Source organism: Indicator indicator, chromosome 12 (assembly GCF_027791375.1).
Source record: "Indicator indicator isolate 239-I01 chromosome 12, UM_Iind_1.1, whole genome shotgun sequence".
Lineage (NCBI taxonomy): Eukaryota > Metazoa > Chordata > Aves > Piciformes > Indicatoridae > Indicator > Indicator indicator.
In genome coordinates, this window is record NC_072021.1 from 5,297,243 (window position 1) to 5,368,335 (window position 71,093).

Below are 71,093 nucleotides of genomic sequence, written 5' to 3' on the forward strand. Positions count from 1 at the left end.
CTTCATGCCTATTTAAGCCATTCCCAAACACAAATGACAAGAAACAAACCTTTTCTTTCCCCCCCCCCACCTCCATCCTTTCTGATTGGCTTTCTCCCATTTATTCCCACACCAATAACCAAAACCTGAAACCTGCTCTGGGGAGGTTTTATGTGTTGGGGTTTTTTCTTCCCCACCAGTGAGGTTTACTTACAGTATCCTCATCCAGGTTCTTCTTGAACATCTCCAGGGATGTCAACCCCACCACCTCACCGGGCAGCACATTCCCAAGGCCAATCTCTCTTTCTGGCAAGAACTTCCTCCTAATCTTCAGCTTATACCTCCCCTGGCACAGCTTGAGACTGTGTCCTCTTGTTCTGCTGCTGGCTGCCTGGGAGAAGAGACCAACCCCCTCCTGGCTACAATCTCCCTTCAGGTAGTTGTAGACAGCAATGAGGTCTGCCCTGAGCCTCCTCTTCTCCAGGCTAAACACCCCCAGCTCCCTCAGCCTCTCCTCACAGGGCTGTGCTCCAGACCCCTCCCCAGCCTTGCTGCCCTTCTCTGGAAGGCTGTAATTTGTAAGTCAGTCACCACACACATGTTTAATTTATGCATATGCACTGTATGCACATTGCAATAGTAATCACAGAATCAGAGAATTGTCAGGGTTGGAAGGTACCCCAAGGATCAGCCAGTTCCAACCCCCCTGCCATGGGTAGGGACACCTCACACTACAGCAGGTTGCTCAGTAATGTTTGGTAAAGTTGAGAATCAGATATAAGAGACAAAATTGAACACTGCTGGGCTTTTTTCTCAAGCAGTTGGGGTAAAATCCAACCCCCGTGCTCTGAGATCTTATTCCTGACCCAGCTGATAATGACAGTGAAACAACTCAGGAAGGCAAACCCGGAGGGTGAGGAGGTGGAGCAGTCAGCTGCACAGCACCAGGGCAGCAGGAAAGGCTAAGCACAGGGCTGGCTGTGAGTGCCTGTCCCAGCTTGGATGAAAGTGTTTGTCCCTACACCTGGGACCCAGAGCCCCAGGCCCACCCCTCCCCCACCTTGCCCCACCAGGGTCTGTGGGGGTTGTTCTGAGGAGCAGAGAAGGGAAATGAGGAGCACTTGAGTCTTGCTTCTGTTAGAAGGGAAAAATCTTGGCATCTGGGCTTTGCTCCTGGGCTTATTTCTGATTTCTATGTAACTGTCCAGGCAGCAGAACCTGTGACCACAGGGATAAACAAAGCCCTAGAGACTGGTTTGTTTTACCATGCCCATTTCAATGTCCTAGAGGTGGACAAATATATCCAGGTGATGGAGTGCTCTGACACCATCTGCTTCACAGGTCCTAAGGCCATCTGCATTAACATATGTGTGTGAACTAGCAAAAAACAGCCTCAGCCTGCCAGACTGATATTTCTTGACCCAATATTAACATGCTTTCTAAACAGACCAGACCAGAGCAAAGACTTGGGCTTCCCATTTGGTTTTGGCATCAGTGTTACATATTTGGAGCTGTGCAAACTGTGCACATGTCTTTGTATGTACGGATGGATGAAAGAAAGAGGTAAAACATTTGGAGAAGGGAAGGGGAAAAGGCCCTGGGGGTCCTGGTGGATGGGAGGGTGACCATGAGCCAGCAATGTGCTCTGGTGGCCAAGAAGGCCAAGGGCATCCTGGGGGGGATTAGAAGGGCTGTGGTCAGTAGGTCCAGAGGGGTTCTCTTCCCCCTCTGCTCTGCCCTGGTGAGGCCACATCTGGAATATTGTGTCCAGTTCTGGGCCACTCAGTCTAAGAGGGACTGGGAGCTAGTAAAGAGAGTCCAGCACAGAGCCACAAAGATGATGAAGGCAGTGGAACATCTTCCTTATGAGGAGAGCCTGAGGGAGCTGAGGGCTCTGGAGCTTGGAGAGGAGCAGCCTGAGGGTGACCTCATTGCTGTTGATAAAGATGTGCAGGGGGAGTGCCCAGAGGCTGGAGCCAGGCTCTGCTGGGTGATGCCCAATGCCAGCACAAGGGGCAGTGGTGGAAGTTGAGGCATAGGAAGTTCCATGGAAACAGGAGGAAGAATTTTTGCCTTATGAGGGTGACAGAGTCCTGGAGCAGGCTGCCCAGGGGGGTTGTGAAGTCTCCCTCTGGAGATATTCAATATCCACCTGGTTGTGTTCCTGTGTGATCTGCTCTAGGTGCTCCTGCTCTGGCAGGGGGGTTGGACTGGATGATCACTGGAGGTCCCTTCCAGCCCCTAACATTCTGTGATTAGCTTCTTTTACATATATAAAGAAAAAAAAATTATTTTGAAATATGTAGTTCATAAGTTCAATGTGCATGCCACACTAAAAATGAGGTAGAGGACACCAGCATGCTGAAAGAAAGTTAATTTCCCTGTGCCTCAGCACAGAGGTCAAGTTTTAGTCTCCTTTGGAGGTCTTTACAGTAAAGAGTACACAAGTGATCTCTAGAGTATGCTTTGTTTATTCCATAAGACCCATTTGGTTCCATTATGTCATTGCCTGCAAGAAGTAAAAGGGAAACTAAAATCCATCATCTTGACCTGGGCAAGTTTAATAGCTGAGGAGTTTAACAGCATTAGCTCAGCACCTGAGAGGGTCCAGGACCTTGTGACAGCAAATAAGGAGCTTCTCAACAGGCCTCTTCTGTCAGGGCTGAAGAAGGGAAGGTGGTATTGCCTGTGTGCAGTGGGAGAGGTCAGACATCTGTGCCTGGGGAGATGGGGACCATGGCTGAGAGCTCTGCATGTGCAGGGCAGCTTCTGCAGGGATGAGGCTGGGTGGGGGCCTCAAGGAGATTCCTCTCTAGGAACAAGAGTGGAGCTGCTTCATCAGAACCAGGTGTGCTGCTGATTTAGCTTCCTCCTTCTTTGAGGGTGGCTACATGTGCCACCAGCTTGGGGTATCTATGCCCAATCCTGGCAGGGATTTATTGAACTGTGAGGTAGCAGCAATGTTAGTGCAAGGCAAGAATGAGGTGGCATGGGGGTGAAGGACTGCTGGAGGAGGTGGCTAGGCTGAGAGACACAGCAGTGGCTAGGAGAATAGCATCCATATAACAGACACAAACTCCTCCAAATGAAGCCAAACAAAACTGCTGGAGGCATAAAGCAGCAACAGTGGGGAAGAAGTGTGACTCTCAGTAGGGTGGAACTGGTCTGTGAGCTTCCCTGAAGAAAGACAGGTCCCATGCTTGCCAGCAGATGACAGCTCCAAAGAAGGAAGCAAGCAGGGATAACAGGAAAAGACATTCTAAGTGCATTGGTAAGAGCTGCATTGGTAGGAGGTGCTCCTACTTTCTATGGGAACCTGTCCTCAGCAGCATTGGGAAGTCTCACCTGGGAGAAGCTGAGGAAGCAGCTCATTAGCAGAGGTGGAAAGCAAATGAGTAGCGTCCAGAGGACACCAATGTGAATAAGCAGACAACAGAGGGTACAACAGACAGCTTCTGGAGACTAGGAAAGGCCACTATTTGCATGTTTTACAACCAGGGAGATTGCAGGTGTGCCTAGCTCTGCCTCAGGAGGAGTAAAGGAATGACCAGAAAGTGAGTTTCTTGGAAGTATTGCTTCTCTGTACTTCTTTTCCCTCCACTGCTGCTAGATCATTTTCATACATATTGAAGGCATTGTGAAATTATCACCCCCTAAGACATCCATGAGAGAAATAGATTCCAAAGAAGGGAAAGAAGCTGAGGTCAAGCAGGTCCTGTTGGTTTTGGAAGTGGAAGAAGTATGGTGGAGACACAGCAGGGGAAGGGAAACATGGAGTGAGAAAAAAAAAAAAAAAGAATCATAGAATTGTTAGGATTAGAAGGGACCTCAAGGATCATCCACTTCCAACTCCCCTGCCATGGGGGAGCAGGGACACCTCACACTACAGCAGGTTGCTCACAGCCACATCCAGCCTGGCTGCAAAAACCTCCAGGGATGAGGCTTCCACCACCTCCCTGGGCAACCTGTGCCAGTGTCTCACCACCCTCATGGGGAAGAATTTCTTCCTCACATCCAATCTGAATCTCCCCATTTCTAGTTTTGTTCCATCTCCCCAGTCCTATCACTCCCTGACACCCTCCAAAGTCCCTCCCCAGCTTTCTTGGAGCCCCCTTCAGATACTGGAAGGCCACAAGAAGGACTCCTCAGAGCCTTCTCTTCTCCAGACTGCACAACCCCAACTCTCTCACTCTGTCTCCAGAGCAGAGCAGCTCCAGCCCTCTGCTCATCCTCATGGCCCTTCTCTGGACACCTTCCAGCACCTCCAGATCCTTCTTGTACTAGGGGCTCCAGAACTGGATGCAGTGCTCCAGGTGGGGTCTCACCAGAAGAAGAAAAAAGAAAAGGCGGAAGGGAGGAATGACAAAGCTGATAGATGAGGAGAGTGAAAGGGATGTGAGTAATGATATGAGAACAGTTGTTTCTGGAAAACCTGCCTGGTTGGCCAATGATTCACACAACAAACACCTGGATGTCTGCCGCCTTCTCCTCAGATTTCCTCGGAGCAGCAGCTGGCTCGAGGAACCAGTCTCACTGCCGAGCTTGTTCTGGTGATTTTTATCTGCTGCACCATGTTATGACCGTTGTAAAGCCTCAAGTGCTTCTGGACTTTGTAATGGGTTTGACATGGGAGGGTGGTTCCCCCCCATCCCCCGTGTGGCAACAGGCTGTGAGAGGTTGCTGTGTGGCTGGGAAAACCTTTCATCCCCAGGAAGAGCTTGGGGCTGAGCAGGCTCAAGCCCTCCGATGACTTTTAAATGAAGCATTTTAGGTACCTTCCACATGCATTCTAAGCACCACATCACGCTTCCTAACCACTGGGCTTCAGGCAGAGAGCACTAACATCGGGCAGACAAACTCCTCACTTGGCTGTGTGGCTCTGACTCCGGAGCCAGACGCCAGGAGGGCTTCAGGTGTTCTGCAGTTGCCACGAAAAAGAGGGCTGCAAGTGACACCAGGGAGCTGTCTGCCTGACTGGGTTGTGGCAGCAGGGATCATTATTTACAATTTATATTTAAAGATTTTATATTGGCATTTTAGGATTTTATATTTGCATTTTAGGATTTCATATTTATATTTTAGGATTTTATATTTGTATTTTAGGATTTTATATTTGTATTTTAGGGTTTTATATTTGTATTTTAGGGTTTTATATTTATATTTTAGGATTTTATATTTATATTTTACGATTTTATATTTATATTTTAGGGTTTTATATTTGTATTTTAGGGTTTTATATTTATATTTTAGGGTTTTATAGTTACATTTAGGGGTTTTATATTTATATTTTAGGGTTTTATATTTGCAATTTAGGATTTCATATTTATATTTTAGGATTTTATATTTGCAATTTAGGATTTTATATTTATATTTTAGGATTTTATATTTATATTTTAGGGTTTTATATTTGTATTTTAGGATTTCATATATATTTTAGGATTTTATATTTGCATTTTAGGATTTTGTATTTGCAATTTAGGATTTCAAATATATTTTAGGATTTTATATTTGCATTTTAGGATTTCATATTTGCATTTTAGGATTTTATATTTGCAATTTAGGATTTCATATTTATATTTTAGGGTTTTATATTTGTATTTTAGGGTTTTATATTTGTATTTTAGGATTTAATATATATTTTAGGATTTTATATGTGCATTTTAGGATTTTATATTTGCAACTTAGGATTTCATATTTATATTTTAGGGTTTTATATTTGTATTTTAGGGTTTTATATTTGTATTTTAGGATTTAATATATATTTTAGGATTTCATATTTGCATTTTAGGATTTTATATTTGCAATTTAGAATTTTATATTTATATTTTAGGGTTTTATATTTGTATTTTAGGATTTCATATATATTTTAGGATTTCATATTTGCATTTTAGGATTTTATATTTGCAATTTAGGATTTCATATATATTTTAGGATTTTATATTTGCATTTTAGGATTTTATATTTGCATTTTAGGATTTCATATTTGCAATTTAGGATTTCATATTTATATTTTAGGATTTTATATTTATATTTTAGGGTTTTATATTTGTATTTTAGGATTTTGTATTTGCATTTTAGGATTTTATATTTGCAATTTAGGATTTCATATATATTTTAGGATTTTATATTTGCATTTTAGGATTTTGTATTTGCAATTTAGGATTTTATATTTGCAATTTAGAATTTTATATTTATAGTTTCGGGTTTTATATTTGTATTTTAGGGTTTTATATTTGTATTTTAGGATTTAATATATATTTTAGGATTTTATATTTGCATTTTAGGATTTTATATTTGCAATTTAGGATTTCATATTTGCAATTTAGGATTTTATATTTACATTTTAGGATTTTATATTTGCATTTTAGGATTTCATATTTGCAATTTAGGATTTCATATTTATATTTTAGGATTTTATATATGCAATTTAGGATTTTATATTTTAGGATTTTATATTTATATTTTAGGGTTTTATATTTATATTTTAGGATTTCATATATATTTTAGGATTTCATATTTGCATTTTAGGATTTCATATTTATATTTTAGGATTTCATATTTATATTTTAGGATTTTATATTTATATATTCTTATTATAGAATCACAGAATTGTCAGGGTTGGAAGGGACCTCAAGGATCAGCCAGTTCCAACCCCCTGCCATGGGCAGGGACACCTCACACTACAGCAGGTTGCTCACAGCCACATCCAACCTGGCTGCAAAAACCTCCAGGGATGAGGCTTCCACCACCTCCCTGGGCAACCTGTGCCAGTGTCTCACCACCCTCTTGGGGAAGAATTTCTTCCTAACATCCAATCTGAATCTCCCCATTTCTAGTTTTGTTCCATTCCCCTTAGTCCTATCCCTACCTGACAACCTATTTATACTTCTTGCTGAAAGTACTTGTCATTCATATCTAGTACACAATTAATCTGCATCTAAGTCACTTAAAGCCAGCATATTCCCATGGAAGTTCAGTTACCTCCCCCCCTTATTTATATTGACTTTGAAATCATTAACAAAGAGTTCTAACGTTTTAATGGAAACTGTGATGTCTGAGCTGTGCTCTAAAGATAACTCACTGCTAGCAGGCAGCTTTGAGAAAGTCTGAATAATTCTGAGTGCATGAGCAAATGGAGAACAGTTGTGTCTGAAATCATGCTGAAAATGCAGATTAGAGAGTTGTTGTTTTTTTTTTTTTTTCCTCCCCTGGAGAAACAAACATTGACCTTGAGGGAAAAGTGTGCTAATCTGAAGCAGAAAGGGAAAGCTTTTCCAGAAGTGGCACCTTCCAGATGTAATCAATGCTTCTTGCTTTGGGAATTTAGGAAATATTCTGTGTGCTGCACAAGTGATTTAGCAACATCCAAGAGCAATCTTCATGTGCTGCGGAAATAGAAAGCGGAAGTTAGAACCTGGGGAAAAAGCAACATTTTGTGTAGCAAGCAGCAAACTTGATCCTCACCCATGGTCCATGCCTTCTCCTCTCCACCTCCTGTCCTCCAGAAAGGGTCACAGAATTACAGAATGTTAGGGGTTGGCAGGGACCTCTAAAGCTCATCCAGTCCAACCCCCCTGCCAGAGCAGGATCACCCAGGGCAGGTCACACAGGAACACATCCAGGCAAGTTCTGAATGTCTCCAGAGAAGGAGACTCCACAACCTCTCTGGGCAGCCTGCTCCAGGGCTCTGACACCCTCACAGGGTAAAAGTTTTTCCCTTCTGTTTCTGTGGAACCTCCTCTGCTCCAGCTTGCCCCCATTGCCCCTTGTCCTGTCCTTGGACATCCCTGAGCAGAGCCTGGCTCCATCCTCCCCACACTGCCCTGCACATCTTCATCCCCAGCAATGTGGGCAGCCCTCAGGCTCCTCTGCTCCAAGCTCCAAGCCCCAGCTCCCTCAGCCTGTCCTCACAGGGAGATGTTCCACTGCCTGCAGCAGCTTTGTGGCTCTAAGCTGGACTCTCTCAATCAGTTCCCTGAGGTCCTTCTTGAACTGAGTGGCCCAGAACTGGACACAATATTCCAGATGCAGCCTCACCAGGGCAGAGTTGAGAGGCAGGAGCACCTCTCTAAACCTACTAACCACAGTCCTTCTAGTCCACCCCAGGAGTCCATTGCAATGCCTTCTTGGCCACAAGGGCACATTGCTGGCTCATGAGCATCCTTCTGTCCACCAGGACTCCCAGCTCCTTTTCCCCAGAGGTGCCCTACCCACGTGTCAGTCCCCAACCTATACTGGTTCATGGGTTTGTTCTTTCCTAGATGCAAAACTCTACACTTGTCCTTGTTAGATTTCAATAACTTCCCTCTTGCAGCTTCTGCCCGTGGCCTGCTTCTTAATTTCTCACAACCTCACTGAAAAAGAAGGAATTCAGAAAGAAAAGCTCAAAGCATATAGAAATACTGAAGGTTGTAAACGATCTTGGAGCAACATTGCTTCCTTACCTGGCTGCTGTTTCATACCACACCCTGTCATTAAGAATCAATAGTTCTCCCTGCTGTTAATGTTTGAGCCTGAACCTCTAGGGCGAGTCTGAGGAACTATAAACTGTGTGGAGAAGCACAGCCAGACACTGCCAACCTGTGCAAAGGAGATTCCCACAGCTGAAAGCAAGAAGTGTTTGTAGAGCACAATAAGCTTTTCATGTTACAGGTAAGGGGTGATCTAAGCTCCTTTGCATGGAAAGATTTGAAAAGCTGAAGCCAGAGTCTTGCTGGAGACTTTTTCTGGCAGTGTTTCTGGACAGCTCAGTTGTCCTTTAAAATGGATGACTGCTGTGCTAAGGCTTTGTCTGGTTTGTATTTGCTTTGGATGAATTTCCTCTGTTTTCTCCTTACTGGATTTTGAACATCTGAAATCCATCATTTAAAGAAAATCAACTTTTTTTTTGGGGGGGGGGTGTGGGGGGGGTTGGGGAGGGGAACAAAATATGATTGTTACTGATATTAATCTCTGGGAATATTCTTTGTTCTCTGAATGTTTATTATTAAAAGATGCTGGGACATTTGTGATGGCTTTCCTGGAGATTTCTGCTCAGGCAGGGGAACCAAAAGGGATTATTATGGATGTAGGACTGAGATGAAACAAAGAAATGAAGGGGAAAATATGGCTCTAGTCCTCAGCCAGACCTCAGGCTGCTTTTAGTTAAGATGTTCCTATTCTAATCCTGAAACTGCCCTGTTACAGAGAACTTTTGTATGAATTTATATACACAAATAATTCTATTCTGAGTGTCAGAGGAGTCTGTGTTTTGGGGGGTTGGTTCCTTGGCAGTGTGGTGCTTGGTGGTAGCTTCCAGCCCCAATGGAACGTTCCAGCGCTCGATGAAGCCACTCGTCCTGGCCCTGCACCCAGCACGACGTTAGGGGCTGATGTTTGCACTCAAAAAGAAGGGAAGAGCAAAAGGCTGCTGCCTTGTAAACCTGCAGCCTACAAAATGGCTCTGTCTCCACTGCTCTCTTTCGTAATCAGATGTGCACAGAGAGTCCTGGCCGAGCCCCAGGGCGGTCGCACAGCCGCGTGAGGAGCGCGTTTCCCACCATCTTCTGTCCCCTCTGCCAGGGCCAGATGTGTCCCTTCCTTGAACTTTCTCCTCAACAGAGTAGGTCTTACTTCCTCTCTTAGGCATCCTCAGACCACCCCATAGCCTTTTTTATCACTTTTTGCTGGCCTCCCCCAGGATTTTTAGCTCCCTGCTGTCACTCCACTGCTGGCTGGCCAAGGGGCCATGCCTCCCTCAGAGGGGCAGATCACAGAATCATCACAGTACATTAGAGGTTGGAAGGGACCTCCAGAGATCATCAGGTCCAACCCCCTGCCAGAGCAGCATCACCCAGGGGAGTCTGCACAGGAAGGCATCCAGGTGAGGTTGGAAAGGCTCCAGAGAAGGAGATTCCACAACCCCCCTGGGCAGCCTGCTCCAGGGCTCTGTCACCCTCACTGTAAAGAAGTTTCTCCTCATGTTGAGCTGAAACCTTCTCTGTTCAAGTTTGAACCTGTTGTTCCTTGTCTTATTCCTGTGCACCACCCAAAAGAGCTTGGCCCCCTCCCCTTGACCCCCACCCCTCAGCTATTGATAGGCATTGATCAGATCCCTCTCAGCCTTCTCTTCTCCAGACTAAACACCCCCAGGGCTCTCAGTCTCTCTTCACAGGGGAGATGCTCAAGTCCCTTAAGCATCCTCATGGCTCCCTGTTGGATTCTCTCCAGCAGGTCTCTGTCTCTCTTGAACTGGGGAGCCCAAAGCATGCAGGCAGCTGCTGGGCACACACTAAAGATTTACCCTTGGGGACAGTCCTCTGTCCTACCTGTCACTCCAAATTAATAAGGAATTCATGTTTTTGGAGTTCCCACCATGCCACAAAGAGTAGCTGAAACTGGCTGGTGTATTCAGAAGAGACCAGGAGGAGGGAAGTGAAGAGGCTGTTGACGAGAGAGTGTAATTAAATGAATTTCTTTTGATTGTCTAACTGAAATATCAGCAATAGTCTTGGTTCAAAGTGTTTTCCCAGGAAGTTCAAACTATTCTCTACCTTTGACCTGCCTGTGCCAGGCCCTATCTCCCCTTTGGCTGCAGGCAGGGCAGTGAGGGGACCTGCTCAGTAGGCATCACTGCCAGGCAACTACATGGGGTTCACCTCCAGCCTTTATTTCCTAGAAAATGGAATGATTTTCATCATTATTTCTGGTTTCAAAGGATTTTAGGCATTGGAATGAGCTGCCCAGGGAGGTCGTTGAGTCACCAACCCTAGAAGTGTTTAAAGGTGCTTGGGGATATGGTTTAGGGGGGTACCTTGCAGAGTGGAGTTAATGGTTGGACTTGGTGATCCTGAGGGTCTTTTCCAACCTGAATGTCTCTGTGTGATTCCATTTTATTTCTACCAGTACCCTTGCAGCTGGCTACAGCCCAGGGAAAGGGCATAGCTGCACACACTTAGAGACCCTGCTCAGAATGGGGTTTGCAAGATAAAGTCCTGTGGCATGCCCCAGACTGAGTGCTGGAGAGAACAGCAATGTGGGCAGCAGTTTCTATATTTCCAGGTCCTGCCTTGGGTCAACCACTGAGGAAAGAAAAGAGGTAAAAAAAACCCCAAAATATAAAAGAGGTGTGCTGAGAAGCCCAACTAGGAAGGCATCTGGTGGGAGCTGTGCCTCTACACCATTTTCTTCTCTTTGGGCCCACATGGGACAGTGCTGTGCTGTAGATATGAGTTACCTGGAGCACCACTGAAGAGGACAGCGGTGTACCCCAGGTTCACCTCTCTCCAGAAGTAGCCTCATTCTTTTTGTTCAAATACAGAGATAGGGAGAAAGCAGGATTTAATTACAAGGTACTCACCTAGATTCCAGGAGGATGTAACATAAGGCATGACAGTGTGTGCTCAGCTGTTTCAAATTCAAAGCAGGCAGGGCTCCTTACACCTGGAAGGAGCCTCCAGTACCTGAAGGGATCCCACAGGAAGGCTGCAGAGGGACTTCTCATAAGGGTGTCTAGAGACAGGGCAAGGGGCAATGATTTGAAGCTGAGGGAGAGCAGGGTGAGACTGGAGCTGAGGCACAAGTTCTTCAGTATGAGGATGATGAGACCCTGAAACGGATTGCCCAAGGAGGCTGTGGATGCCTCCTCCCTGGAGGTAACACCAGACTGGATGAGGGTTTGGGCAGCTGAATCTGGTTGAGAGGTACCCCTGTCCATGGCAGGAGAAATGGAGTAGATAATCTCTGAGATCCCTTCCAGTCTAAGCCATTCTATGATTCCTTAGAGCTGGAAATTTTGTTTCCAGCAGCCATGGTGTTTTAAGGGGTGCTGTTTAGTCTGGAGAAGAGTAAGAGGGAGTCTTGTCAATGTTTACAACTGTCTGAAGGGTGGGTGTCAAGAAGAAGGGGCCAGGCTCTTTTCAGTGGCGATAGGATGAGGGACAATGGATACAGACTGGAACACAGGAGGTTCCACCTCAACATGAGGAAAAGCTTCTTGGTTGTGAGCGTGATGGAGGCTGGGAACAGATTACCCAGAGAGGTTGTGGAGTCTCTTTCTCTGGAGACTTTCAAAACCTGCCTGGATGTGTTCCTGTGTGACCTGCCCTGGGTGACCCTGCTTTGGCAGGGAGGAGTTGAACTCAATAATCTCCAGATGTCCCTTCCAACCCCTACCATTCCACGATTCTATGGCACCTCCAGCTTCCTCTGCTCTGCAAGCTACACCAAACTATTGTTTTTTCTTGTAACCAGAGGGCAGAGGCCTGGGGATGGCCCCTGCAAGCCCTTCATCTTCTTGTGGTTTCAGTGCTTCCTGTGAACGTGGTGTTGCCTCCAGCAAAGCAGAAATGAAAACAGGGCTTGCATGACATAGAGCCATTGCAACAGAGAGGTGGCGTGGCTTGGTGTGTTGTGCCACTCTCAGTCTCTGACACCTGCTTGAGGCTCCCACTCTATGGGGCACCTTCTGCACCACTGGGGACAGACCTGATGGCCATGACATTCCCAACTAGCTAGGAGTCTCCTTCCATGGGCAGAGCTTCCCTGGTCCTTCCTTCAGCTGCTTATTCCCTACAGCTTCAGGGACACTTGGCTGTAGCCTTTCTTCTCTAAAAGCCTGGGCCAGCTCTGTAGGGTTAAAGCAGCTCTCACCTCTTTTTTTTTTCAGGAGCTGGAGCAAAGCATACTGCAGCATGTTTAAGCAGTGTGGACTTCAGTTTCTGCTCGTCATTCACTTGGTGAGTTCCAGCTTTTCCTTGTTTTATCTGGGAGCAAACAGCAAAGGTTGCCTGTGAGCCTCTGAGCTCTAAGCCACAGGGCATCCCAGCCTGCAGGTCAGGCTGGCAGCTTGTGTCAGCAGAGCAGCTCTGACTCTGGGTGTGGGAGTGTGGCCCTGACATGTGTGTGACCCCTTGGCCAAAAGTTAAGACATGTCAGTCATTAGGGAAAAAAAGAACATTAAGAAGCTGGAAAGACACCAATTTACCTTTTTTACTTCTTGTACTTCCTCCTTGTGTACTGCTTTCCCCCCCCCCCCAATAAGTGGGTTTAATGCTGGAAAAGATTTAAAAAGCCTGCCACACATCCCCACAGAGCAAAGACATCTCCGTCATGTTCTGTGCTACAATCCAGACAAGTGCTACACTATCAATATGTACTCCAAGGCTTATAACAGCATAGAGTTTAAACCATGCATATAAATCATTTATCCTCATCATCCCATCTCTGTAAATCCCTTTTCAGAGCGTTTTCTGGAAGTGAAATATATTAATTATGCCATTTAGGGGCCCCAACTGTTCAATTCAACGGGGTTTGGCCTGGACGACCTTTGGAAGTCCCTTCCCACCCAGACCATTCTGTGATTCTCTGATTCTGTGATTCTTTGATTCTCTGATTCTCTGAGTCTTTGAGTCTCTGATTCTCTGAGTCTCTGATTCCCTTATTCTCTGAGTCTCTGATTCTCTGATTCCATAATTCTCTGATTCTCTGTTTCTGTGATTCTCTGAGTCTCTGATTCCCTTATTCTCTGAATCTCTGATTCTCTGATTCCATAATTCTCTGATTCTCTGATTCCCTGAGTCTCTGATTCCCTTACTCTCTGAATCTCTGATTCTCTGATTCCATAATTCTCTGATTCTCTGATTCTGTGATTCTGTAATTCTGTGATTCTCTGATTCCCTTATTCTCTGAGTCTCTGATTCTCTGATTCTCTGATTCTCTGATTCCATAATTCTCTGATTCTCTGATTCCATGATTCTCTAATTCTGTGATTCTCTGATTCCCTGATTCTCTGTTTCTCTGTTTCTGATTCTCTGATTCCCTGGTTCTCTAATTCTGTAATTCTCTGATTCTGTAATTCTCTGCTTCTCTGATTTATTGATGTCTGTAAACGTTACAGTCATGACTTCTACTTTCCAAATAAAGTTAACAGAAAAAGCTAAAGGCTGAGCAAGACACATATCTGTTAAATATGCCTCAGAATACAGAGCCCCTGAGGGGTGGGACTGATGTGCAGTAGTGAGGAGCTCCTCTTCCCTTCCCATTTCAGAAGCTGCTGCCTCTGGCTGTGTCTACTCGCCATGAAGCCAGTCTGCAGGCATTAGAGCTATCTTCAGAAGGGATGCCTGCCAGGTATGGGCCAAGGAGAGAAACCCTACTTTCCCTTCAGGCCCCTGAGCAGTGATTCATGCTGTAGACATACGTTTGGAAGTATTTATGGTCCACATAAAGTAATTTTAATCAACAGGAAGAGATATCTCTTCCTGGCTTCACAGCCTGCACTTTGAACCTCTTGGGTTTTATAATGGCAGCCTTTGTTCCTCTATGGAAAAGAACATGACCAAACAGATCCCATCCACACAACAGCCCTGGGAACAACCTCCAGCAGCCAGGTTGTGCCCACCAGTGTGGCACAGGAACAGGTGGAGCAGGTCAGATCCAGGGTCCTGATGTTTTGTCCCTGGAGGAGCCCAGCAGTCAACAAAAATAGTGACAGGTAGCTGTAAAATACATTTTCCTGGGATGTGGGAAGGGCTTGGAGTGATAGGATGAGGGGCAATGGTTTGAAACTGGAGCAGGGCAGATTTAGTTTGGACATCAGCAGGGAGCTCTTTACAGTGAGAGTGGTGAAATACTGAACAGGCTGCCCAGGGAGGTGGTTGAGGCTCCATCCCTTGAGACATTCAAGCTCAGACTGGATGTGTCCCTGTGCAGCCTGCTGTAGTTGGAGGTGTCCCTGCTGAGTGCAGGGGGGTTGAACAAGATGCCCTTTGAGTGTCCCTTCCAAACCAAGGCAGTCTGTGAACCTGTGAATGTGTACCTATTACAAGGCCTTTTGGGTTTTGTTTTGGGGTTTTTTTGTTTGTTTGTTTGTTTTCCTGCTGTCAGTAATGTTCCCTAGCATCCCACCCCCTCCTCTTCCAGCTCTCACAATGTTTTAGTTTTCCTGTTTGGGAAAGGAGCCACAAAGCCTCATATGTGACAAGGGCAGCATCTCTGGCTAATATTATGCAGAATCTGGCATGATTCAAACACCACTTGTAAACCCCCACCCCACACACCCCCACATCCAGAGCAGTGCTTTAGGGGAGGCTGCACTCCACTTGGCCGTGTTTTTGTCATAGGCAGAGTTAAGCTTTCCCTTGGTACTATGTAGACTGTGCTTTGCTGTGAGGGGCCACACAGCTGTCCCAGCAGCACTAGGACCAAATCCAGGGGAAAAGTCATGCAGCAGAGAACATGCACTCCCGAGCCCAGCTCCACAGGGTGATCAACAGGGTGACAATGGCACCGCAAAGCTGTAAGGCAAAAAAACCCAAACAAACCCCAAACCATAATTGGTTTTACTCCAGAAGAAAGGGAATTTTACCTGTGCAGCCAAATCATAGAATGGCTTAGGCTGGAAGGGACCTCAGAGATCATCTGCCCCAACCCCCCTGCCATGGATGCCTCTCAACTAGACTTGAATGCCCAAGGCCTCATCCAGTCTGGATTTACTGAGGAAATGACAAGGGGTGCAGCTCCAATTCCTCCCCATCCCCAGCTACGGGTTAGGGTCTCCTGACCCATTTGTGGTCACAGGACCTGTGCAGCCCCTGGATAGGATGTGGCTGATCCTGCTAGGGACACAGAGCTGATTAAGAAAGGATTTTATGAACTTTCTGTTGCTCTCAGCTCTTTGGTGCTTCTGTTTGCTGGTGAAAGTGTGCTCAAGTCTCTTTTAATTACATAGTGGTTAGAAAAGGACAAGGCCCAAGTGTATGCTTTCAAATTAATTAACAAATAACTGCTTCTAAAATTGGATGTGCACTAAAGAATCCAGAGATGTCTGTTGCAAATACCTCCTCTGTGGTACCACAGCAAAACAACTTGCAAGAGGCTCCGTGATGGAGAGCTTCACCTTCATCAATGACATTGATGATGGAACAAAGTGTCTGCTCAGCAAGTTTGCTGATGACACCAGGCTGGGAGGCTTGGCTGATACAGCTGAAGGCTGTGCAGCCATCCAGCATGACTTAGACTGAGAGCTGGGCAAAGAGGAACCTTGTTCAATAAGGACAAGTGCAGAGTCCTGCACCTGGGGAGGAAGAATAAACTGCAGCAGGACAGGTTGGGAGGGGATCTGCTGGAGAGCAGCCCCAAGGAGAAGGACCTGGGAGTGCTGGGGGACAACAAGTTCTGCATGGGACAGCAATGTGCCCTGGGGGACAAGAAGGCCAATGGGGTCCTGGGATGCATTCAGAGGAGTGTGTCCAGCAGATCCAGGGAGGTTCTCCTTCCCCTCTACTCTGCCCTGGTGAGACCTCATCTCGAGTACTGTGTTCAGTTTTGGGCTCCCCAGGTTAGGAGGGACAGGGACCTGCTGGAGAGGGTCCAGCAGAGGGCTCCGAGGACGATTAGGGGACTGGAGCACTGCCTGGGGAGCAGAGGCTGAGGGCCCTGGGGCTTTTTAGTCCGGAAAAGAGAAGACTTAGAGGGGATTTAATCAATGTTTATAAATATCTGAGGGCTGGGAGTCAAGAGGAAGGGGACAGGCTCTGCTCAGTTGCACCCTGGGATAGGACAAGGAGCAATGGATGTAAGCTGCAGCACAGGAGGTTCCACCTCAACATGAGGAGGAACTTCTTCACTGTAAGGGTCACAGAGACTGGAACAGGCTGCCCAGAGAGGTTGCAGAGTCTCCTTCTCTGGAGACTTTCAAGGCCTGTCTGGATGTGTTCCTGTGTGACCTGCTCTACATTCTATGGTCCTGCTCTGGCAGGGGGCTTGGACTCAATGATCTCCTTGGGTCCCTTCTAACCCCTGACATCCTGTGAGCTGCTCTTTGTGCTTGGTGACAGGAGACATCTCTCAGCTGCCTCCCTCCATCCTTTTCTTTCTGTCTCCCAGGCTGTGTGCCAGGATCTGGGGGACTTGCACGTAACTGGGCCTCTGAAGGACATGGATTTCTCTGTTCCAGAAGGAGGAGGGGTGCGCTTCATTTACCAGGTAATCAAACATCCCCGGGTATCCATTCTCGTCAGGGAGTCCATAGCTTGCACACACTGACCTCATGGGAAGTGTTGCCATCTCTGCTGGTGGGAAAAACAAAACCGTGAGAGGATGTGAAATTAACTCTGACTTCCTCTCTCTGGCAATTCAAGAGGCTACATGCAAAGAGCAGGAGACAACCTCTGCTCACAAACAGACTTTTAAGAGCAACCTCTGCTCACAAACAGACTTTTAAGAGCATCTCCTCAGACAGGTATTAACAACACTCACACTCCTAGAGAATGGGTTTTCACAGGTCATCATTTTCCTTCAACTCAGAGGTTTGCTCCCCAAAGCCATAACCACAGAAGGATAGCTCCAGCTCCCAGGCAAATGGAGGCTGTGTGTGATGTTTTTCCATTCCCTTGCTCAGCCAGAGCCATGCTTTGCAAACCAACCATGGCTGGGATTTCCTGCAGCATTCAGGAAATCATGTGAAAACTCCTTTACTGAAGAGCAGAAAAGAGCAGATTTGTTTGAGCAAAAGCTTGGAATATCATTGACAATGGATTTTAAAAGACATCAAAACCATGAAATTATTTCAATCATTGTGAAAATACTAAAAAAAAAATGGTAATTTTGCCACTGATTTTGCCTCATTTTAGTTCACATCCAAGCCACCTGCTGTGAGTTTTAGAGTGACTGGTGAAACAGATGGAGTAATTGAAATGGCACCAAGGAAAGGAATCCTGTATCTCAATGGCTCTCTGGACTGGGAGAACAAAACAGAGCACAAGCTGCAGGTAAAAAAATGAATGAAAAAAGGGGAAGGGCAGAGTTATTCATATTCAGTTTGGTTTGGGTTTTCTCCCCTCTCCCTCTCCCTCTCCCTCTCCCTCTCCCTCTCCCTCTCCCTCTCCCTCTCCCTCTCCCTCTCCCTCTCCCTCTCCCTCTCCCTCTCCCTCTCCCTCTCCCTCTCCCTCTCCCTCTCCCTCTCCCTCTCCCTCTCCCTCTCCCCTTTCTGTAAAACCAAATGAATGGAAACTTGTTGAAATGTCAAATTCTTTCTTTTGTCTGTGTTTACAGACAGCTCTTTCATTTTTAGTACCAAGCTTTTTCTGGAAGACACATGGTTTCAGAGTTCTGAAAGATTTTGAATAGGGGTATTCTCCTTTAGCACAGGAAGGTTGTGTTGAGAGAACAAATATTACCACCAACAACCTTTGGATTCCCCTTTTAAGAGGAGGACACATGACTGGAAGTGAAATCTAGCTCCTGAATGAGACTCACTTGTTATCTCTGAAGACTGATAGGGTGAATTCCATGTCTGGAATGGGAAAACAAACTATTACAATCTATTGAGGAAGATTATAATCCATTTAGTTACAAACAATATGAGTCAATGGCATTTAGAGGCAGAGACACAGATCCAACCTCTGTAATAGAGCACCAGAGAGCTTCTTGGCAGATCTTGGAGGCTATTAGAGGGAAGAGCTCATCCTGTGCTCACCTTGCTGTTACACTCCTCCCAAGGATCTCATCCCAAGCACTTGCTGGGAGTGGGACAGCGGGTGACAATATGGCTATGGAACAGGTTGCCCAGGGACATGGTGGAAGCCCCATCCATGGAAGTTTTTAAGGCCAGGCTGGAAGGTGTCCAGAGAAGGGCCATGAGGATGAGCAGAGGGCTGGAGCTCCTCTCCTATGAGGACAGCCTGAGAGACTTGAGGTTGTTCAGTCTGGAGAAGAGAAGGCTCCCTGGGGAAGAGAAGGCTCCCAGGACACCTTCTTGTGGCCTTCCAGTATCTGAAAGGGGCTCCAAGAAAGCTGGGGAGGGACTTTTGAGGGTGTCAGGGAGTGATAGGACTGGGGGGGATGGAGCAAAACTAGAAATGGGGAGATTCAGATTGGATGTTAGGAAGAAATTCTTCCCCATGAGGGTGGTGAGACACTGGCACAGGTTGCCCAGGGAGGTGGTGGAAGCCTCATCCCTGGAGGTTTTTGCAGCCAGGCTGGATGTGGCTGTGAGCAACCTGCTGTAGTGTGAGGTGTCCCTGGCCATGGCAGGGGGTTGGAACTGGATGATCCTTGAGGTCCCTTCCAACCCTGACAACTCTATGATTCAACCATTAGAATGACTAGACTTTGCCCTTCACTTTGTCACCCCAGTTTTCTGGTTGAGATTCACAACAGCACACTTGAGTCCCCTATTTCATGTTGGGTTTTTCTCCTTGTCCCATAGAAAGTATCTATTTCTATTTCAAGAAAAGCATGAGGTCTAGGCTGTGCAAGAATACAAGCAGTCTGCTGAGACTGGAAGGGAGAAATTGCCTTCTGAAAATATGTTCCTGCCAGGAGCAGGCAGGAGTAGGTTGTTTGGTGGTGTTAGCATTTTATTGTGTGGCAAATTACTGTTGGTGAGTAATCATTGTAGAGTTGTCCTTGTAGATGGAGCCACTGAGTGTTGGTTCTCACCGTGTTTGCATCGCAGTAGGAATGACTTGGGGTTGGTACCCTGATGTTCATTTAGGTCTTTTAATTTGCATCAAGAAAAGTGTGGCCAGCAGGGCTAGGGAGGTTCTCCTGCCCTTCTACTCTGCCCTGCTGAGACCACAGCTGCAATCCTGTGTCCAGTTTGGGGCTCCCCAGTTCAAGAGAGACAGAGACCTGCTGGAGAAACTCCAAGGGAGAGCCATGAGGATGCTTAGGGGAGTTGAGCATCTCCCCTGTGAAGAGAGCCTGAGAGCCCTGGGGCTGTTTAGTGTGGAGAAGAGAAGGCTGAGAGGGATCTGATCAATGTCTATCAATAGCTCAGGGGTGGGTGTCAAGTGGAGGGGGCCAGGCTCTTTCCAGTGATGCAGAGTGATAAGCCAAGGAACAATGGGTTCAAACTTGAACATAGAAGATTTCACCTCAACATGAGGAGAAACTTCTTGACAGAGCCCTGGAGCAGGCTGCCCAGGGGGGTTGTGGAGTCTCCTTCTCTGGAGCCTTTCCAACCCCACCTGGCTGCATTCCTGTGCAGACTCCCCTGGGTGATGCTGCTCTGGCAGGGAGGTTGGACCTGATGATCTCTGGATGTCCCTTCCAACCTCTAATGTACTGTGAGCCTGTGATACTTCTTGGGATTTTGATGTTTGGTGGTGGTTGTTTTTTCTGGTTTGTTTTTTTTTTCCCAAATCAAGGTGGAAAGTCTTGATGAAATGGGAAACGTGGTGGAAGGTCCACATGCTGTTACAATACATGTACTGGATATCAATGACAACCCACCAGAATTTGAGCAGCCAAAGTACACGGGAGTGGTGAGGCAGAACTCCCGGCCAGGTATTCATCATCACCATTAAAGAGGGTACTTAATAGATATCATTCTAGTAGACAGAGAAAGAAAGAAAGAAATACATACACATATGAAACATATATCAAGACAATTAGCTATATTAACTATATAAAGATATATAAATAGTTAATATAGTTCATATAGCTAGGTAGGTTAGGTAACTGGAAAGATAAAGTGGGTGCTGTACTTCAACAACTCAGAGAAAAGATCAGTTTTCCTTCCCACAGGATTGGGCAAAACAAGGATCCAAGCAGGTAGAATACAAGGAAAAGGCAAGGAGGTGTTGGAATAGCACTTCTGGGGTAAAGGAGATGGGAATCCTGGTGGAGAGAATGATGCCCAAGAGCCAGCAATGTGCTCTTGTGGCCAAGGAGGCCAAGGGTATCCTGGCATGGATAAGAAGGGCTGCAGTTAGTAGGTCCAGAGAGGTTCTCCTGCCCTTCTACCCTGCCCTGGTGAAGCTGCATCTTGAATACTGTGTCCAGTTCTGGGCCCCTCAGTTCAAGAAGGACCTCAGAGGACTGCCTGAGAGAGTCCAGCACAGAGCCACAAAGCTGCTGAAGGCAGTGGAACATTTCCCTGCTGAGGATAGGCTGAGGGAGCTGGGGCTCTTGGGCTTGAAGAAGAGGAGACTCAATGTGCAGAGTCTTCTCTTCTCCAGGCTGAACACCCCCAGGTCCCTCAGCCTGTCCTCATATCAGAGGTGCTCCAGCCCTTGGTTCACCCTTGTGGTCCTCCTCTGGACTTGCTCCAACAGCTCTGTGTCCTTCTTGTGACGGGACACCAGAAGCAGATGCAGTATTCGAGATGGAATGACAGAAGAGCAGAGTGAAGAAATAATGAAAGAGCAGCAGTTTCCCATAAGCTACCTTCTTGGTTTGAGGGCTCTGCTCACATGCTCTGTGTGCTGAGGTTTCAGTCTCCTCTTACCACTGTTGCTTCTCTAACCCCATCAGGCAAGCCCTTCATGTATGTCCACGCCACTGACCGCGACGATCCCTCGACACCCCACGCGCAGCTGACCTACAGCATTCTCCATCACTTTCCCAACCCTTATGCAGAAATGCTTTTCCAGATTGACAATGTCACTGGAGCAATCTCACCCAGTAGGACAGGTATGTAAAAAAGATTCTTGTTTGTCAAAGAGCAAGCCTCAGTTCCTGGGTGCTCATAAGAACCAAACAACCACACAGCTCTGATGTTCAGAGCTGAATACACCAAGTCAGGGAGATTTTTAAGGCCAGGCTGGATGTGGCTCTGGGCAACCTGATTTAGTGGGGAGTGTCCCTGCCTGTGGCAGAGGGGGGTTGGAATTAGATGATCCTTGATATCCCTTCCAACCCTGACAATTCTGTGATTCCATGGAACTTCTTGCGCCGTGACAGAGACCTGGAACAGGCTGTGGGAGTTTCCTTCTCTGGAGATATTCAAAACCTGCCTGAATGTGTTCCTGTGTGACCTGGTATAGGTGATCCTGCTCTGGCAGAGGGGGTGGACTTGATGATCTCTTGAGGTCCCTTCCAGCCCCTAACATTCTGTGATTCTGTGGTTCTGTGATTCTGTGACTCTGTGACTGTGATTCTGATTCTGTGACTCTGTGATTCTGTGACTCTGTGATTCTGATTCTGTGACTGTGACTCTGTGACTCTGTGATTCTGATTCTGTGATTGTAACTCTGTGATTCTGACTCTGTGACTCTGTGATTCTGTGACTCTGTGACTCTGATTCTTCGGTCCTGTGAACATACTCCAGCAAGGCCCTGATCTGGTGGATGTTTGTTTGTGTCCCACCAGATTCAAGGGAAGTTAGGACTAAGTTAGTAGTGAGGAAGAAGAAAGGCAGATCCTCTGGCCCTCAGGTCTATGATGAGGCATCTCTTGGGATTAATTCTCTCTCTCGAAATCTAGAGACCTCAAAGTAATAACAAGAAAAAGGCAGAGAAAGCTCAACTGGCCACATGATCCCAACTAAACATCAATGATTTTAAACCCCCTATCTTTACTGCTGGGCTGAACAAAAGCCTAAATGAAGTGAAGTCCCTTCAGTGATGTGTCTGCACAACAGCAGACCACAGCACAGAGGTCTTGCATGACTCCATCCATGTGATGCTGTGCTGCATCATTCAGAGAAGCCAGAGGAAACTGCTTGCTGAGATTTGATACTGAGGTCCATCTAGGTAGTGAGTTTGAGGCAGAAGGAGGAACATGGTGCATATAGGAGGCAGTGGGCAGTTGAATCAAAGAATCGTAGAATAATTGTCAGGGTTGGAAGGGACCTCAAGGCTCAGCCAGTTCCAACCCCCTTGCCATGGGCAGGGACACCTCACACTACAGCAGGTTGCTCACAGCCACATCCAGCCTGGCTGCAAAAACCTCCAGGCATGAGGCTTCCACCACCTCCCTGGGCAACCTCTGCCAGTGTCTCACCACCCTCATGGGGAAGAATTTCTTCCTAACATCCAATCTGAATCTCCCCATTTCTAGTTTTGCTCCATCCCCCCCAGTCCTATCACTCCCTGACACCCTCAAAAGTCCTTCCCCAGCTTTCTTGGAGCCCCCTTCAGATACTGGAAAGCCACAAGAAGGCCTGTTGAACCATCTCCACAATCTCTGCTTCATTTCACTTGGCTCTTTGCTCTCTCTCTAGGCTCTTATTACTTAGATCCTCAAAAGCAGGACACCTTCACGCTCGTCGTCACTGCGAAGGACATGGCTGGGATGACAACAAATGCTTTCACCAGCAGCACTGATGTGATCATCACAGTGAAGGAGAGCCTGTGGAAAGCTCCTCCCACCATCCACATCCTAGAAAACTCAACCCAAGTCCACCCTGTCAACATCAGCCAGGTAGGGCCCTTTCATATCTCTTTGGTACCACAGAGTCATTTTCTCCCAGCTAACTGTGAAGGTGTCTCCACTGCATTCAACATCAAGGATCTTCAAAAGGACTTGGGCACCTCCCAATGATGTTTTTTATATAGTCATCCTTTTGATATGATTTTTAGGGCAGGTCTCATTAACTTGTTAATGGTTTGAAGGTGGCTGAGATATAGTCATTAGGGCTGGAATACCTCTGCTGTGGAGACAGACTGAGAGAGTTGGGGTTGTTCAGTCTGGAGAGAAGGTGGCTCCCAGGAGACTTTCTTGTGGCCTTCCAGTATCTGAAGGGGGCTGCAAGAAAGATGGGGAAGGACTTTGGAGGGTGTCAGGGAGTGATAGGACTGGGAGGGAATGGAACAAAACTAGAAGTGAGTAGACTCAGATTGGGTGTTAGGAAGAAATTCTTCCCCATGAGGGTGGTGAGAGACTGGCACAGGTTGCCCAGGGAGGTGGTGGAAGCCTCATCCCTGGAGGTTTTTCAGCCAGGCTGGATGTGGCTGTGAGCAACCTGCTGTAGTGTGAGGTGTCCCTGGGCATGGCAGGGGGGTTGGAAGTGGATGATCCTTGAGGTCCCTTCCAACCCTTCCAACTCTGTGATTCAACCATTAGAGTGACTAGACTTTGCCCCTCTGTTTGGAGAAGCTGCTTAGCACTGCCTGTGTGTGAGACTATCCCATAGATAAAGGAAATGTTTGGAAATTCTGTTACAGGCTGGAGGAAAAATGTGCTTTACGAGGCTATTTGGCAAAATATGAGAGAAAAAGCTCCTGAAGGGATCTTACAGACAGACATATGGCAGTTGGATCCCTCTGTGGAGGTGCCACTATTCTCTCCCAAAGTGTTTCTTAGAGCACTTCCAGCCTTGCTCTAACACTCAGCCCTTCCAAGATTTGGGCAAACCAAGAGTTAACCTGCTGGAGGTAGTTTTGAGGTTAGCTTCTTCCATCTGCAGAAGAGCTTGGCAGGGGACCAGCTCCAATGCAACCCTGTTTTGGGCAGTCCCCGGCCCTCAGGGACAGCTGCTGTGACCAGTTTTGTCACTTTTTTTTGGTGCAGCACACCTGCTACATCAAAAGGACCTCAGAAGGACTGAGATGCCCTCCTTCAGCATGCTTCATTCCCAAAATATTCCTCTTTTCCCAGTGCAAATGCAAAATGGTTTGCTGGCGACATGGCAGGATTCCTTGGATCCAGTGTGCAAGAGTTACTGTGCAGTGCTAAGGAAGGAAAACTAACATGGGATGGTGCTCCCATTCTGGAGATAAATGTCACATGCCATGTTGGTTCTGCCTAGGGGGAAATGAAATGCAGTTACTGCTAGGCAGGATAAAACACAAACAGAATCACAGAGTCACAGAATTAACCAGCTTAGAAAACACCTTCAAGATCATCAAGTGCAACCTCTCACCCAACATCATCTAATTAACTAAACCATGGCACTGAGTGCCTCATCCAGGATCTTCTTAAACACTTCCAGGGACCGTGACCCCACCACCTCCCTGGGCAGCACATTCCCATGGCCAATCTCTCTTCTTGGGAAGAACCTTTTTCTAAGATCAAGCCTAAACTTCCCTCTGCACAGCTTGAGACTGTGTCCTCTTGTTCTGGTGCTGGTTGCCTTGGAGAAGAGACCAACCCCCACCTGGCTACAACCTCCCTTCAGGTAGTTGTAGAGAGAAATGAGGTCTGCCCTGAGCCTCCTCTTCTCCAGGCTAAACACCCCCAGCTCCCTCAGCCTCTCCTCTCAGGGCTGTGCTCTAGACCCCTCCCCAGCCTTGTTGCCCTTCTCTGGACACCTTCCAGTACCTCAACATCTTTCTTGAATTGAGGATCCCAGAACTGGACCCAGCACTCAAGGTGTGGTCTAACCAGTGCTGAGCACAGGGCAGAATGATTTCCCTGCTCCTGCTGGCCTCACTATTAGTAGTATGGATTACTATTAGTAGTAGTATGGGCCCCTTCACTAATTAGCAGTCTGCTAATTAATCCATTGGTTTTTAAATCTGAAGCTTCCCACATGTGATCCCTCATCACAGGCTTTGATAGGTGCACACACAAGTGCAGATGGGTGCTGGGTACTTCCTGTGTTGCTCCACAACTCTGAATTAGATAGACCAAAGCACCAGGCAGGAAGAGTGTAAGGAGATGGAATGAGTTAGTGTTGAGACATTCAAACACATACAGTGCCTTCTTCTTGTGTATTACCATTCAGCTTCACATCTCTAAACCTTTCCATAAAAAAAAAAAAATGTGCTGTAGCCCACTTGGACAGCTGGAGAAACTGGGGTAAAAATGGCTTCATCACAACACTTCAAAGATAAGAGATAAATGATCAGTCTGGTTTTCTGCAGCTCAGCCCAAGAGCTTGCCAGACTGCTAATTCTCTGGTTTATGAAGCTATCAGGAATGCAATCTTTTCTGTTTATGGTCCAGAAATGATCCCTGTTAAATCTCAGTCTGCACTCCTGACTGATTTTTGTGTTTTCAGGTGCACTCAAATGAACCAGATGCCATTTATGACATTTTTGAGAAGGAAAAGCTGCCCAGGCTCCCATTTTCCATCGACCAGGATGGGGTCATTTATGTGACTGAACCACTGGACAGGGAAGAAAAGGATACTGTAAGTAAACACAGAAAACCTCACTGGTGGGGAAGAAAAAACCCCAACACATAAAACCTCCCCAGAGCAGGTTTCAGGCTCTGGTTATTGGTGTGGGAATAAATGGGAGAAAGCCAATCAGAAAGGATGGAGGGGGGGGGGGGGAAGAAAAGGTTTGTTTCTTGTCATTTGTGTTTGGGAATGGCTTTAATAGGCATGAAGGATGTTCAAGAAATAGGTATGGAGATGCTCCAGAAAAGCCTGGATGGGACACTTGATGCCATGGTCTGGTTGATTGGATAGGGCTGGGTGATAGGTTGGACTGGGTGATAGGTTGGGCTGGGTGATAGGTTGGACTGGATGAGCTTGGAGGTCTCTTCCAGCCTGCTTGATTCTATCTTCTATGATCTCCTGCACTGTCAAGAGCCTGCAGTTTGGAACCCCACAACATCTCTCCATGGGGCTGCCAGTTCCAGTCACTGCCCACAGTCTATGTGTAACATACAACACAGACTAACCATGGCAGGATTGTAGGTAGGAGCAAGAGGTAGGCAGTGGCAATTGTGGAGGGTAGGAGATTTAGATGGTTTAGGAATATTCCAGATTCCAGGGGCCTCAGGGATCTCTCCACAGCAGAAGCTGAGCTGAACTTGCAGTTGCAACTATAAAGTTCACTGAAGCTCCCTGCCAGGGGACAGAAAACCCTCTGTCCCCTTTTGGAGGAAATTTGGGCACAGAATAGGCCAGAGATCAAATATAAATGAGGAGTGTGGAGCACAAACCCTGTGAGGAGAGGCTGAGGGAGCTGGGGGTGTTTAGCCTGGAGAAGAGGAGGCTCAGGGCAGACCTCATTGATGTCTACAACTACCTGAAGGGAGGTTGTAGCCAGGTGGGGGTTGGTCTCTTCTCCCAGGCAACCAGCACCAGAACAAGAGGACACAGTCTCAAGCTGTGCAGAGGGAAGTTCAGTCTTGATCTTAGAAAGAAGTTCTTCCCAGACAGAGAGATTGGCCGTGGGAATGTGCTGCCCAGGGAGGTGGTGGGGTTGATGTCCCTGGAGGTGTTTAGGAAGAGCCTGGATGAGGCACTCAGTGCCATGGTCTGGTTGATTAGATAGGGTTGGGTGATCAGTTGGACTTGATGATCTTGGAGGTCTCTTCCAGCCTGGTTGATGCTATGATTCTCTGAATCCCATCTCTGTTGACAGGTGAATTTACAGTGCCAAAAATGAGATATTCCTGGAATTGTTGGGTTTTTGTGAGAGGAAGGTTACAGTGCAGTGGAATATTCAGGGCTTTTAAATTCTTTTGACAACTCAGACCTCAGGCACTGAGGGATGATGGAAGAGTTCTGAATCAAACAGAGTGAAAGTATTGAACAAACATATGAGAGGGTATTCCATTTGCATGGAATGATCCCATAGGGAAGCATCTAAATGCAAACTATTGTCACAGCAGCCATTCAGCACATCTAAATCTCAATATTCTTCTTGCAGTATACTTTCTTTGTGGTCACAAAAGATAAAGAGGGAGAACTGGTGGACAAGCCCCTGCAGATTCATGTTATTGTGGAAGACATCAATGACAATCCCCCTGTGTGCCAGCAGGCTCTCACTGTACTGGAAGTTCAAGAGAATGAAGGTGGAGGTAAGAAAACATCTTCCATTCATTCACACAGGATCCCAGGATGTTAAGGGTTGGAAGGAACCTTTGGAGATTATCAAGTCCAACCCCTCTGCCAGAGCAGGACCATAGAATCCAGCACAGGTCACACAGGAACACATCCAGATGGGGCTGGAAAGGCTCCAGAGAAGGAGACTCCACAACCTCTCTGGGCAGCCTGTTCCAGTGCTCTGTGACCCTCCCAGTGAAGAAGTTCCTCCTCATGTTGAAGTGGAGCTTCCTCTGCTGCAGCTTCCATCGTGCATTGCCCCTTCTCCTATCACAGGACACAAGTGAGCAGAGCCTGTCCCTTCCTTCCAGACACATCATTCTAGTCCTGTTTTTGCTTCCATCTGGGTGCAAATAAAGCTGGAAACTCTGATACCAAAGAGTAAAAGGTAGCTGTCCCAGAGAAATGTTCTCCTGTGAAGCAGCCCTGTTGTTTTCCCTTCAGTGAGTCATGTGGGAAGGATTTCAATAACCTGAGAAGGTTATTCAAGATCCTTACTTAAATATATGCTGTTCCCTTTTAAATAGAAAATTGCATTTTCTCACAACCACAGTTTTGGACAACTGCTTAGAGTGTATGATGAAAAACAGCCCTTTTATTCCTAATGCAAGAAATATTACTCTCAATGTGGCATAAACCCAGTTGCCCTCATCCAGAGGTTCCTCCAGCATAGTGCCTTTGACTTCAATGGACTGAAATGTGTCCCCAGCTCTTCACATAGAATCATAGAAAGGTCTGGGTTGGAAGGAACCTCCAAAGGTCATCTAGTCCAAACCCCCTGCAGTCAGCAGGGACATCCTGTACTAGATGAGGTTGTTCAGAGCCTTGTTGAGCCTGACCTTGAATATCTCCAGGGATGGGGCCTCAACCACCTCCCTGGGCAACCTGTTGCAGTGTTCCACCACCCTCATGATAAAGAGCTTGTTCCTGACATTCAACCTAAATCTGCTCTTCTCTCATTTCAAACCATTGCCCCTCATCCTATCACTGCAGGCCTTTGCAAACAGTCCCTCTGCAGCCCTCTTGTAGGCTCCCTTCAGGTATTTGGTTCAAGGCTCAAGTGTTACAGTCACTGATTCTGATCAAACTGTAGCCCAGACTGCCCAAGCCCAAACCAGCTGGTTGGGATGCTTAAAGGGGAAACACCCAGAAGTCAAATGATTGTGTCCATTGCAGTGTTTTCCACACAGCTGGATTTCTTATTTGCATTGATACTGCTCTCTACAACACCCTGAAGGGACAGTCTCCTCTCCTTGATGACAAGTGGCAGCCTAGGGGAAATGCTTCCAAGCTGCACCAGGGGAGGTTCAGGCTGGACGTTAGGAAATGTTTCTTCACTGAGAAGGTTTTCAACCACTGGAATGGTCTGCTCAGGGCAGTGGTGGAGTCACCATCCCTGGGGGTGTTAAAGCATTCTGTAGGCCTGGTGCTTAGGGACATGGTTTGGTGTTGACCATTCTGGGGTGGGTGGAAGGTTGGACTGGATGACCTCGGAGGTCTGTTCCAACCAGCTATAATCTGTAATTCTGTGGTTGCCATTGTGCACCTCTGTGGAGGAAGAGGACCACTGCATTTTCTGACTGACTCTGGATTCTCCTCTGCCACAGGCAGCAGTATTGGCACTGTGTTTGCCACGGACATGGACCAGGAGGACACCCTTAACTCTCGCCTGCGATTCAGCATTCACAGTCAGGTTCCTGCTGTTCCTGCAAGCCATCTGTTCTTCATTCAGCAAGACACTGGGGTTTTACAGTTAACCAGCCAGGCTTTAAACAGGCACATCATATCCAACTACTCTTTGCAGGTGCTGGTGTCAGATTCAGGTAAGTAACAGCTGCTGTTAGGCATTGGAATAATTCTGTTCACAGTGGCATCCCCTGTGCTCGGAGTCCAAGAGGTGAGAGGAGACCTGGAGGATTCACTGGCCAGGCAGCAGCACTGTGATCTGGCTTGCTCTGGTGTGGTACTGCCTTGTTCAGGAGAGACAGGGATGTGGTGGGTTGAAAATTCCCCCCAACATTAAATTGCCAGACTAGCTCAGCTGAAAGCAAATGAAGCTGGATTTACAAGCAAAACTACAACCTAAATATGGAATGCAATGGATGTGTACAAAATATAGAATCATAGAATCAGTCAGGGTTGGAAGGGACCACAAGGATCATCCAGTTCCAACCCCCCTGCCATGGGCAGGGACACTTCACTCTACATCAGGCTGGCCAGAGCCTCATCCAGCCTGGCCTTAAACACCTCCAGGGATGGGACCTCAACCACCTCCCTGGACAACCCATTCCAGGCTCTCACCACTCTCAGGGGGAAGAACTTCTTCCTCATATCCAGTCTGAATCTCCCCACTTCCAGCTTTGTTCCATTCCCCCCAGTCCTATCACTCCCTGACACCCTCAAAAGTCCCTCCCCACCTTTCTTGGAGCCCCCTTCAGATACTGGAAGGCCACAAGAAGGTCACCTTGGAGCCTTCTCTTCTCCAGACTGAACAGCCCCAACTCTTTCAGTCTGTCCTCATAGGAGAGGTGCTCCAGCCCTCTGCTCATCCTGGTGGCCCTTCTCTGGACACCTTCCAGCATGTCCATATCCCTCTTGTAATAGAGGCTCCAGAACTGGATGCAGTACTCCAGCTGGGGTCTCACCAGAGCTGAGTAGAGTTACAATTTATAAACAGCACAGGAACCCCCCTTGGCCAAAAACCAGGGGGGCTGCTAATAGCTTCCCCTTCCCTGCTCCCCCTCTTACCTGCCCAGACACAAAAGGACAAGAGAAAGAGCAGAGAATTATTTGTTAGATTTAGCCAAAACAAAGCAGCCAAGGTCAGCAAAGAGCCAGCAGAAGCACCAGCCAGGGTGAGGAAGCAAAGAGAGAGAAAGAAAGTTTACCAAACTAATTCTTATGGTAGATATCTGTCCAATGGGATTGTTTAGAACTTAGCATTATTTTCCTTCTCACATCCAGTGGGGATTTATTTACATTCTACCACTTTCTGTTCAAGATCTGGGGAAAATTTTAAAGGTACAGCCTAAAACGACCACAAGGGAGGTTAATCATGATTCATCATACAAGTATGGGAGGAAACCAGCTCTAAGGCAGAGTGTGGATAAATTGGGGAGCTTGTTAAGAAGTACTATGGTCAAAGATTTCCTTCTACAAGGGAAAAAAAATGGAGAGATGATGACTGTGGTTTTCCCCAAAAAACTTTCAAAGGAACTCACTTTGAAAACATAAAATCAAGAAATCAAAGACAGATTCAGAGAGTCCAGATAGTGTATTTTAGCAGATTAAAAGCTGAAATTAATCTTCCAAAAATAATCTTGTCTATAAAGTAATTTCCCAGGAGTCTTTTGTGGTTCACTCTATGGAAAGGAAGTCAGACTCCATAGTGAAGCTTAAAGCTTTGTGCTGGTATCCTTCTAGCCAGACAAACTTGTGGGCAGAGGAACTGGCATGCAAAGAAAACAATATGACATGTCTGCAAATGAAATAGCATCACTTGGGCAGATGATTTGTAACCTTTGCAGAGGCAGAAGCTGGTGATGTGGCTTGGATGCTTACTGGAATTCCATCCAAACAGTTTTGTTCAGAATATTCCTTAACTTTCAGCTCATGAAGCCATAAACCACTAATATCCAGCTACATGTGAACAGCAGATGACCAAAGTATGCTTTTACAGTCACAAATCTTTGTTGCTATGGTTGCCCCTGCTCAAGTAGATTTACATAGGTCTGAAGTTTAACTCAGGCTGGAACAAAAATAGGAGAGCTCCCTGATGGTCCACCAAGAGGACAGGGTAGCATAACAACCTGGGTCTTGCTTTTTTTTGACATGTAAAAGTGATAGAGCTAATACAATTCATAGCAATCATTGTCCTAGTAAAGGGATATGGTTAGAAAAGAGCAAGCTAAATCTTTCCTCTGAAGAAAGACTGAGAGTCCTGGGGCTCTTCAGTCTGGAGAAGAGAAGGCTGAGAGGGATCTGATCAATGTCTATCAATAGCTGAGGGGTAGGTGTCAGGATGAAGGTGATGGTCTCTTGGTGGTGCCCAGTGATAGGACAAGGAACTACAGGTACAAGCTGGAATACAGGAGGTTCCACCTCAACATGAGCTACTTCTGTATGGTGAGAGTGCTGGAGCCCTGAAGCAGGCTGCCCAGAGAGGTTGTGGAGTCTCCTTCTCTGGAGATTTTCAAAATCTACCTGGATGTTATCCCCTGTGACCTGCCCTAGGTGATCCTGCTTTGACAGGGGGGTTGGACTGGATGATATCTAAAGTCCTTTCCAACCCCTAACATTCTATGATTCTGTGAAATTGAATTGAAATGAAATGAAATATGAAATGAAATATGAAATGCAATGAAACAGGAAATGAAACAGACTGGTACAATGCTGAAGGAATTGGGAAGATGAACAGTAAGAGAGAGAGTGATGTTTTCACTGGCAAAGAGATGTTGGAGTTCAAGTGCTTCTTACAATAGCAGGACTTTGCTTGGCCTGGGCAATTGGCAGCATTCACTTTTGCTCACAGTGAACCCTTTTTGGAGGGAAGTTATTTTCAGCAGAAGGATTGCCATGACGTTTGTTCTCTTTCCATGCAGTATTCCAAACAATCTGTGATGTGCAAGTCCATGTCATTGACATCAATGACCAGATTCCCATCTTTGAAAAATCAGATGTGAGTATTTTTATCCCAGGGTTTGTTGTCTGACAAATGTGTGAGCATACATTCCATGTCTATAGAATGTCAATGGGAAGCTAACCATTTGCACAATGAGAAACAGAACAAGCCACTGGTGAAAATGAAGGCAAGGCCTTGCTGCAAAGCCTGCATATAAGCTCTGCCTGGATAGGGAACAGTGGGACTGGCTCGTGGTTAATTCTGAAATAATAAGTAATTTGCTCAGTGGAAAACTATGTCTACAGAAAGGAATGATTCTATTAAAGAAATGTAAGTTCTGGAGGGAAAGAAGGAAGGAAAGACTTTAAAAATAATTAAAACAGGTAAATGGAGGGGGAAAAAAAAAAAGAAGATAATATCTCCCAAGTTCCCTTCCAAACATGATGTTAATGTATCCTGAAAGGCCAGAAGGTGAATGGAAATCAAAGGCTCTGTTTGCCTTAACCAGAAACAATGACCAGTGATTCATGTCCAAATGTCTGTCTGCTGGCCTTTGCTTGTGGAACAGGTATCAGCCTCTTGCCTCTTCCTCTTGTGAGGGTGCTGGCATCCGAGAGAGAGACCTGCAGGCCTGCCTGCTAGTCCAAGCCTCTCTGCAGATGCTCCAGTGGGTAGAGTGTCTCCATTTACATGTCTAAGCTCCCACCATACTTGTAGACAATGTAGGTGGTGGGCTGAGGAGAGCTGTCTCCTACACCATCAGGTGTAGTAGTGTGGTGGGTTGAAAGTCCCTTCCCACATTAACACCACCAGACCAGCTCAGTTCTGAAGCACATGAAGCTGTATTTACAAGCAAAAACTATAGTCTACAGTGGGATGCAATGAATATATACAAAATGCACAGGATTTACAGGATTTACAGATTGGTACAACTAACAGAAACAGCACAGAACCCTGCTGGCCAAAGCTAGAAAAGCTGTCCCTCTGCCTTCCCCTTCCCTGCCTTCTCCAGCCCCCCCGGCAGAAGGAAGAAAGACAAGAAGCAGAGAGGTTGTTAGAACTTAGTTTTCAAGGTCAGTATGCCAGTGTGTTCTCTCCAAAGCAAAGCCAGAAGAGAAACACAGAAGCACCCTGCTGGACTGCCCAGCAGCCTCCTACACCACCAGGTGTAGGTGCCCTCTTGGGGAAGCTGGGCTGCATTCTGCCCAGCTCTCTGGTGATGATAACAGGATGTGGTGGGTTGAAAATCCCTCCCCTCCCCCCCTCCAACATTAACTTTGCCAGACTAGCTCAGTTTGGAAGCAAATGGAGCTGTATTTACAAGGCAAATTCCAACCTACAATGGAATGCAATGAGTATGTACAAATATACAGGATTTACCATATTTGCAGGGATTTACAATTAACCAAACAGCACAAGCAGCCCTTCCCTGGCCAAAAGACCAGGGAAGCTGCCTCCCTGCTTCCCCCTTACCCCTCCCTGTACAAAAGGGAAAAGAGAGCAGCAGAGAAAGTTAATACCAGGCACAAAAATGCAGCCAAGGTCAGCAAAGCCTGCTAGTATCTCCCCAGAGAAGAAGCAAGAAGGGAGAAGAGAGAGAGATTGGTTTGGGAACCAAATCTTATGGGAGATATCCCTCCAATGGAATTGTTTAGAATAATCATTATTTTCCTTTTTACACCCAATAGTGTTGGTTTTTTTTTTTCATTTTTACTACTTTCTGCTCAAGATCTGTGAAAAATTTTAAAGGCATAGCCTAAAACTACCACACAGGAGCAGACTAGGTGCCTACATAGCAGGCTCTCGACCTTCTTACCTCAAAGCCTCAGACCTGGACTTGGTCTCAAGATGACACTGCTAGGTCAGGGCACACATCAAACAGAGTAAATGGAGCTAGGCTGCTGGGGTGGCCACTGCCTGTGGTGCACAGAGCAATTAAGCATGTATCAGTCAGTGGCTAGAGTGCTCACTGGGTGCAGAGGAGCTGTGCCTGCAATGCTCAAAGCAGCCCTGATGCTGTGAGCACTGCTTCTGGTATGGTTCCAACAGAGGAGCTAAAGGTGTGGGACTCCTGCTGTACTAGTAGCTTATCCACTGACAGAGAACTCCAAAATGAAATGCAATGAATACATACCAAATATACAATATTGTGTCGGTGTGAGCTGAAATTCCCCCCCACCAACAATAACCAGGCTAGCCCAGTCTGGAAGCAAATGAAAAGCTGTATTTACAAGCAGAGAAATGCAATGAATGTGTACAAATATACAAAATTCACAACATTCACAAATATATACAATCAACGGAAAAGCACAACCGATCTCCCTTTGCTTCCCCCCAAGGGGACCCTTCCCAAAGGGGCCTCCCTCTCCCAGGAGCTTCCCCCCCAGACCCCCCTGGACAGAGAAGCAGAGTTAGTTAAGCAGAAAGTTGTTAACTTAGCTGCCAAGGTCAGTGTGTTATCTTCAGCCAGAAGAGAAGAAGAAACAGCAGCCAGACAGCCCAGCAACTGCCCCCACTGCCGAACGCAGAATGTGCAGAATGCCTACTTTGTTTTGGGTAATAGTTCTTAAACATTTCTATCTATCCAATGGAAGTGTTTAGAACAATCGTTATTTTGCTTTCTTACACCCAATAGTGACTTATTTACATTCTTTCACTTTCTCTGTTCTGAACTTTGCAAGGAAAAATTAAAAAGACAGTTTCAAACCACCACAGTCCACCCCTTCTAAACAATTCCATTGGCTGCTACTATCATTTATCTAATCTAAAATAATATCTACAACAATAGGTGAATAAAGACCATAGTCCATTCCGGCTATTTCAGATGTAGATGATTCAAAAGAGTCAAATCACAGGAAAAACAGCAAACAGCTTGTTTCCTCGCAGATGGAGCGAAGGAAGGAACAGGGACTCTCAGGTGACTCAGGGCTCTCAGGGTTCGTGCACCGTAGATCTCATGAACTCTCCTCTTGGGCGCGATGCTGTATCTGCGCAACACTCTGAATTTAACCTCTCTCAGCCAAAGTTAGATTTCTTTGTGGAATACACTGAATTTCACCATTTTCTTGCATCACCCAATAGGTGTGACCAGGACCTTCAGCAGAAACCACCCCTTGGACAGGTTTGGCCTCTCCTGAAGGAGAAAATACCCAAACAGTTTTGCCTAACAGATTCTTTTCTCTGATAACAGGAACTCTATCACCTTCCTCCTTTTCAACAAATCTGATTGGGCAGGTCCAGCTCAATTCACTGAACCTCTACTATTCACTAACCAGGTTGCTTGTGCTAAATGTTTCTCCCAGTTTTTCAAAGATCCACCCCCCATGGCTTTGAGAGTGGTTTTCAGCAAACCATTGTAGCGTTCGATCTTCCCTGCAGCTGGTGCATAGTAGGGAATGTGGAATATCCACTCGATGCCGTGCTCTTTGGCCCAGTTTTTTACAAGATTGTTCTTGAAATGAGTTCCGTTGTCTGACTCAATCCTCTCTGGAGTTCCGTGTCTCCACAGGATTTGTCTCTCCAGGCCAAGAATGGTGTTACGTGCAGTTGCATGAGGAACTGGATAAGTTTCCAGCCATCCAGTGCTTGCCTCTACCATAGTCAGCACATACTGCTTACCAGATGGAGAACGAGGTAGAGTGATGTAGTCAATCTGCCAGGCTTCACCATACTTGTACTTGGACCATCGGTCACCGTACCACAAGGGCTTGATCCGCTTTGCCTGCTTAATAGCAGCACAAATGTCACAGTCATGGATGACTTGTGTGATAGCATCCATGGAAATGTCAATGGATCTGTCACCAGCCCATCGGTAGGTTGCATCTCTGCCTTGATGTCCTGACGAGTCATGGGCCCACCGAGCTAAGAACAGCTCACCTCGGTGTTTCCAGTCAAGATCAGGATCAGGATCAGAGTTTGTGTCCACCTGGGAAACTCTTGCAGCTAGATCTGCCTGATGGTTGTGTTGTTGTTCTTCAGTAGCTTTGCTCTTAGGAATGTGAGCATCGATGTGTCTCACTTTCACTGGGATTCTCTCAATGCGAGCAGCAATGTCTTGCCACAGATCTGCAGCCCAGATTGGCTTTCCTTTCCTCTGCCAGCCATTCTTCTTCCAGTCTTTCAGCCAACCCCACAAGGCATTGGCTACCATCCACGAGTCAGTGTAGAGATAAAGCTTTGGCCATCTCTCACGTTCAGCTATGTTAAGAGCTAGCTGGACAGCTTTTACCTCTGCAAATTGACTGGATTCTCCTTCTCCATCTCTCGCTTCTGCAACTCTGTGCGTTGGGCTCCACACTGCAGATTTCCATCTCCGCTTGTTCCCAACAAGACGACAGGAACCGTCTGTGAACAAAGCATATCTCTTTTCATCATCAGACAGATCACTGTAAGGAGGAGCTTCCTCAGCACGAGCTACTCTCTCCTCTGGAGGTTTAGCACAGCTTGTGCCTTCTGGCCAGTTTGTGATCACCTCCACCAAACCAGGCCTTTCGAGATTTCCCATTCGAGCTCTCTGTGTTATTAGAGCCATCCACTTAGACCAGGTAGCATCTGTTGCATGATGTGGTGAAGAACCTTTGCCTTTGAACATCCAATTCAGAACTGGCAATCTAGGAGCTAGAAGAAGTTGTGACTCAGTTCCGATCACTTCAGAAGCAGCTTTCACTCCTTCATAAGCAGCTAAAATCTCTTTCTCTGTTGGAGTGTAGTTTGCCTCTGAGCCTCTGTAGCCACGACCCCAGAAACCAAGAGGACGTCCTCGTGTCTCCCCTGGAGCTCTTTGCCATAAGCACCAGGTTGGACCATTGTCACTCGCGGCCGTGTACAGAATGTTCTTAATGTCTGGACCAGCTCGGACAGGTCCCAGACCCATCGCTTGGACTACCTCTCGCTTGATCTGGTCAAAGGCTGCTTGTTGCTCAGGACCCCATTGGAAACTGTTTCTCTTTCCAGTCACATCATATAGAGGTTTCACAATCTGACTGTATCCAGGAATGTGCAGTCCCCAAAATCCCACTATGCCTAAGAAACGCAGAGTTTCTTTCTTGTTGATGGGATTTGCCATGGTGTAGACTCTGTTTATCACATCCATTGGGATGTGACGGCGACCATCTTGCCACCGCACTCCCAGAAACTGGATTTCTCTGGCAGGTCCTTTCACCTTGTCTCGCTTGATAGCGAAACCAGCTTGCAAGAGAATGTCAATGATTTTGTTACCTTTCTCGAAGACTTCTTCAGCAGTCTCACCCCAGACGATGATGTCATCGATGAACTGAATGTGTTCTGGAGCTCCACCTTTCTCCAAAGCATCATGGATCACTGCATGGCAGATGGTTGAACTGTGAATCCACCCCTGGGGCAAACGATTGAATGTGTACTGAATGCCTCTCCAGGTGAAAGCAAACTGAGGCCTGCATTCCTCTGCTATGGGAATAGAGAAGAAAGCATTAGCAATGTCTATGGTAGCATACCATTTGGCCTGCTTGGATTCCAGCTCATATTGGAGTTCCATCATGTCTGGTACAGCTGCACTCATGGGTGGAGTTACTTCATTCAAGGCACGGAAATCAACTGTCAGACGCCACTCTCCATTCTGCTTTCTCACAGGCCAGATTGGACTGTTGAAAGGTGAATGAGTTTTGCTGATGACCTTCTGACTCTCCAACTGACGAATCAAGTTTTGAATGGGCACCAAAGAGTCACGGTTGGTTCTGTATTGTCTGTGATGCACAGTTTGAGAAGCAACCGGCAGCTTTACATCCTCTATCTCATGTTGTCCCACAACTGCAGATTCATCTGAAAGCTCAGGTCTAATGGACAACTTCAATTTTCCTCCATCAATTTCTACAGTTGCTATTCCAAAAGCCCATTTGTAACCCTTAGGGTCTTTAAAACGCCCTTCTCTCAGAAAGTCAATTCCCAAAATACAAGGTGCATTAGGACCTGTTACAATAGTATGTTTCTTCCACTGCTTCCCAGTTAAGCTTGTATCAACCTCTATCTTAAACAACTCTTGAGATCCACCAGTGACTCCCTGAATAGTTATAGATTCTCCCCCTTGATAATTTGATGGTATGATGGTGCACTGAGCTCCTGTGTCAACCAAGGCCCTGTACTTCTGAAATTTTGAAGTGCCAGGCCACTGGATGTACACATCCCAATAGATTCTGTTATCTCCATTATCCCTTACCTCCCCCTGGCGGAAGGCAGGGCACCCCTAATGGTGGGGATTACCTCCACATGTACAGCTGGCACAACGTCCAGCACCAGAATTAGGATCACTGTTGGAGCTATCAGAGTTGTTCTGGGAAACTGAGGAAGCGACAGCTACCCTCCTGGTATTGCTACCTCGGGATCTGCCCCTCTGCAGCTCCCGTAACCTCTTGAAAAGATCAGAAGTTGGTTGACCATCCCATCTGTTCATGTTCTCACCAAACTGATCACGCAGAGTTATCCAGATACTGCCACGTGATTGCCTCTGCTGTCTGTTTTGGTTTGACCTATTCTGGAATGGCCTTCTTGGAGCACGTCTGTTCCTAACAGCTGAAACTTGTATCCATCTGGAGGAAGAGGAATCAGAATCATCCCCCTTCATCAAGTTGGATATGGAGGTTTTAAGTTCCTCCTTCAGCTCTTTCATGCAATTCTTTATTTCTCCAGACAAAGTTTCAATGGCTGAAACCAAAGAAGTACGTGCAAGACTATCCTCCAACTGCCTCATTTGGTCAGTGAAATAGCCAACAGTGGGAGGCACTCCACCATAATTTCTTGCCACAATCCTGCTTGCCAGAATAGTAGCATAATTAGGAGGAGCAAGCTTAATGAGCTTTTTGGCAAGGGCTGTTCCAACAGGAATTTCATCAGGATTCAGAGTCTTATGATCTCCATACATTATTTCTCTCACAGCAAATTCTCTCAGACGCTTGATTCCCTCAGCTATTGTGGTCCAAGGCTTAGGGTTCCATGGTAAATCATCTCTGCTGGGGTACCTCAGCGAGACTGCCAGTAGGAGGCGTGCCCACAGAGAAGCTTTACCAATGCACTTGCCTAGGTGCCTGTCTATGCCTGTATCCTTTGAGAGCATCCCCAACTGAGAGGCCGACTTGTCACCTACCACCAATGCTGGGGCTCCCATATCAAAACACCTGGCTAGCCAAGACAGGACTGGCTCATTATCTCCTCTGATGTAATCCTTCCTCACATGTCTAATTTCCTGTCTGGGTGCATTAGCTGACTGTATGTCATCCTCATCATCATCATCATCATCATCCTGAGGTCGCTGTCCCCATAATCCTATTGTAATCCTCTGTTGAATTTCCTTGAGTTCAGAGGCACTGCCAGCAGTTGCTAATTTAGCAGGGTCTACATCTCCATCATCCATGTGGGGTCTCAAGAGGTCTGCCAGAGTTTTAAGGCTAACCTTCTCTTCCTCACCTGGAGGATCTTTCTTAACAGAGGGACCCTGAGTAGAAGGACCCTCATCTCCATCTGCACTATCTCCTGCAGCATCTGCATCTCCTCCTGCAGCTCCTTTGCGCTTTCTGCTGACAGTGGCCACCAAATTTACTGGATTGGCTTTCACATTCACAGCAGAGTTGGAAGGAGTAGAGGAATTTTGTGCAGGGTTAGCAGGAGCAGAGGGAGCCTGTGCAGGGTTGGCAGGAGGTATGCTTTGAGATCCTGCAGCCACTGCTGCGTCCACCTGGGCAGCAGAGGGAGGAGGAGGAGACTGTGCCTCGTTAATGACATCTGCCTGCACAGCTATGTCTGTCTGCGCAGCCATTTCTCTCTGTGTAACTATGTCTGCCTGGACAACCATTTCTCTCTGTGTAACTATGTCTGTCTGCACAACCATTTCTCTCTGTGTAACTATGTCTGCCTGCACAACCATTTCTCTCTGTGTAACCATGTCTGCCTGCACAACCATTTCTCTCTGTGTAACTATGTCTGCCTGCGCAGCCATTTCTCTCTGTGTAACTATGTCTGCCTGGACAACCATTTCTCTCTGTGTAACCATGTCTGCCTGCGCATCCATTTCTCTCTGTGTAACTATGTCTGTCTGCACAACCATTTCTCTCTGTGTAACCATGTCTGTCTGCGCAGCCATTTCTCTCTGTGTAACTATGTCTGCCTGCACAGCCATTTCTCTCTGTGTAACTATGTCTGCCTGCACAGCCATTTCTCTCTGTGTAACTATGTCTGTCTGCGCATCCACTTCTCTCTGTGTAACCATGTCTGTCTGCACAACCATTTCTCTCTGTGTAACTATGTCTGTCTGCGCATCCACTTCTCTCTGTGTAACTATGTCTGCCTGCACAACCATTTCTCTCTGTGTAACTATGTCTGCCTGCACAGCCATTTCTCTCTGTGTAACTATGTCTGTCTGCACAGCCATTTCTCTCTGTGTAACTATGTCTGTCTGCGCGACTATTTCTCTCTGTGTAACTATGTCTGCCTGGACAACCATTTCTCTCTGTGTAACTATGTCTGTCTGCACAACCATTTCTCTCTGTGTAACTATGTCTGCCTGCACAACCATTTCTCTCTGTGTAACCATGTCTGCCTGCACAACCATTTCTCTCTGTGTAACTATGTCTGCCTGCGCAGCCATTTCTCTCTGTGTAACTATGTCTGCCTGGACAACCATTTCTCTCTGTGTAACCATGTCTGCCTGCGCATCCATTTCTCTCTGTGTAACTATGTCTGTCTGCACAACCATTTCTCTCTGTGTAACCATGTCTGTCTGCGCAGCCATTTCTCTCTGTGTAACTATGTCTGCCTGCACAGCCATTTCTCTCTGTGTAACTATGTCTGCCTGCACAACCATTTCTCTCTGTGTAACTATGTCTGTCTGCGCAGCCATTTCTCTCTGTGTAACTATGTCTGTCTGCACGACCATTTCTCTCTGTGTAACTATGTCTGCCTGCACAGCCATTTCTCTCTGTGTAACTATGTCTGCCTGCACAACCATTTCTCTCTGTGTAACTATGTCTGTCTGCGCAGCCATTTCTCTCTGTGTAACTATGTCTGTCTGCACGACCATTTCTCTCTGTGTAACTATGTCTGCCTGCACAACCATTTCTCTCTGTGTAACTATGTCTGCCTGCACAGCCATTTCTCTCTGTGTAACTATGTCTGTCTGCGCGACTATTTCTCTCTGTGTAACTATGTCTGCCTGCACAACCATTTCTCTCTGTGTAACTATGTCTGCCTGCACAACCATTTCTCTCTGTGTAACTATGTCTGTCTGCACAGCCATTTCTCTCTGTGTAACTATGTCTGTCTGCGCGACTATTTCTCTCTGTGTAACTATGTCTGTCTGCACAACCATTTCTCTCTGTGTAACTATGTCTGTCTGCACAACCATTTCTCTCTGTGTAACTATGTCTGCCTGCGCAGCCATTTCTCTCTGTGTAACTATGTCTGCCTGGACAACCATTTCTCTCTGTGTAACTATGTCTGCCTGCACAACCATTTCTCTCTGTGTAACTATGTCTGCCTGCACAGCCATTTCTCTCTGTGTAACTATGTCTGCCTGGACAACCATTTCTCTCTGTGTAACTATGTCTGCCTGCACAACCATTTCTCTCTGTGTAACCATGTCTGCCTGCACAACCATTTCTCTCTGTGTAACTATGTCTGCCTGCGCAGCCATTTCTCTCTGTGTAACTATGTCTGCCTGCACAGCCATTTCTCTCTGTGTAACTATGTCTGCCTGCACAGCCATTTCTCTCTGTGTAACTATGTCTGCCTGCGCAGCCATTTCTCTCTGTGTAACTATGTCTGCCTGCGCAGCCATTTCTCTCTGTGTAACTATGTCTGCCTGCGCAGCCATTTCTCTCTGTGTAACTATGTCTGCCTGCACAGCCATTTCTCTCTGTGTAACTATGTCTGCCTGCGCAGCCATTTCTCTCTGTGTAACTATGTCTGCCTGCGCAGCCATTTCTCTCTGTGTAACCATGTCTGCCTGCGCATCCATTTCTCTCTGTGTAACTATGTCTGTCTGCACAGCCATTTCTCTCTGTGTAACTATGTCTGCCTGCACAGCCATTTCTCTCTGTGTAACTATGTCTGTCTGCGCATCCATTTCTCTCTGTGTAACTATGTCTGCCTGCGCAGCCATTTCTCTCTGTGTAACCATGTCTGCCTGCGCAGCCATTTCTCTCTGTGTAACCATGTCTGCCTGCACAGCCATTTCTCTCTGTGTAACCATGTCTGCCTGCGCGACTATTTCTCTCTGTGTAAATATGTCTGCCTGCGCAGCCATTTCTCTCTGTGTAACCATGTCTGCCTGCACAACCATTTCTCTCTGTGTAACTATGTCTGCCTGCGCAGCCATTTCTCTCTGTGTAACCATGTCTGCCTGCACAACCATTTCTCTCTGTGTAACTATGTCTGCCTGCACAGCCATTTCTCTCTGTGTAACTATGTCTGCCTGCGCAGCCATTTCTCTCTGTGTAACCATGTCTGCCTGCACAGCCATTTCTCTCTGTGTAACTATGTCTGCCTGCACAGCCATTTCTCTCTGTGTAACTATGTCTGCCTGCACAACCATTTCTCTCTGTGTAACTATGTCTGCCTGCACAGCCATTTCTCTCTGTGTAACTATGTCTGCCTGCACAACCATTTCTCTCTGTGTAAATATGTCTGCCTGCGCAGCCATTTCTCTCTGTGTAACTATGTCTGCCTGCACAGCCATTTCTCTCTGTGTAACTATGTCTGCCTGCACAGCCATTTCTCTCTGTGTAACTATGTCTGCCTGCACAGCCATTTCTCTCTGTGTAACCATGTCTGCCTGCGCATCCATTTCTCTCTGTGTAACTATGTCTGCCTGCACGACCATTTCTCTCTGTGTAACTATGTCTGCCTGCACAACCATTTCTCTCTGTGTAACTATGTCTGCCTGCACAGCCATTTCTCTCTGTGTAACTATGTCTGCCTGCACGACCATTTCTCTCTGTGTAACTATGTCTGCCTGCGCAGCCATTTCTCTCTGTGTAACTATGTCTGTCTGCGCGACTATTTCTCTCTGTGTAACTATGTCTGCCTGGACAACCATTTCTCTCTGTGTAACTATGTCTGTCTGCACAACCATTTCTCTCTGTGTAACTATGTCTGCCTGCACAACCATTTCTCTCTGTGTAACCATGTCTGCCTGCACAACCATTTCTCTCTGTGTAACTATGTCTGCCTGCGCAGCCATTTCTCTCTGTGTAACTATGTCTGCCTGGACAACCATTTCTCTCTGTGTAACCATGTCTGCCTGCGCATCCATTTCTCTCTGTGTAACTATGTCTGTCTGCACAACCATTTCTCTCTGTGTAACCATGTCTGTCTGCGCAGCCATTTCTCTCTGTGTAACTATGTCTGCCTGCACAGCCATTTCTCTCTGTGTAACTATGTCTGCCTGCACAGCCATTTCTCTCTGTGTAACTATGTCTGTCTGCGCATCCACTTCTCTCTGTGTAACCATGTCTGTCTGCACAACCATTTCTCTCTGTGTAACTATGTCTGTCTGCGCATCCACTTCTCTCTGTGTAACTATGTCTGCCTGCACAACCATTTCTCTCTGTGTAACTATGTCTGCCTGCACAGCCATTTCTCTCTGTGTAACTATGTCTGCCTGCACAGCCATTTCTCTCTGTGTAACTATGTCTGTCTGCGCGACTATTTCTCTCTGTGTAACTATGTCTGTCTGCACAACCATTTCTCTCTGTGTAACTATGTCTGTCTGCACAACCATTTCTCTCTGTGTAACTATGTCTGCCTGCGCAGCCATTTCTCTCTGTGTAACTATGTCTGCCTGGACAACCATTTCTCTCTGTGTAACTATGTCTGCCTGCACAACCATTTCTCTCTGTGTAACCATGTCTGTCTGCACAGCCATTTCTCTCTGTGTAACTATGTCTGCCTGGACAACCATTTCTCTCTGTGTAACTATGTCTGCCTGCACAACCATTTCTCTCTGTGTAACTATGTCTGCCTGCACAACCATTTCTCTCTGTGTAACTATGTCTGCCTGCGCAGCCATTTCTCTCTGTGTAACTATGTCTGCCTGGACAACCATTTCTCTCTGTGTAACTATGTCTGCCTGCGCAGCCATTTCTCTCTGTGTAACCATGTCTGCCTGCGCATCCATTTCTCTCTGTGTAACTATGTCTGTCTGCACAGCCATTTCTCTCTGTGTAACTATGTCTGTCTGCACAACCATTTCTCTCTGTGTAACTATGTCTGTCTGCGCAGCCATTTCTCTCTGTGTAACTATGTCTGCCTGCACAGCCATTTCTCTCTGTGTAACTATGTCTGCCTGCGCATCCATTTCTCTCTGTGTAACTATGTCTGCCTGCACAACCATGTCTCTCTGTGTAACCATGTCTGTCTGCACAACCATTTCTCTCTGTGTAACTATGTCTGTCTGCGCATCCATTTCTCTCTGTGTAACTATGTCTGCCTGCACAGCCATTTCTCTCTGTGTAACCATGTCTGCCTGCGCGACTATTTCTCTCTGTGTAAATATGTCTGCCTGCGCAGCCATTTCTCTCTGTGTAACCATGTCTGCCTGCGCAGCCATTTCTCTCTGTGTAACCATGTCTGCCTGCACAGCCATTTCTCTCTGTGTAACTATGTCTGTCTGCACAGCCATTTCTCTCTGTGTAACTATGTCTGTCTGCACAACCATTTCTCTCTGTGTAACTATGTCTGCCTGCGCAGCCATTTCTCTCTGTGTAACCATGTCTGCCTGCACAACCATTTCTCTCTGTGTAACTATGTCTGCCTGCGCAGCCATTTCTCTCTGTGTAACCATGTCTGCCTGCACAACCATTTCTCTCTGTGTAACTATGTCTGCCTGCACAGCCATTTCTCTCTGTGTAACTATGTCTGCCTGCGCAGCCATTTCTCTCTGTGTAACCATGTCTGCCTGCACAGCCATTTCTCTCTGTGTAACTATGTCTGCCTGCACAGCCATTTCTCTCTGTGTAACTATGTCTGCCTGCACAACCATTTCTCTCTGTGTAACTATGTCTGCCTGCACAGCCATTTCTCTCTGTGTAACTATGTCTGCCTGCACAACCATTTCTCTCTGTGTAAATATGTCTGCCTGCGCAGCCATTTCTCTCTGTGTAACCATGTCTGCCTGCACAGCCATTTCTCTCTGTGTAACTATGTCTGCCTGCACAGCCATTTCTCTCTGTGTAACTATGTCTGCCTGCACAACCATTTCTCTCTGTGTAACTATGTCTGCCTGCACAGCCATTTCTCTCTGTGTAACTATGTCTGCCTGCACGACCATTTCTCTCTGTGTAACTATGTCTGCCTGCACGACCATTTCTCTCTGTGTAACTATGTCTGCCTGCGCAGCCATTTCTCTCTGTGTAACTATGTCTGCCTGCGCAGCCATTTCTCTCTGTGTAACTATGTCTGCCTGCACAACCATTTCTCTCTGTGTAACTATGTCTGTCTGCACAGCCATTTCTCTCTGTGTAACTATGTCTGTCTGCACAGCCATTTCTCTCTGTGTAACTATGTCTGTCTGCACAGCCATTTCTCTCTGTGTAACTATGTCTGTCTGCACAGCCATTTCTCTCTGTGTAACCATGTCTGTCTGCACAGCCATTTCTCTCTGCGCAACTGTGTCTGTTTGTGTAGCCCTGTCTGCCCGTGTACCCCTCTCTGCCTGTGTAATCGAGTCTGTCTGTGTCACCGAGTCTGTCTGTGTGTGTAACTATGTCTGCCTGCGCAGCCATTTCTGTTATCTCAGATTCTGGCAAAGGTCCTGCAGCTACTGCTGCTGGCTCTGAGTCAAAACTATCGGCAGCTTTCTCACAAACCTGAACTGTGATTTCCTGGTCACCGTAATCAGAATCAGAAACCAATTCCGAACCTCTCTGAGCTTTTCTATATTTCCTCCTACATCTACGCAGGTTGGAAGAGCAAGTAGCCTTATGTCTTTCTTGACACAGTGCTATCAGTAGCCATATGATATTCCAAGAAACAACAAAATTAAGGCTAGCACAAGATATCTAGTGTACCACTGGTTCCAAAGACCCTCTGTAGTTGTAAGAGGAGTAAGAAACTCAAATGTGTCTGCTAGCAGATTCATAGTTGAGTTGCCATATCTTCTAAGCCCAATAAGACCACAACAGAATTCACCAACATTCAGTAACTTGTTCTTAACCCAAAGAAACGGTTCATATAGCACATATCTCACAATCTTGTCTATCATGCAGGAAACAGCACATCTGTAGACAATCACACCGATAACAGATGACATAAAATTACTCAAAATCCAAAACAGCTTCATTTTGCTTCCTAATCTGAGCAGGAATAAATCATACAAGCAATCAAGCCCCACGTTGGGCGCCAAAAATAAAAAGTGTGTCGGTGTGAGCTGAAATTCCCCCCCGCCCCATCGACAATAACCAGGCTAGCTCAGTCTGGAAGCAAATGAAAAGCTGTATTTACAAGCAGAGAAATGCAATGAATATGTACAAATATACAAAATTCACAACATTTACAAATATATACAATCAACAGAAAAGCACAACCGATCTCCCTTTGCTTCCCCCCAAGGGGACCCTTCCCAAAGGGGCCTCCCTCTCCCAGGAGCTTCCCCCCCAGACTCCCTGGACAGAGAAGCAGAGTTAGTTAAGCAGAAAGTTGTTAACTTAGCTGCCAAGGTCAGTGTGTTATCTTCAGCCAGAAGAGAAGAAGAAACAGCAGCCAGACAGCCCAGCAACTGCCCCCACTGCCGAACGCAGAATGTGCAGAGTGCCTACTTTGTTTTGGGTAATAGTTCTTAAACATTTCTATCTATCCAATGGAAGTGTTTAGAACAATCAGTATTTTGCTTTCTTACACCCAATAGTGACTTATTTATACTCTTTCACTTTCTCTGTTCTGAACTTTGCAAGGAAAAATTAAAAAGACAGTTTCAAACCATCACAAATATTTACAATATTTGCAGGTGTTTACAATAGATAAGCAGCACAAGAACCCCCCTGGCAAAACCCAGGGGGCTATTAATAGCTTCCCCACTCCCTGCCCCTTTCCCCCCTGACCACAGTAGAGGAGAGAGAAGAGCAGAGAGTTGTTTGTTAATACTCGGCCACACCAAAGCAATGCAGCCAAGATCAGCAAAGCCAGAAGAAGCCAGAGCTGGTGTCTGCTAGGGTGAGGAAACTGAGGAGAAAGTTAGTTCACAGATCTTAAGTTTTATGTCTGTATTGTGTCCAGTGGGATTGTTTAGACTTCATCATTGCTTTCCTTTTTACATCCAATGGTGATTTATTTACATTCTACTACTTTCTGTTCAAAGTCTGTGGAAAATTTTCCAGGCACAGCCTGAAACTACCACAAGCACCCATCCCCTTTGATAAATAGATGGCTAATAAAAAGGGGGTACAGCAACTTTGCAGAGGTTCTAGTGCCCGTCTTGCAGCTCTGGGTTCCCCTGGGCAGTGAGGTAATTCACCTGGAACTGTTGCAAGGCACTTCACAACTGCTCTTGTACACCTCTCTGGCCTGGTTACACCTCTGCAGTGAAATGCACTCACAGCTTCCCTCCCTCCAGCAGCTGCTCTGGGTTGAATCACATCCATGCTTGTGGGTCACAAACCTGTAGTGCTCAGATTTTTATCCACAGGTGTTGCTTGGTGTGTCCTGTTCCAACAATCTCTCTCTCCTCAGTATGACAGTGTGACTGTTGCTGAAAATCTCCCAGTAGGAACGGTGCTATTAGAAATTCAAGCCACAGATGGAGATGAGCCTGGCACAGGGAGCTCCTACATCATTTACCAAGTGAAGGAGGGAGACCCCAACAACACATTCATCATAGAGACAGATCCTGAGATGAACCGAGGCTTCCTCAGGGTTAACAAGGTGAGCAGAGGGGTTCATTTTCCTCCCTTTTGTATATATATGTATTTGCCCTGAACAGGAACTGTCCTGGTGATGGTTTGCAGGGGAGGACCTTGGCTGGTAGTGGAGCAAGGCCAACCTAACCATGGATGAAACCTTGAGCAACCTGGTGTGGTGGAAGGTGTCCCTGCCCAAGGCAGGGGGGTTGGAACTGGATGATATTTAAGGTCCCTTCCAACCTAAATCATTCTATGAACCTATGAATCTTTAGGCTCAGCCTTAGGGTTACTTCTTCCCAAGGAGGCAATTGTTGAGAACCTCCACAACAACCCTCACATGGCTTTTGCCAGCCAGAGGTCACCTGGGCTTGGACAGAGCTATAAACACCATTGCTGTAAAGAGCATATAGTCATTAAACTGAGGTGGCAACATCATCAGCAAATGCAGTTGCTGAGGAATCCTCCACGTGGGCAATGTGGTTTCATTTAAAAGGACTACTCCGAGTGTCCTTCTTGCAGCTGACAGCTCTCTCTTGGTTTGTCTGCATCCAGCATCTGTATCTCCTTGAGAAGAGGGAGACTGTAGTGTCCCATGGGAGCTCCCCATGGTAATACAGAATCATAGTCATGGAATCATAGAATGGTCTGGGTTGGAAGGGACTTCCAAAGGTCATCTTGTGCAAACCCCTCTGCAGTAGGAAGTGGCATCCTCAACTAGATCAGGTTGCTCAGAGCCTTTTTATGAGGCTGACCTTGAATATCTCCAGGGATGGGGCCCCAACCACCTCCCTGGGCAACCTGTTCCAGTATTCCACCACTCTCATAGTAAAGAACTTGTTCCTCACATCCAATCTAAATCTGATCTTCTCCAGTTTGAAGCCATTGTCCCTTGTCCTGTCCCTGCAGGCCTTTGCAAACAATCTCTCTCCATCCTTCTTGTAGCCCCCTTCAGGTCCTGGCAGGCTGCTATTAGGTCCCCCCAGAGCCTTCTCTTCTCCAGGCTGAACACCCCCAGCTCCCTCAGCCTGTCCTTGTAGCAGAGCTGCTCCAACTCCCTGATCATTTCCGTGGCCCTCCTCTGGACCCTCTCCATCAGGTCCATGTCTTTCCTGTGTTGGGGACTCCAGACCAGGATGCAGTACTCCAGGTTGGTAAGGACCATTGCTTAAACCACCATTTCCCCCCCCCCCCACCCCTCCCCTATGTTTTCCAGGCTCTTGATTTTGAAGCAGCTCCAGCCTATGACCTGGTGATCAACGCCACAAACCCGGAGCCGTTAGTGCCAGGCGTGCAGTACAACTCCAGCTCCCTTGCCTTCTTCAAAGTCTTTGTGACAGATGTGGACGAGCCACCTGTTTTCCACAAACCTGTTTACAAAGAGGAAGTGTTTGAAGACATTCCTGTCAATACTCTGGTCATGACAGTGGAGGCCTATGACCCCGAGGGGGATACCGTACGGTAAAACATGCTAAAGAATCAACCACCATTGGTTAAAAAAGGTAGAAGGGGGAGGAAAAGGGTAAGGGACAAGGGGCAGTGGATAGAAACTCCAGCACAGGAGGTTCCACCTCAACATGAGGAGGAACTTCTTCACTGGGAGGGTCACAGAGCACTGGAACAGGCTGCCCAGAGAGGTTGTGGAGTCTCCTTCTCTGGAGCCTTTCACGCCCCATCTGGATGTGTTCCTGTGTGACCTGTGCTGGATTCTCTGGTCCTGCTCTGGCAGAAGGGGTGGACTTGATGTTCTCCAAAGTTCCCTTCCAACCCCTAACATCCTGTGAGCCTGTGTGGTGGGATGGTGGATGGTGACCCTGCTGCTGCATGCTGCTGGGCAATGCTTTTTCTGTCTAGCTTAATCTCTGTGCTGGGACAAACATTAACCAGTGGGGCCTCTGAAGCATGGAAATAAAAAGGAAGGAGGCCAAAACATGATTCCAGGAAAGAGGCAGAGCAAGGTTTCCACGTCCATAATGCCTTTTACAAATGAAGCATGCTCTGTGTACCCCTAGGACCCAGTAGGACAGCAGCTGCTTTTCATGTCCCACAGCAAACTGCACATGGCTTTTCCTCCATGAAAACACAAACCTGTAGTGAAGCTCAAGCCTATCACTGCCAATTAATTAATGTCATTTTCCAGTTACCAAACCCAACATGCCTGCTTCTCCTGCAGGTGAAAAGCTCTGTGCAAAGACAACTCCCGTGCTTGTGAGTGAGATGCAAAAACCTCACCTGACTGCCCAGCACCTTGTGGTTTGATCAAGTCATCCTGAGTCTCTGCCAGTTCATGGAGCTGTGCACAGTGCTGTGTTGCATGGTGTAAACCTGCCTTGCACAGCACAGGCAGATTTATGTGTGGCTCTTGCTGCATGATTCCCAGCTGGGATGCTGAACAGATCAACCCAAAAGCAAACCATCCTTGAAATTTAACTAAAATTCAGCAAAGCATCAAGTAGTCAATGGAGATGTAGAATACCACTCTTAGGCCTCCCATGGATTTTTAGTCCCAGAGGTTTCTCATCTGGAATTCCACTTTCCCCTAACCTTTGGGAACTGAGCATTTCTGGCCTTCTGTCAAACTGGTTTGAAAGTGAGCCCCACATAGCCCAGAAGCTCCAGGGGATGATGACAGAGACAGATGACAGGAATTCAGATATATATAAATCACATTTCTGCTAAAAAGAATAGGTTAAAGGGTATGAAATAAACAAATATAAAAAGATGTACCAGATGTCAACGTGCTGGTTTTGAAACAAGGGTTACTGAAAGAACAGAAATGTGCAATGAAGAGGTCAGGTCAGATGTGCTCAGGCAAATGCCTGTGCTTTAAGTGGGTCATATGTCCATGGTTACATTTCTATCAGTGAACAGCCAGAGACCTTGTTTGTTGGGTTTTTTTTAATAATAATAATATAGAAAGCTAATGAAGTGGTGAAGTTGAAAGCACTCTGTGTTACAGGCTGCTCCAGACTAGCAGGAGGTAACCACTCCAGTTCAAACCAAACCTTGGGGCCCTGGGCCTGTGCTGACCCACAAAGGGTTGCCTGGCTGCAATGCTCCCTCTGTCCCCCAGCCCTTGGCTTGTGCGCCCATCAAAAGCAAGGCACGGGAGAGAGGGACACGGGGATGGCACAGAGCATACTTTGGGATCAAAAGCTCAGGAACATCCCAGGATTCTCAGGGAGGAGGAAGGTGGAGTTGCAGTGTGCAGGCTGGAGGAGTGGTGGTGTTTCCACAATTCTGCTGTCACTCTTACCCTCAATGATTTTGGCTCCCCTTCCTCTCTCTGTCTCTCTTGGTAGGCTGCAGTGTTGGGACTCTCCCAAGAATCCTCTCTCTGAGTCTAATCATCACCAGGCTGCTTGCCTCAAATCAATAGTGTTTGCTTTATCAGCATTTTCTTCTTTTTAAATCTGATTTGGAGCAGTATACATGATTCCATTTATTTTTTTTCCCCTCCTTTTTCTTTCCAAAGATACTCCTTAGAAGGTGATGTGAGGAGATGGCTGAGCATCAATCCAGCCACTGGGCAGGTACACACTGCTTCTGCTTTGGATCGAGAGCAACAAGAAATATACACAGTGGATGTTGTTGCATCAGAGACAAGTAAGTGATGAAGCAACCACATCTAACACACAGAGGAATCCCCTGCCCTTACTGCTTTGTGGAGACCTCACAGATTCACAGCTTGCATTGGGTTGGAAGGGACCCTCAAAGGTCGTTTTGTCCAACCCCCTGCAGTCAGCAGGGACAACCTCCAACTAGGTCAAGGCTGCACAGGGCCACATCAAATGTGATCTTGAGTGACTTCCCATAAAAATTAGAGTAGAGGAACATGTGATGCAACCTCAGAAGAATATATTTCTTAAGAAATTTAACTTGCTTAAAAGAAACCCTGAGGTGGTAAACAGTGCAGATTGAAACAGCTTTCATGAAGTCAGCTCTCATATGCTGTTACCTGTACTCAAGCCAGAGGTTGTCTACAGGAGCTTAGAATTCCTTCAGTGTTTCCAGCATCAAAGTTTTCTGCAACTTTTTTCCTCTATAGCTATAAAAAATTTAATCTTTCTTGTAGGTATGGTCAGGCTTCCTGAAAACATATCTGGAGATTAACCTGCAGCTCTCTACAGAATTTCATTTTATTAGTTAGAATTACACTAACACACCAGTTCATCTGAAATGTATTATTCCAGCTATTGGAATCTTTCAAATAGGCCATCTGGGGTGAAAAAACTCTGGACTATATCTGGTTAATGAGGTATAAGTCTAGATTTGAGGTGGTGGAGTCACCATCCCTGGAGGTGTTCAAGAGGGGATTGGACGTGGCACTTGGTGACATGGTTTAGATAGTCATGAGGTTTAGGGTGACAGGTTGGACTCGATGATCCTTGAGGTCTTTTCCAACCTTATTGATTCTCTGATTCTGTGATTTCCCATGTTAAACACAGCTAAACAATAATGTTAACTGCAGTTTAGGGGGATATAGGTCAAAATGTAGTTCCTATATGGCAGGAAAAGGAGCGTTTAGTGAAGCACTGAGATGGAGTGGGGCTGTTCCTGTAGGAACAGCCTGGAGGAATGACTGAGCTCTGAAAGCTCTTCTTAGGCCCTTGTCTTGGTCCCAGGGCAGGTTATTGACTTGCATTTGCTGTATAAAGAAGAGAAATGGGAAACTTAAGGAATATCAAGTACAACAGAGCACTCCAAAGTGCACTGCTCACCTTGGATGTGACCACGTGCCAGGTGCCAGGTGTGGTCTGCCTGCCTCCTTTCACTTGCAAGAGGTGGCATCTACCAGTAGTCCTTCAGGACCTCCTGAGACCTTGCCTCTGCAAGCTGCAGACAGAGACCACCTCCCACTGCCTGTCTGGTGGTGTTCCTACACTGCAGCTACACAGACAACAACCCAGTGGGTGAGTATGAGGAGTGAAGTAACTTTGCATTCTGTTTAACTCCACAGATAATGCAGCTCAGAAATCCAGGGCAACCCTGGTGCTACACTTAAAAGACGTCAATGACAACCCTCCAGGGTTAGATACAGATAATCCTCCTTTCTTCTGCTACCCACTCCGTGGAGGAGAGAAAGCTTTGATCCAAGCTGTTGATGCTGATGAGCTGTGGTGGTATTCAACGTTCACCTTTTCTCTGGCTGATGATTTGCATACAAGAAGTAACTGGGAAATCTCAAAAGTCAATGGTAAGTTGATAAAGCTGTTCTTATAACAATGAGATGCTCTAAGTACTCTGAGAAATACAAATACTGAATTCCTTTTCATTTCTACTACTGTACCAGTCTTTGACCATGAGCCAGCAATGTGCTCTGGTGGCCAAGAAGGCCAAGGGCATCCTGGGGTGGATTAGAAGGGCTGTGGTCAGTAGGTCCAGAGAGGTTCTCCTGCCCCTCTGCTCTGCCCTGCTGAGGCCACATCTGGAATATTGTGTCCAGTTCTGGGCCCCTCAGTTCAAGAAGGACCTCAGGGAACTGCTTGAAAGAGTCCAGCACAGAGCCACAAAGATGATGAAGGCAGTGGAACATCTTCCTTATGAGGAGAGCCTGAGGGAGCTGAGGGCTCTGGAGCTTGGAGAGGAGCAGCCTAAGGGTGACCTCATTGCTGTTGATAAAGATGTGCAGGGTGAGTGCCAAGAGGCTGGAGCCAGGCTCTGCTGGGTGATGCCCAATGCCAGCACAAGGGGCAGTGGTGGAAGTTGAGGCATAGGAAGTTCTATGGGAACATGAGGAAGAATTTTTTTCCCTGTGAGGGTGACAGAACACTGGAACAGGCTGCCCAGGGGGGTTGTGGAGTCTCCCTCTCTGGAGATATTCCAAACCCAACTGGATGTGTTCCTGTGTGACCTGCTCTAGGTGCTCCTGCTCTGGCAGGGGGGTTGGACTGGATGATCTCTGGAGGTCCCTTCCAACCCCTAACATTCTGTGCTCCTGTGATTCATGTAGGAAAAAAAAATCAGATTGCTGAGAAATTCCATGCGTTTTGGCATGTATTTATTTGAACGTTTAAATCGTTGGTTAGTTTTCTCAAGAGATGATGTCTTGTTTGTTGCAAGCTAAAATTTCACCAGTACTTAAAAGAGAAGAAACCTATAAGAATAAAAGTACTGTGTGCTTAAGGAATAGAAATCATTTCTGCTGAAGAAAATAGATCAGTTTCGTAACTATTTCTGACTTTTCATGTGTCATGCCTTGCAAAGTCCAACCCCCCTGCCAGAGCAGGACCATAGAATCCAGCACAGGTCACACAGGAACACATCCAGATGGGGCTTGAAAGGCTCCAGAGAAGGAGATTCCACAACCTCTCTGGGCAGCCTGTTCCAGTGCTCTGTGACCCTCCCAGTGAAGAAGTTCCTCCTCATGTTGAAGTGGAACCTCCTGTGCTGGAGTTTCCATCCATTGCCCCTTGTTCTATCCCAGGGTGCAACTGAGCAGAGCCTGTCCCCTCCCTCTTGACACTCAGCCCTCAGATATTGATAGACATTGATTAAATCCCCTCTCAGCCTTCTCCTCTCCACACTAAACAGCCCCAGAGCTCTCAGCCTCTCCTCCCCAGGCAGTGCTCCAGTCCCTTCAGCATCCTTGCAGCCCTCCCTTGGACTCTCTCCAGCAGATCCCTGTCCCTCTTGAACTGGGGAGCCCAGACCCGGATGCAATATTCCAGGTGAGGTCTCAGCAGGGCAGAGTAGAGGGGGAGGGGAACCTCCCTGGATCTGCTGGACACACAGACAAGATACTGCCATTGATAAACCTTTGACCTGATCTCCACAGCTGTGAGAGTCTTACTTGGCCAAGAGTTTTAAAGACTCTTAGATGTGACGCTGTAAGTGCACTAGGAGGATGGCCTGTCCTACTAAGTCATCTGGGGAACAATTTAAGTTGGTTATGGTTGCTATAAGCATGAGGGGTTACTCTTGGTTTTAAGGAGAAACTGCACTACCCCAGATCAAGTCTGGCCTGCTGTAGAAATCAGGAAGGAAATTCCCTGAGCATATTATGCTAAAGGCCAGGCTAGGTATGTCAGTGGTCCCTTTTGGCTTGATGTCTGCAGACCTGCGAGACCTGGAAAGATATGGGGGGAAAGCAGAAGCTGCCATCATGTGCAGAGCAGCCTTAAACCCCAACATCTGCAGCTGGGGTGAGTGTTGAGCTCCCTTTCTTTCTGGTGCTGACATGAAGGTTCCGTTTCCTCCTCGCAGCTACTCACGCTTACCTCTCTCCGAAGCACTCTAACTTTGAAGAGAAGGTCTACTATGTGCCAGTAACACTTAATGACAATGGAAAGCCACCTCTGCAAGGAGAAGTGAATCTTCCAGGTATGCATTGCACAGAACTCTTTGTTTCAGGACAACAGTGACAGTTATGAGCTGCTGCAGCAGGTGGAGAGGAGGCCACGAAAATGATGAGAGGGTTTGAGAACCTCCCCTGTGGGGACAGGCTGAGGGAGTTGGGGCTGTTCAGCCTGGAGAAGAGAAGACTTGAGGGAGAACTTAGGGCAGCCTTCCAATACCTGAAGGAGGCTATGGGAGAGTTGGGGAGGGACTTTTGACAAGGGCTGGGAGTGATAGGATGAGAGGGAATGGATTGAAGCTTGAGGAAGGCAGATTCAGACTGGAGATTAGAAAGAAATTCCTTGGAGTGCGAGTGGTAAGACACTGGAACAGGTTGCCCTGGGAGGCTGTGGATGCCTCCTCTCTGGAGGTGTTCAAGGCCAGATCGGATGCAGCCTTGAGCAGCCTGGGTTGGTGGGAGGTGTCCCTGCCCATGGCAGGGGGGTTGGAACTGGATGATCTTTAAGGTCTCTTCCAACCCAAAACATTTTATGAATCTACAAATCTATGAGTACTCCATCAGGACTAATAAGCTTCTGATTAACCTCCTGGCATTTGCTTTTGCAGTCAACATCTGCAGGTGCTCAAGTGAAATGTCCTGTTTCATTGAAGTGGAACGTGAGCACTCCTGGCCAACCGTTGGGCAGGCAGTTGGGATTCTAGTGGCAGTGCTGCTCATCATTGGTGAGTCACATTTACTTGCTTGATATGAAGCCAGATGTGATAGTGATGATGCATTGGTGACACTGAGTCACCTGCTGGGTGTAAAGAGGGAAGATCCCATGATTGTGTATCAATGACTGCCTCAGACCTGCATGTTTGGGAACACAGGAATGTCTTTGCTTGGCCTCTGCTTCTGCAGCAACACGCAGAACCACAGAACCAACCAGGCTGGAAAAGACCTCAGAGATCATCAAGTCCAACCTACTGCAAAAGAACATAAATGGAAGAAGGCACACTCAGACCATGCCATGAAGGAGGAACTCCCTCAAATGCGTCTTTACTATCTCATTTCAAGCTTCTTCCGTCGCTTATTTTCTCACAATGCCTTACTTTGGTCCTTACTTAGTTTAGTGCCACCTGGAAGCAGAAATTGTGTTGGGTAACTGACTGAAGATGGACAGTGGCAGTGAGGCTCCCTCAGCACCAAGCTGTGTGGTGCAGCAGACAGGCTGGAGGGAAGGGATCCATCCAGAGGGACCTGGACAGGCTGCAGAGCTGAGCCCAAGCCAACCTCATGAGGGTCAACAAGACCAAGTGCAAGGTCCTCCAGCTGGGTCAGGGCAATCCCAAGCACTGCTATAGGCTGGGCAGGGACTGGCTGGAGAGCAGCCCTGAAGAAAAGGCCTTGGGGGTGCTGGGGGAGGAGAAGCTCAACAGGAGCCAGCAGTGAGCACTTGCAGCCCAGAGAGCCAAGCAGAGCCTGGGCTGCAGCAAGAGAAGCGTGGCCAGCAGGGCCAGGGAGGGGATTCTCCCTCTCTGCTCCACTCTGGAGAGACCACACCTGGAGCTCTGTGTCCAGTTCTGGAGCCCCTGGTACAGGAAAGATCTGGAGGTGCTGGAAGGTGTCCAGAGAAGGGCCAAGAGGATGCTCAGCGGGCTGGAGCTGCTCTGCTCTGGAGACAGACTGAGAGAGTTGGGGTTGCTCAGTCTGGAGAAGAGAAGGCTCTGAGGAGACCTTCTTGTGGCCTTCCAGTATCTGAAGGGGGCTCCAAGAAAGCTGGGGAGGGACTTTGGAGGGTGTCAGGGAGTGATAGGACTAGGGGGGATGGAATAAAACTAGAAATGGGGAGGTTCAGATTGGATGTTAGGAAGAAATTCTTCCCCATGAGGGTGGTGAGAGACTGGCACAGGTTGCCCAGGGAGGTGGTGGAAGCCTCATCCCTGGAGGTTTTTGCAGCCAGGCTGGATGTGGCTGTGAGCAAGCTGCTGTAGTGTGAGGTGTCCCTGGCCATGACAGGGGGGTTGGAACTGGATGATCCTTGAGGTCCCTTCCAACCCTGACAATTCTGTGAGCCCTGACAAGTCTCCTGAGCCCTGAAGCATCTGGTCTTGCCCACCAGTGCCTCAGGTCCCTGAACACACTGTCAGTCCAACACTGCATGAGGCATTCCCTAAAGGGTTTGCTTCTGTTCAAGAGGTAAAGAGGTGTAGATATTGCAGTGTGGGTGTCAGAACCTTTGTTTAAATACCTTTGCAGAAAGCTTTCTCTTCCCTTTACTGATGAGTGCTCTCTCTTTTCCAGGTGCCATTGTAGGAGGTGTGTTTTGGCACATGAAACACAAAGAGAAAGACAAAAATAAAAGCCATCAGAAAGATGCCATGGATAGGTCTGAACTGAACAGACTGGCTTAGTGACTGCTCCAGCAAAAGACAAAAACACCCTTTGGGTTTGGAGGGAGTGAGCTGTGGAGCTCCCTAAGCCCAGAAGTGGACTGTCACAAACTGAGGATACAAAAGCAAGCTCCCAAGGGTTGATCCTCACTTTTATGGGTAACACTGTTCAGTCAGGAAACAATTGCAAGCAGCAGCCTTCGAGAAGAGTATCAGCTTTGGCTGGAGTGTTAACTCATGACAGCACCAAATGCTGAGCACCTGCAAGGATCAATCCATGGGACCAGCCTTCCTGGTTTGGCAGCTGAAGTAAGTATGAGCTTTCCAGAGGACTGCATCTTACCTCGTTGCACATCTTTGGCTCTTTCCCATCTCAGGAAGGTCCTGAACAGCAGAGCGAGGAATAAAGTCCTGTGCAACGTTTGAAGATGTCCCACAAAGCTGCAGCAGTCTCTCTAACTCTCAGCAAAGGAGCTCCTCAATTTATTGCAATCTGTAATCTGCCCTGGCTCGTACTTGCTTACATGATGATGATGAATTTGTGCTAACCATGTTCATTATCAGTGTGACATTTCAGGTGTTCATTTTTGCTGTCCACAGAGTATAACCAGTTTGTGAAGCCACATGGCCTTTCCTTACAGCCTCTAACTTAAACAAAATGCATACAAAGTCCTGTGGTCTTGGGTAATGTGCTGTTTTACCATGCTGCTGCAAATGTTCTCGCCTGCTGCACGTTAGAGAAGAATAAAAATGTTCATTAAAGGTTATAGTGTCAGCTTCTGTTATTACAAACAAGAGACAGAGAGAGTGCATGAGAGCAAACCTTTGCTGCTTGGTTCTCTGTTGTACTTAACCTTCCTCTTGCATGAGAGCAAACCTTTGCTGCTTGGTTCTCTGTTGTGTTTCACCTTCCTCTTGCATGAGAGCAAACCTTTGCTGCTTGGTTCTCTGTTGTGTTTCACCTTCCTTTTGCATGAGAGCAAACCTTTGCTGCTTGGTTCTCTGTTGTGTTTCACCTTCCTTTTGCATGAGAGCAAACCTTTGCTGCTTGGTTCTCTGTTGTGTTTCACCTTCCTTTTGCATGAGAGCAAACCATTGCTGCTTGGTTCTCTGTTGTGTTTCACCTTCCTTTTGCATGAGAGCAAACCATTGCTGCTTGGTTCTCTGTTGTGTTTCACCTTCCTCTTGCATGAGAGCAAACCTTTGCTGCTTGGTTCTCTGATGTGTTTCACCTTCCTCTTGCATGAGAGCAAACCTTTGCTGCTTGGTTCTCTGTTGTGTTTCACCTTCCTTTTGCATGAGAGCAAACCTTTGCTGCTTGGTTCTCTGATGTGTTTCACCTTCCTCTTGCATGAGAGCAAACCTTTGCTGCTTGGTTCTCTGTTGTGTTTCACCTTCCTTTTGCATGAGAGCAAACCTTTGCTGCTTGGTTCTCTGTTGTGTTTCACCTTCCTTTTGCATGAGAGCAAACCATTGCTGCTTGGTTCTCTGTTGTGTTTCACCTTCCTTTTGCATGAGAGCAAACCTTTGCTGCTTGGTTCTCTGTTGTGTTTCACCTTCCTTTTGCATGAGAGCAAACCATTGCTGCTTGGTTCTCTGTTGTGTTTCACCTTCCTTTTGCATGAGAGCAAACCATTGCTGCTTGGTTCTCTGTTGTTTTTAACCCTTCCTTTTGCATAATGTATTAGAAATGTCCCTCAGGCCAGAGTGATACCTCTGGCTAGTTCAGGATGCAATGGCTAATGGAGGCAGTTTTTGTTTCAGTTAAATGTATTTTGTGAAATCCCACCTTGAGTACTGCATCCACTTCTAGTGTCCCCAGCAAAGAAGGACACAGAACTGCTGGAGTGAGTATAGAGGGGGACCACAAGGATGATTCCAGGGCTGGAGCAGCTCTGCTGTGAGGATAGGCTGAGGGAGCTGGGGGTGTTCAGCCTGGAGAAGAGAAGACTCTGGGGGGACCTTAGAGCTGCCTTCCAATAGCTGAAGGGATCCTCCAGGAAGGCTGCAGAGGGACTTTTCCTGAGGGTGTCTAGAGACAGGACAAGAGGGAATGGCTTTAAACTGAGGGAGAGCAGGGTTAGACTGGATCTTAGGAATAAGTTTTTCAGTATGAGGGTGCTGAGACTCTGGAATAGGTTGCTCAGAGTGGTTGTGGATGCCTCCTCCCTGGGATGTTCAAGGCCAAGCTGGATGAGGCTTTGAGCAGCTGAGTCTGTTTGAGAGGTGTCCCTGCCTATGACAGGGAAAGGGTGAAGTAGATGATCCCTGAGGTCCCTTCCAACCTGAGCCATTCTCTGATTTGAGCCCAGGATGACACCCAGAGAAGGAAAGCCATTCCCCTGACCACATGCCTATAGAAGGACATTTCTGGTGACAGTTTGAGGGAGGCTTTTCTTTTAAGCTATAAATAAAAGCTGCCAAACCAGCATGTTAGGCTGCAAAGACAACATCCTTTGGAAAACACTGAAGAGAAAGGTCATATGGAAAGCAGTGTGTTTGTTTATGCAGGATTTGCTTAATAGCTTTTGCATGCAGCACAGAACTAGAAAGAAAAGAGCAGGGTTTGGGGGGAAGGGGAGTAGCATTGCCTTATAATAGGTTTTCCTAGAATGCTGCCAGCAAGAACTTTGCTCTCAGGCTTCAGCAACTCAACCCAATTGTTGTAGCTCTCAGCCCAGCTGTTGGAGCTCTGCTGCTTGCTGTGGGGCTCCCTGCTGGAATGTATTTATTTTATGATGGGAATGCAGTCCTTTAGAGTTGGAAAGTCTGACAGGCAGCTACGTCAGCCTGCCCAGGGACTGGGAGTAGTAGATGGGTTTGTAAATAAAGGAGCCAAAGTTCAGCAGTCTTTGTCCTTGTGCCTGGCAAGAGGGCTTGAGCTGAAGACAGGCAAAATGTGCAGAAGGTCCACTGTGCTTTGTCTTCCTGAACTCTCTTTTCTTTGCTAATTTTACCCCCATGCATCTCCTATTCTTAACAATTTCTTTCCTAAGGGAAGGGTCAGAAAAATCAATTGAGAGGCATTTCTGGCTGGTTTAGTATCATAGAATCATAGCATCAACCAGGTTAGGAAAGACCTCAGAGGTCATCAAGTCCAACCTATCACCCAGCACCTCATGACTAATTAAACCATGGCTTCAAGTGCCACATCCAATCCTTTTTTGAACACCTCCAGGGATGGTGACTCCACCACCTCCCTGGGCAGCACATTCCATGGCCAATTACTCTTTCTGGGAAGAACTTTCTCCTCACCTCCAGCCTAAACTTCCTCTGGCACAGCTTGAGACTGTGTCCTCTTGTTCTGGTGCTGGTTGCCTGGGAGAAGAGACCAACCCCCTCCTGGCTACAACCTCCCTTCAGGTAGTTGTAGACAGCAGTGAGGTCTGCCCTGAGCCTTCTCTTCTCCTGAGCCCTTTCCTCAGCCTGCAGAGGCATTTCCACCAAGTATTTTGCCTCATGGGTCAAGTCCCTGTGCCCTCTGCCCAGCAGCCCTTACACTGATGGATAGCAGAGCTCCTAGAACAAAGAAAAAGTCTGCCCTCCTCGAGGTCTTGACCACCTCTTCAGTCTTGAAGACTTTTGGTCAAGTTTTATAGGGCAGCAACCCTTTTCAGGGATTATTCTACTAAATGCTGTTCATGTGAGTTAGGAAAGGTCTGAATTGAAACAGCCTTGGGGTGCACCCTGTTTGGTAGCTGTACTGGGCCAGCATCTCTAGGGGCTGGGCACATTTCCCCTGTCCTGGGTGAGCATCTCTAGGGGCTGGGCACATTTCTCCTCTCCTGGGTGAGCATCTCTAGGGGCTGGGCACATTTCCCCTGTCCTGAGAGTGCATCTCTAGGGGCTGAGCACATTTCCCCTGTCCTGGGAGTGCATCTCTAGGGGCTGAGCACATTTCCCCTGTCCTGGGAGAGCATCTCTAAGGGCTGAGCATATTTTCCCTGTCTTGGGCAAGCATCTCTAGGAGTTGAGCACATTTTCCCGTGCTCCAGGTGAGTATCTCTCCAGAGGCTGAGTACCTTCACCCTTGCTGCTGCAATAATCCCCTGACAGCTGATCCCTTACCTGTGGGAGAGCACAGCCAGAGCCCAGAGCACCCTGACTGCCTCACCCCTCCTGCAACCCCTTCCTCATCCCACTTGCCCCAAGTGCCCTGCTCTCAAGGGTGTCATGTTCATGCTTGCATGGGCATGACCTAAGCTGCTAGGTAACCTGTGGCTGGGGCACCACATGCTGCTGGGCTCTCCCTGCACTGTGCATTGCTTCTAGCCTCAAAGGAAAAAAAGGAGAGAGGGAAAAAAAAAAAAAGAAAAAACAAACAAACAAACATTTCCAACTCTGCCACAAATATTCTCATTTTCTTCACCCTCCTCCTGCATGCCTTCAACCCCAGCCCTCTGGGGGTTTATTTAACCCAGTCCTGCTCTGGCTCTTCCATCTGTTCAGTCTCTCTTGGGAGCCAGACAGAAGCTCTCACCCAGCTTTGTGCCTCCCACCACAGCACACTGCTGGGCACAGTCTTCTTTGCAGAGGACAAATTCAGTTTTCTTTGGGTCTCTGGAGAGGAAGAGAAGCAATACTTGTTATTGTTCCTGCCCACCATGCTTCTCACCAGCCACAGCTGGGTCTCAGGTCTGCACAGGAGCAGCAGATACCAGGACATTTTGCCCTGGTGCATTGCAGTTTCATAGAACCATAGAATCAGTCAGGGTTGGAAGGGACCACAAGGATCATCCAGTTCCAACCCCCTGCCATGGGCAGGGACACCTCACACTAGATCAGGCTGGCCAGAGCCTCATCCAGCCTGGCCTTAAACACCTCCAGGGATGGGGCCTCAACCACCTCCCTGGACAACCCATTCCAGGCTCTCACCACTCTCATGGGGAAGAACTTCCTCCTCACCTCCAGCCTGAATCTCCCCACTTCCAGCTTTGTTCCATTCCCCCTACTCCTGTCACTACCTGATAGACTAAAAGTCCCTCCCCAGCTTTCTTGTAGGCTCTGAATCCGTGTTTTAAAGGAGCTCCTCAAATCCCTGCTCACATCTGTTAGCCTGCATCCTCCAAGGCAGTTTCTTCAACACTTCTTGATAGTTACCACCAATACATCACCTGCATTTTACACGTAAAGGCATAAAGCTACAGACAGTACTGAAAGCAGGGTTTAGTGTAAACTTCCCCAAAACAGTGGAGAGCCTCCCCTGTGGGAACAGGCTGAGACAGCTGGGGCTGTTCAGTCTGGAGAAAAGAAGGTTCCAGGGAGACCTTAGAGCTACTTTCCAGTACATGGGGGCTACAAGACAGCTGGGAATCATAGAATCACAGAATTGTCAGGGTTGGAAGGGACCTCAAGGCTCATCCAGTTCCAAGCCCCCTGCCATGGCCAGGGACACCTCACACTACAGCAGATTGCTCACAGCCACATCCAGCCTGGCTGCAAAAACCTCCAGGGATGAGGCTTCCACCACCTCCCTGGGCAACCTGTGCCAGTCTCTCACCACCCTCATGGTATAAAACTTTTTCCTATCATCCAATCTGAATCTCCCCATTTCTAGTTTTGCTCCATTCCCCCCAGTCCTATCACTCCCTGACACCCTCAAAAGTCCCTCCCCAGCTTTCTTGGAGCCCCCTGCAGATACTGGAAGGTCACAAGAAGGTCTCCTGGGAGTCTTCTCCAGACTGCACAACCCCAACTCTCTCACTCTGTCTCCATAGCAGAGCAGCTCCAGCCCTCTGCTCATCCTCCTGGCCCTTCTCTGGACACCTTCCAGCATTTTTGACAAGGGCTTGTAGTGAAAGGATGAGAGGGAATGGATTGAATCTTGAGGAGGGCAGATTTAGACTGGAGATGAGGAAGAAATTCTTTGCAGTGAGGGTGGTTAGACACTGGCATAGGTTGCCCAGGGAGGCTGTGGATGCCTCCTCCCTGGAGGTGTTCAAGGCCAGGTTGGATGAGATCTTGAGCAACCTGGGCTGGTGGGGGTTGGAACTGGCTGATCCCTTCCAACCCAAACCACTTTCAATAAGGGAAGAGAAGATAAAGCTCTTCTTTACATCCACAGCTTTAGGTATTGGTAGCAGGAGGAGGACTTTGGAAACCAGTGCTGATGGCCTTAGGCTCCAGTTGCAACCTTTCTGCCGAGGACAACATCACACAAGCAGTCCAGTGGTGAAATCTGCTGAGAATATGTCCTCTGGCACTGTTCCTTTGCCTGGCTCCTCCTCCAAGCATGCAACATCTCAGTACAAGGTTCACAGACAGCAAGAGATGTTTCAGTGTTTTCTAATTATCTTTTTTTTTTTTTTTCCCCCAAGATTAGAGGCTTGACAGGGGTTTGATTGTCTCCAGGATTAATGGCATGCGTTAATTAAACTGTCCTTGTGCCTTTTTTTCCCAACCCTTTGGTAAATACAAACTTGAAAAGCAGGAACAAGATTTTTGTCAGGGTTTATAGAGCAAATGCCACAGAGGGGCAGATCTTGGGAAACAGAAAGGGTCCTTCATCCACGTTTTGGATGTTTTGCAGTCCATCAGCTCTGCTCACAAGCTGTACCCACACTCCTAGCTGCTGCTGTGCCTCTCAAAGGGGACAGAGATAAGGCAGCCTTGGGTGGCAGAACAATGGGGAAGGAGGGCTTGCCTGCCAGCTGCATGGCTGGCACCACAGTGCTGCCTGGCTGGCTGGAGTCACTGCCGCTCAAGGCTCCCTCCAGGCCTGGGGAGTGCAGGGAGAAATGTGTCCTCACCCAGCAAATGGCTCTGCAGGCAGCTGTGAGCCAGGCAAGCACCATGGGGAGGAGCAGAGAGGGCACAGAGGTGGGACAAGGAAGCTGCCTGGTAAAGGGGAACTGCTTTGGCTGGAAGAGGATGGGTGCTCCCCCAGTCCCTCTGTGGAGCAGCTAGCCCTAGATGCACCTCTCAAGGAGTTTGAGAAGAAGAGTTGACTTTAAAAACAATAAACACATTTATTCCTAGCATTATTTCCCAGAGTTATGCTAGAACAGGGAGCTGAAATTATCTGATAGCTTGTGCAGACTAGGGCAAGAAACCACACAGTCCCCAGAGCTACCACTCTGAGCACCAGAGATCTTGTGCCCAGTATCTCAATGTCATTCGTGGGATCACAGCCTGTTCCAGTGCTCTGTGACCCTCACAGTGAAGAAGTTCCTCCTCATGTTCAAATGGAACCTCCTGTGCTGGAATTTCTATCCACTGCCCCTTGTCCTATCCCAGGGTGCAACTGAGCAGAGCCTGTCCCCTCCCTCTTGACCCCCAGCCCTTAGATATTTATAAACATTGATTAAATCCCCTCTCAGTCTTCTCCTCTCCAGACTAAACAGCCCCAGGGCTCTCAGCCTCTCCTCCCCAGGCAGTGCTCCAGGCCCTTCAGCATCCTTGCAGCCCTCCCTTGGACTCTCTCCAGCAGATCCCTGTCCCTCTTGAACTGGGGAGCCTAAAACTGGATGCAATATTCCAGGTGAGGTCTCAGCAGGGCAGAGTAGAGGGGGAGGAGAACCTCCCTGGCTCTGCTGGACACACTCCTCTGAATGCACCCCAGGACCCCATTGGCCTTCTTGGCCACCAGGGCACATTGCTGTCCCATGCAGAACTTGTTGTCCCCCAGCACTCCCAGGTCCTTCTCCTTGGGGCTGCTCTCCAGCAGATCCCCTCCCAACCTGTCCTGCTGCAGTTTATTCTTCCTCCCCAGGTGCAGGACTCTGCACTCATCCTTGTTGAGCCTCAGTAGGTTCCTCTGTGCCCAGCTCTCAGTCTGTCCAGGTCTCTGAATGGCCTCACAGCCTTCAGGTGTCTCAGCCAAGCCTCCCAGTTTGGTATCATCAGCAAACTTGCTGAGCAGACTCTGTCTGTCTGTCTGTCTGTCTGTCCCTCATCAATGGCACTGATGAAGATGTTGAACAGGACCAGACCCAGCACTGATCCCTGGGGCACTCCAGTGGTTACAGCTCTCCAGCTGGACTTGGCAGCACTGATCACCACTCTTTGGACTCCATTTTGTAACCAGTTCCTAATCCATCTCACTGACTGTTCCGATGGCATTCAGCCCCTCAGAGAAGTCCTTCTATATTGGTTGATGTTGGGCCTTGACCAGAGGACCCAGCTTAAATCAGCAGACAAAGTCCTAGAGCTACAGGTTTATGCCACAGCAGGGAAACATCCTCTGTGGACAGAGCTCAGGAAAGGGAGCTCAGCACAGCCTGTGACCAAAGGGTTACAGTGAGGTAGGTGAGCATCCTTTAGTGCAGCAAAATGCCATGGAAATGCTCAGGAAGATTGACACCATCCCTATGTCAGGGATCCTAAGCCAGGAAAAACACTTCCTCTTGGGTTTTTTAATGGCATATTCCAAAAGCAAACTGAAGATTAAAGGCAAAGCAGAAGCAGATCTTTGAACTCATTGCTGAACAGCATGCTCCTCTCCTGGTAGCCAAAGTTTGTACAGCACAGGGAGAAAAGCTACTCCAGCCTGTGCTGTTTACAGCTTGGGGGCCAGAGACAGGCAGTGGGAACAGCTGCAGAGGGATATTATGCCACAGATGAGCTCAAGGGGAAGAGGAGTCATGAGTTTCCATCTGAGAAGATGACAGAGGGTACTGCATGAGCTGCATGCACACCTACAGCCAGGTCACCCAGTGTCATAAGTGGTCTTTTCTTGCATCCTGGGCTGCATCAGAAGCAGTGTGGCCAGCAGGTCAAGAGAGGTGACTCTGTCACTCTGCTCTGCTGAAATCTCACCTGCAGTGCTGTGTCCAGCTCTGGGGCGCCCAACGTAACAGAGGCATGGTCCTGATGGAGCAAGTCCAGAGGAGGGCCACAAAATTGATGAACCTCTGCTGTGGAGACAGGTTGAAAGAATTGGAGCTGTTCATCCTGCATAAGAGAAGGCTCCAGGGTGGTCTTAGAGCTGCATTTCAATATCTGAAGGGGACCTACAGGAAGGCTGGGGAGGGACTGTTCAGAAGGGCTTGGAGTGATAGGACGAGGGGCAAGGGTTTGAAACTGGAGCAGGGCAGATTCAGGTTGGACATCAGGAGGAAGTTCTGCACAGTGAGAGTGGTGAAATACTGAACAGGCTGCCCAGGGAGGTGGTTGAGGCTCCATCCCTGGAGACATTCAAGCTCAGACTGGATGTGGCCCTGTGCAGCCTGGTCTTGGACCAGGTCACCTTTGAGGCTCCCTTCCAACCCAATGCGATCTGTGAATCTGTGAATCTCTTCCTGAACCATTCCACCAGACATCCATTCATGATGAGTATGGTCAGGAAATGTCTTTCCACAACCTCCTCTTCCAGTACACTGTTTCTCAGGACTAGCATTCAGCTTCCAAGTCATCCAGGAAAGTTTATGTCTAGCACATCTTTCCTGGTCCTTGGAAGGGAGCTGGAAGCCACAAACCAAGGGTGCTCTCTGGGGCAGAACTACACTTCTGCATTGGGATGATTTCTTTTGCTTGGCAAAGTCAAAGTTAGCACAAAAAAATGTTTCCTCAGACAAGACTTATGGAAGTTTATTGTATCCCTCTGTGCAGTGCAGGGAGTTCCTCCATGCTGCTGGTCCCTTCCCAGCAAAGTGACTTTCCTGTCCTCACTCAGCACTGAGAGGCCACTGCTGGAAGGCAGTGGAGGGCTAGCAGTATGAGCTTGGAGGCATTAAAGATTAACTGGCTTGATTTACCTGAGTTGCAAGTCAAGAAAACTCCCAAACCCAGCTTGGCTAAGCCAGCTGAGCAGATTCCTGAGAGGTAGGGACTGGCACAGTGCTGCTGTGCTGCTTTCACACCTTCAGGCTGAGCAGTCAAGGGCCAACAGAATAGACAAAGATGGGAAGGCATCAGAGGGCAGAAAGAACAAGAAAGCAACACCAAGACAGACATGACAAATAACCCTGAGGGCAGAAGCATCCTCTGAGCCCCAGCTGAAGACCTCAGGGAGTGGCCATGCCTGGAGGCTGTGCAGCTCCTCTGGAACCACCACTGCCTGTCCAAGCTGGAGAGAGGCTGGTGAACTTCAGGATGCACCTGTGTCCTTCTGGGTCTGGTGGCTGAAGAAGGGTTGGAGGCAGCAATGGCAGTGGCTTCAGGAGCCAGGGGACTGCAGCAAGGCCTTTGACACCATCCCCCACAGCAAACTCCTGGCCAAGCTGTCAGCCTGTGGCTTGGACAGCAGCACTCTGTGCTGGGTTAGGAACTGGCTGGAGGGCCGAGCCCAGAGAGTGATGGTGAATGGTGCCACATCCAGCTGGCAGCCTGTCACTAGTGGTGTCCCCCAGGGATCAGTGCTGGGCCCCATCCTGTTCAATATCTTTATTGATGATCTGGATGAGGGGATTGAGTCCATCAGCAGTAAGTTTGCAGATGACACCAAGCTGGGAGCAGGTATTGATCTGTTAGAGGGCAGAAGGGCTCTGCAGAGGGACCTGGACAGGCTGGACAGATGGGCAGAGTCCAAGGGCATGAGATTGAACAAGGCTAAGTGCCAGGTGCTACACATCAGCCACAACAACCCCAAGCAGCTCCAGGCTGGGGGCAGAGTGGCTGGAGAGCAGCCAGGCAGAGAGGGACCTGGGGGTGCTGGGTGACAGCAGCTGAACAGGAGCCAGCAGTGTGCCCAGGGGGCCAAGAGAGCCAATGGCATCCTGGCCTGCATCAGGAATAGTGTGGCCAGCAGGACAAGGGAGGTTATTCTGCCCTGTGCTCAGCACTGGTCAGGTCACACCTTGAGTGCTGGGTCCAGTTCTGGGCTCCTCAGTTCAAGAGAGATGTTGAGGTACTGGAAGGTGTCCAGAGAAGGGCAACGAAGCTGGGGAGGGGTCTGGGGCACAGCCCTGTGAGGAGAGGCTGAGGGAGCTGGGGGTGTTTAGCCTGGAGAAGAGGAGGCTCAGGGCAGACCTCATTGCTGTCTACAACTACCTGAAGGGAGGTTGTAGCCAGGTGGGGGTTGGTCTCTTCTCCCAGGCAAGCAGCAGCAGAACAAGAGGACACAGTCTCAAGCTGTGTCAGGGGAATTTTAGGCTCAAGGAGGAGAAAGTTCTTCCCAGAAAGAGTAATTGGCCATGGAATGAGCTGCCCAGGGAGGTGGTGGAGTCACTGTCCCAGGAGATGTTCAAAACAAGCTTGACTGTGGCATATGGAGCCATGGTTGAGTTGTCAGGAGGTGTTAGGTATTAGGTGGTAGGTTGGACTTGATGATCTCTGAGGTTTTTTTCCAGTCTGGTTGATCCTGTGATTTCCAGCTGCCACCCATCCTGAGCTCCTTTTGCTGGTGGCTGCCAGACCTGCCTGAGAAGGAACCCAGGTTGCTTTCATTTTTGGCCAACATCTGAAAGGCTACAGAATTTTTTTTTTTATTCTTTTTTCCCCTTGTCCTTTGGATAACTCTGTTGATGTTAAAATCTACTCTTATGAAACTTTTTCCATTTCCCCAGGAAATATTTTGTGTTCATATATTCATATCCTTTCCTTATGATTTTATCTACAATGCCTATCTGCCAAGTCTAATTTTTAAAGCCTTACATTTATTGTCTCAGGTCCTGGTAGTAAAGGCTTTTGCTGGGCTCCATTTTTTGTTTTTCCATGATGCACAGTGAGCTTCTTTCAAGGCAGGCACAGCTAAGAGGGGTTTGTTATTCCTAAGTCAGGCTGCCAGTGTGGGCTAGCAGACAGGGTGAGTGAGTGAGAGAGAGGACTAAGGGGAATGGAGCAAAACTAGAAATGGGGAGATTCAGATTGGATGTGAGGAAGAAATTCTTCCCCATGAGGGTGGTGAGACACTGGCACAGGTTGCCCAGGGAGGTGGTGGAAGCCTCATCCCTGGAGGTTTTTGCAGCCAGGCTGGATGTGGCTGTGAGCAAGCTGCTGTAGTGTGAGGTGTCCCTGGGCATGGCAGGGGGGTTGGAACTGGATGATCCTTGAGGTCCCTTCCAACCCTGTGATTGTTTAGCCTGGAGAAGAGGAGGCTCAGGGCAGACCCCATTGCTGTCTACAACTACCTGAAGGGAGGTTGTAGCCAGGAGGGGTTTGGTCTCTTCTCCCAGGCAACCAGCACCAGAACAAGAGGACACAGTCTCAAGCTGCACCAGGGGAGGTTTGGGCTGGAGGTGAGGAGAAAGTTCTTCACGGAGAGAGTTGTTAGCTGTTGGAATGTGCTGCCCAGGGAGGTGGTGGAGTCACCACCCCTGGAGATGCTCAAGAGGGGACTGGACGTGGCACTTGGTGCCATGGTTTAGTGGTCATGAGGTGCTGGGTGACAGGTTGGACTTTGATGATCCTTGAGGTCTTTTCCAACCTTACTGATTCTGTGATTCTATGTGTGTGATTCTATGATTCTGTCTTCCTACATGCTTACATCAGGGAAGCTGAGGCCAAATTAATGTTGAATGATGCTTCACTAGTTAAGATAAGAAGGAAATGAGAGGGGAACACATGGGAAGCCCTAGGCAGTGGGTGTGTTTGCTCACAGTTCTGGCTGACATGGATTCAAGCATCAGTAAATGATTTTGTACTGAGAAATCATCTAGTTGTAAATATCTTGTCTTTTATGAGCATGCTGGATGTTTGGCTTGCAGGTTTGTCCCCTGCTGATGTCTCTCCCTTTTGCAGAGCTCTGTGGTGGTGCAGGAAGGGGTGACCCTGGGAACAGGGGCCCTGAGTTAGGGCATGTTACAGTGTGCTCCTTCCTGTGTCTCCTCTGCATTGGTCACTTGTTTGCTGTGCAGACAGCAGCCCCCAAGTTTGTCTCTTTTTTTTTTTTTTTTTTTTTTTTTTAAACAAGCTCCAAAAAGCTGTCAGCTGGAGTTACAAATGCAGCTGTTGTCTCTGCCAGCTTCATGCCTCACCTGCAAAAGTCAGACCTGCTGAGCAATGCCTTTTAAGTCCACCTGGAGCATTTCATTGCCTGCTTGACTGTGGGCATCCCCAGGAGAGTCCTTGCAGGGCTGCCAGCCTTCTTGTGTTGTTGCTGGGGCACAGCTGGTTGCTCAGCAGACCCTGCCTCCTGTTCACCTTGTTGGGCTGAAGGCAGCCAGCACCTCCTTTCACACTGTTTACCTGGATGACATTCCCAGCTCAGACAGCAAAGCCAGGCCTGGGTAGGCTCAGCAGATGTTTGATGCAAACAGCAAGAAGTAAAAGTGGTGGCCCCAGCTGGAGTGTCTGCCCCAGCAGAGCATCCTGGAGCAGCAAGGAGCTCTGCCTGAGGAGCAATGACAGTGGGGGAAGAGAGAGCTTGGCCAGTGGCAGGGAGGTGCTGGGTGTGCTGCTGGGTGGTGAGGCAAGGATGCTGGGGGTGCAGGGCTGTGCCCAGAGGCTGCTTTCCCAGGGGCTCCAGGAAGCATTCTCACAGCAGAGCTGTGACCACAGCCACTTTCCCAGAGCGTGTGGAGTGCAAGATCCCCTGGCCATTGAAGTGTTGTTGATGCTGGTAATCACCAGAGCCTGTTTGATTTGCAGGGGTCTCTCTCCCAGCCTCAGCCTGCCTTTGATCTGCATTCCTGCACACACACAAGGCACATTCATT

The 71,093-nt window shown here is 47.7% G+C and overlaps 1 protein-coding gene across 1 annotated transcript; it reads left to right on the forward strand.

The window, feature by feature from the left end:
• The first annotated feature begins 12,650 nt into the window (after positions 1-12,650).
• Positions 12,651-57,580, forward strand: CDH17 (cadherin 17). The gene is made up of 17 exons (XM_054385462.1): positions 12,651-12,695; positions 16,846-16,944; positions 17,592-17,729; positions 20,112-20,250; positions 21,220-21,378; positions 22,910-23,109; positions 25,631-25,762; positions 27,237-27,387; positions 29,020-29,235; positions 32,014-32,090; positions 47,721-47,912; positions 49,104-49,348; positions 51,363-51,493; positions 52,848-53,084; positions 55,094-55,210; positions 55,793-55,909; positions 57,471-57,580. Exons 1-17 carry the CDS (start codon positions 12,651-12,653, stop codon positions 57,578-57,580), a joined length of 2,505 nt encoding a protein of 834 aa, XP_054241437.1.
• The last annotated feature ends 13,513 nt before the right edge of the window (positions 57,581-71,093 follow it).

Bases quoted from the DNA above. Each gene is read 5' to 3' on its own strand.
- CDH17 (XM_054385462.1), top strand. From the start codon at position 12,651: ATGTTTAAGCAGTGTGGACTTCAGTTTCTGCTCGTCATTCACTTG. The intron at 21,379-22,909 runs GTATGTAAAAAA...CTCTCTCTCTAG, and splicing joins AATCTCACCCAGTAGGACAG to GCTCTTATTACTTAGATCCT. The intron at 55,211-55,792 runs GTATGCATTGCA...TTGCTTTTGCAG, and splicing joins AGGAGAAGTGAATCTTCCAG to TCAACATCTGCAGGTGCTCA.